At 45.5% G+C, this 72,089-nt stretch overlaps 1 protein-coding gene across 1 annotated transcript; it reads right to left on the bottom strand.

The window, feature by feature from the left end:
- Window positions 1–27,576: 27,576 nt before the first annotated feature.
- LOC141075539 (translation machinery-associated protein 7) lies at window positions 27,577–27,910 on the bottom strand. The gene has a single exon (XM_073562635.1). The coding sequence runs from the start codon at window positions 27,851–27,853 to the stop codon at window positions 27,659–27,661; it is 195 nt and encodes a 64-aa protein (XP_073418736.1). The 5' UTR covers window positions 27,854–27,910; the 3' UTR covers window positions 27,577–27,658.
- Between the last annotated feature and the right edge of the window lie 44,179 nt (window positions 27,911–72,089).

Here is a 72,089-nt window from a genome sequence, read left to right as displayed (position 1 = left end):
AGGACCAATCAGATCCGACATAGGACCTGCACATGTGACCCCTGCTCTCCACTGAGAGGACAAGTTGCGGGCATGCCCAGTAGCACTGCACGAGGACTTAGCCTCTGGAGCAGTTCCCTGCAAAGCAGGTTGCGCTACCATTGCTGCACCAGAGGTGGCAGCAACATCCAGGCTCACAGAACGAGTCTGAGGGGAATGCCTGGCTCGCCGTGATTGCTGAGCAGGAGTCTGAGCGGTTGGAGAAGAATGAGAGACCGCAGGATGTCTGGCTCTGGATTCCCGCTGTGCAGTGCCAGGAATCCGACGCCTAACATTACCCCCCCCTAGGGCCCGCCTCACTGCGCTCAAAGGCCCCGATCAGGAGCGGTGCATGAATGTTTTCCACCAGCTCCCAGGTCCGAGCCTCGGGCCCATGACCCTTCCAGTCCACCAAATAAAATTTTTTGCCACGGACAAACCTGCGCCCCACGATGGCGTTGACCTCAAACTCATCAGACGATAAGTCTGATGACCCGGCAGATGACTCAGAAAACCGGACCATGTGAACTGGTTTGAGGAGGGACACATGGAACACGTCCGAAATGGCCAAATGTGGAGGAAGAGCCAGGCGGTAGACCACCGAGCTAAGTCGCTCCAGGACCTTGAATGGTCCAATGTATCGCGGTGCGAACTTGGGAGACTCGACCCGCAGTTTAATGTTTCGGGTGGAGAGCCATACCATGTCGCCAGGGGAGAAGCTTGGCACGGGCCGCCGATGCGTGTCGGCGGACGCCCTCATCCTTTCTTTAGATGCCCGGATAGCATCCGGAGTGCGATCCCAAATGTCCCGGGCCTCCACTGCCCAGTCTGCCACCCTGGAGTCGGTGGAGGACACTGGCATCAGGACAGGGACGCGTGGATGTTGACCATAGTTTAGGAGAAAGGGCGTCTGACCAGTGGAATCAGCCACCGCATTGTTTAGGGCAAATTCAGCCCAAGGTAGCAAGGATGCCCAGTTATCCTGCCTGGCAGAGACAAAATGCCGTAAATAGGTGACCAAGGTCTGATTGGCTCTCCCGACCAAGCCATTCGTCTCGGGATGGTAAGCGGAGGATAGATTTAGCTCGATGCTGAGTAAACTGCAGAGCTCCCTCCAAAACCGAGATGCAAACTGGGGACCGCGGTCACTCACGATTTTGTCCGGCATGCCATGTAAATGGAATACGTGCTTAATGAACAAGGTGGCCAGACCTCGAGCGGAAGGCAGGCGCGCGAGTGGCACCAGATGCCCCATTTTGGAAAAATGGTCGGTGACCACCCAGATGACCGTACTGCCACCAGACTTGGGTAGGCCAACTATGAAATCCATGCCAACCATCTCCCAAGGTCTATCCGCCACTGGCAGGGGAAACAACAGCCCCGCCGGCCTCTGTCTAGAGGGTCTGTTCCGAGTACACGAAACACATGCTTGCACGTATTCCTTGACATCTCGAGCCATATGTGGCCACCAATATGACCTTGCCAGGAGTTCGGCAGTCCGTTTATTACCAAAATGGCCACCCACCCTGGAGGCATGTGCCCAGGCGAGGACCTCCGGCCGTAGCTGAGGAGGCACCAAGGTCTTGCCCGGTGGTACCGACTCGAGAGCAACTGGAGCCACGGTCGTAAAACTCTCCGGCGGGAGAATTAACCGAGGCTCAGCTTCTCCTTCTTCCGCTGAGACCACTGAACGTGAGAGAACATCCACACAGACGTTCTTCTCTCCAGAGAGGTAGTGGAGGGTGAAGCGGAATCGGGAAAAGAAGAGCGACCACCTGGCCTGACGGGAATTCAGGCGTTGGGCCGTCTGTAGATAGACCAGGTTTTTATGGTCCGTATATACCTGAAAGGGAAACCGGGCTCCCTCCAGGAGATGTCTCCACTCAGAAAAAGCCAACTTCATGGCTAGCAGCTCCCTGTCGCCGATGGAGTAATTTTTCTCCGCCGGTGAGAAGGTCTTGGAATAGAAGAAGCAGGGATGCTTCCGACCTTGAGCATTCTTTTGATAAAGGACTGCTCCTGCACCGACGGAAGAAGCGTCTACCTCAAGGATAAACGGCTTATCCACATCGGGACGATGTAATATGGGAGCGCCAGCAAAATGTGATTTTATAGCCGAGAAGGCCTTGGAGACATGTTCTGACCAAGCATTGGGGTTAGCTCCCTTCTTGGTGAGAGCAACCAAAGGAGCCACCAGTGTGGAAAAGTGTGGTATGAACTGGCGGTAGTAATTCACGAACCCCAAAAAGCGCTGCACCGCTTTGAGGGAATGGGGTTCCTGCCAGTCCATTACCGCTTGTAGTTTGGCGGGATCCATGGCCAGCCCGTGGGCCGAGATGATATAGCCCAGGAACGGCAGGGACTCCTGCTCAAACTGGCACTTCTCCAGCTTGGCAAATAGCGAGTTCGCCCGCAGACGGTCGAAGACTCTGCAGACGTCTCTCTGGTGGGTGGTCAAATCTGGCGAAAAGATGAGTATGTCATCCAGATAGACCACCACCGAGGTAGTGAGCATGTCGCGGAAGACGTCGTTGACAAAATCTTGGAAGACAGCTGGCGCATTACAAAGGCCAAAGGGCATAACCAGGTATTCGTAATGGCCATCCCTGGTATTAAAAGCTGTCTTCCATTCGTCTCCTTCGCGAATGCGGATCAGGTTGTATGCACCCCGCAGATCTAATTTAGTAAAGATCCGGGCCCCCCGCAACCTGTCAAATAACTCCGAGATCAACGGTAGGGGGTATTTGTTTTTAACCGTGATAGCATTGAGACCTCGGTAGTCAATGCAGGGGCGTAACTCTCCGTTCTTCTTCTGTACGAAGAAGAACCCTGCACCAGCCGGTGACACAGATTTTCTGATGAAACCCCTAGCCAGGTTCTCCTGGATATATTGGGACATAGCCTCCGTCTCAGGGAGTGATAACGGGTAAACACAGCCTCAGGGAGGCTCTGTGCCTGGCAGGAGATGAATCGGGCAATCATAGGAACGGTGCGGCGGGAGCGTCTCCGCAGACTTCTTAGAGAAGACGTCCGCATACTGGTGGTAGGGTTTGGGGAGCGCGGAGAGATCCGCAGGCACTTCAGTGGAAGCCACCTGAACGCTGCCCCTCAGGCACCTTCCCTCACAGTCCTTGCCCCAGCCCAGTATCCTCCCTGAAGCCCAGTCAATATGGGGGGAGTGGCAACGAAGCCAGGGAACTCCGAGGAGCACCTGATCGATGCCATTGGGCATAATAAGCAGGGACAGAGTCTCCTGATGTGAGGGTGAAATAGAGAGTCCGAGTGGGGCTGTCTGATGGGTCACCTGAGATGGTAACGGTGCCCCATTTACCACCCTAATGGTCAAAGGTTGGGAGAGTAACACCAGAGGGATAGCATGTCTCTGGGCAGAAGTCGAGGACATAAAGTTCCCCTCGGCCCCGGAATCCAGGGTGACCTCTGCCTCCCAGGTGGAGGACCCACTATCTAAAGTACCCCGGAACACCGGTTTGGGTGAAAAGGGCCCCACATTGGATTGACCACCACCTACGGCCACTGAACGTGGTCGTCTTTTCGGCCGCTGAGGGCATGTGCCAGCCGAGTGGCCAAACTGTCGGCACTGATAACAGTGCACAGAGCTTCGCATCGGACGCGACTTAGCGCCGGTGCGAGACACCTCCATAGGCTCAGAGGAAGGGAGCTCCTGTGCGGGATATATCAGTGGCTCGGTAAAGGTGGGAGCCAAATTAACCCTACGTCTGGATTGCGCTCGTTCCAACCCGCGCTCCATGAAGCGGAGATCAATGCGGGTGGAAACGGCGATCAACTCCTCCAGACTTGTGGGAATTTCCCTAGTAGCTAGGGCATCTTTTACGTGCTCAGCCAGGCCTCTCCAAAACACCGGGACCAACACTTTGTCCGGCCACTCTAACTCGGAAGCCAGTGTCCGAAACCGGACAGCATGATGGCTAACCGAAAGTGACCCTTGTGTTAAGGATAACAGTTGGAGAGCCGTATCGTGTGTGACCCGTGGTCCCAAGAAGACTTGCTTCAGAGCCGCGAGGAACTGAGCAGCTCCCTGGACCACGGGATCATCACGTTCCCACAATGGCGTGGCCCACTGTAATGCCCGGCCAGACAACAGGGAGACAATAAATCCCACCTTAGCCCGCTCTGTAGGAAACCGTGCAGCCAGCAACTCCAGCTGAATGGAGCACTGACTAACGAATCCCCTACAGGAGGCACTATCACCCGAAAACTTATCGGGGAGCGGGAGGCGAGACATTGTCGGCAAGGGCAAAAGTGTGGGCGCACGTGAGACAGCCTCAGCGACTGTCTGAGCAGCAGCTAGCGCAGCATTCGCAGCTGAGTTGGTGCTCTCAATAGCCACCAACCTGCTCTCCAGCTGCCGAATGTAGCGCTGCAGCTGCTGCACGTCTGCCATTGCCAGCCAGACCCTGGCGCTAGTGTAATGTTATGGACGGCGGAACGCACCAAATATAAATAATAGTAGGTGCGTTCGCCGCCCGGGGTCCACTGTGCGGTAGGTGACAAGACCGCAGCTGGACAAAGGCAGATGCACCTAGTAGGTGCGGTATTGCGCTCGGGTTAACGTCACCCGAACGCTAAAGAAAAGGCGCTGGCCCTGTTAGCGTCACAGAGGCCTGCGCATGGCGTCGCAGCCGCGAACACCAAAAGTTGCTGTTACTACAGCACAGCAGCAGAGGGAGCCGCAAGCGTCGACGCCGAGAACCGGGCGCCGACGGACGCTAGTGTAGGCGTGGAGCAAGTGGCGTGCAGCTTGCCACAACCTGGGACTGACTAATCCAACTCACTGTCACCATTCGTAATAACCAAGGGAGGGGATCATAATGAGTCAGTCACCAGTCCATACATCCATCACCATACACACACAGAATAATATGCTACACTAGCGCATGGCCGAGCCGCCATGCGGGCTTTTTATAGCCATGCACTTCCGGGACCTTCCAGTACTTTGGGAAGGACCAATCAGATCTGACATAGGACCTGCACATGTGACCCCTGCTCTCCACTGAGAGGACAAGTTGCGGGCATGCCCAGTAGCACGGCACGAGGACTTAGCCTCTGGAGCAGTTCCCTGCAAAGCAGGTTGCGCTACCATTGCTGCACCAGAGGTGGCAGCAACATCCAGGCTCATAGAACGAGTCTGAGGGGAATGCCTGGCTCGCCGTGATGTCTGAGCGGTCGGAGAAGAATGAGGGACCCGCAGGATGTCTGGCTCTGGATTCCCACTGTGCAGTGCCAGGAATCCGACGACTAACACTGTTAAGGAGCTACACCGTGTGTTTTTCTTATAATTTTTTACCGCATCTTGTCCAGAAAATCCTTTAGGGCCTTGTAGCACTGTCTGCTACTCAGCAGAGGAGCCCACCAGTGAACCTAGCTATGCCGCCTGTCTATGAAAGAACCATTTTGTGACTGCATTTAGCACAGTTAATACTTTGGGCCTAGTAACTGTGTCTGCTACTCATCAGTGGAGCCCACCCGTGAACCAAGCTGTGCCGCCTGTTTATGTAAGAACCATTTTTTAACTCCATTTAGCCCAGTGAATACTTTGGGACTACTACTGGTGTCTACTGCTCAGCACAGGAGCCCACCTGTGAACCTAGCTATGCTGCCTGTTTATGAAAGAACCAGTTTTTGACTGCATTTAGCACAGTTAATACTTTGGGCCTAGTAACTGTGTCAGCTACTCATCAGAGGAGACCACCCGTGAACCAAGCTGTGCCGCCTGTTTATGTAAGAACCATTTTTTAACTCCATTTAGCCCAGTGAATACTTTGGGACTAGTACTGGTGTCTACTGCTCAGCACAGGAGCCCACCTGTGAACCTAGCTATGCCGCCTGTTTATGTAAGCACTGCCTGCTACTCAGCAGAGTTGCCAACCCGTGAACCAAGCTATGCCGCCTGTTTATGTCAGAACTGCGTGCTACTCAGCATAGGAGCCCAGCTGTTAAGCAAGCTACATCACCTGTGGTTTGGACACTTAATTTTTCCATTCTTTCTGGATTGCCGGTTAGGCCTAATTCCGGAATTCCGGTTGACCTGCACTTACTGGGAAATCCTCGTTCACGGGGAAGAATTGGAATCCCAGATCCCCATCACTAACGGTGTTTAGCGGGTTATCTGCACCTGTAAGCGACACACGCTGGTCCTTTCAGTGTAGTGCGCATGCAGCCCCGGACATGTAAGGGCATGACTGACCTGTTATTGCTCGATCTCGCATGCCAGAGCCTCGCGTGTCCCTCTAGTAAACTTTATGCGTACCACGGGGGCATGCCGGAGTCTCGTTCGTTAACGGAATTAAGCTGACAAATCGCTAGCACGACTAAAAACAGAAATCCACCACCACCCACTGAATCGACCAAGCTTGCAATCTGTCCATCTTTTCTGTAGCTGGCATGTTTGAGGTTTCCCGGGTGGAGTCAAATTAAGCCGCAGGCTCCACTCCTGGTGGTGCCCTTCTGGACATTCCTTTAAGGTTCAGCTTTGCAACCATACTACCCCTGGAATCCAAACACTTTGCCTTCATGGACGCTGTTCGGAGGTTGGTGGGAATAACGCCACCCGATCGGCAGTTGGCATAATTTTTGGTGGGAAGTCCGAAGGTATATGATCGTCTTTGATTTCAGATTTTTAGTATTTTACATTTTTATTCCAGCCTTTCTTGACTTCATAAGGGCATGACATGCCTATATCTGTGTCTCCTCCTCCTCCTTTTACTCCTCCACCACTTTTCTTTATGTAGTTGCCCTTTTCCATATGTTATTTTTGTATTCTGAGCTTTTTGTCTGCTTTGGGACACCTTTTAAGGTGTTTTGTAATTGTTTTCTATGTGTTAGTATGTGTTTGTGTTTGGCTGCCATTGTTTTCAATGGTGTTCGGCGGTGTTCGTCGAACGTTCGACGAACATTCGACGAACTTGCCTCCTGTTCGACGAACCAAAACGAACTCGAACATTAGCGGGGTGGCTCAACACTACTCCTGATATATAGACGTACATTTTTAATGTTTAAACTATGCTATATATACCTGGTATCTGGTGATACTGAACGCTTTCTGCCAGGAAGTCCTCCTCCACCCATCACTCTAAGTGTATCATTGACACCAGGAACATTGTCCCACATGTGTGATTATTTCTTTCGGATCTTCTTGTTATATTGTGGTGTGATCCATCCTGAGCATGTGACAGTCTGTGGGTTACTCCTGCAATTTAGATGTACATATAAAAATGACCACAACACTAGTGTATACAGTTGTACGCTTGTGATACATTACCCATTTCCTACTTTTTATATTCTGGTCTAATCCAAACTGACCAAGTGAGAGTTATTTTCTGACTGTGGAAATAAATACTGAGATTGACAACAATGACCCCTACACTGTGTACAGCTGTACTCTTCAGATCCATTACCGTTTTACAGCTTTTTATATTGTGTTGTAATCCATACTGAGCCTGAGTTCGTCTGTGTCTGCCTCCTGAAATATCTACGGAGATTTAGAATGTTTAAACTATACTATATATACCTGATATCTGATGATACTGTACACTTTTTCTACTTTTTATATTCTTGTCTAATCCATACTGAGCCTGTGAGCATCTCTGTGTGGCTGATGGAATATATAGGGAGATTGACAATTAACCTTTGACTGTATAGAGCTGTACGCTTCTGATATAGTACCATATATCTGATGTTATTTTGGGTTCATTTTCTGCAAAATTTTGAAGTTTGGTGGAAGAGGCCGTGGATGTGGGCTTTGGGGGGGCCAGCTGGTGCTGATGGTGGTGGTGCATCTTCTGGTAGTGGCAAATGCACAATAGCAGCTAAGGCAGGAGGTGTTGAGTCTGCGTCATGGTCTGGCTCCGGAACGCCTGGAACGCTACCTTTTCCGGGAGTAGGTTAACCGCTTTTAAAGCCGGAGCATCAGGAACTGGTTTTGGCTTACATTGCCAAAACAGACTCCAGCAAATATGCCCTCCTCTTCTGAAGTTTCAAAAAATGCAAGCACTGAGTCATCAAGTGCTGGCTCCTGGTCAGGAAGAACCCCTTTCCTTGTGTCGTTCACCCCCACCAAAAGTGAATGATGCAGCAAGCCACACTTCACATTAGTCCATGTAGCTCTTTCTATCATACCATGCCTGGGTTATCAAGTCAAATCGTGAATTCCCCAGTCCAAGATGAATCTGACATGGAGTGTGGGTGGCCAGCCAGGGTAGTGGGGTTAATCGGTACCGGGCCGGTGTCTCTGAGGGATGTGTCACGTTGGTGGTGATGACCCATTCCGTGGCCCTGGGCGTCCATGCAAAGGGGTGAATTACGTTTATAGGAGAATGATACGTGACGCCACCTGTGGTTTCTGATGAGATTGACCCGCGCTGCAGTGTCGTTTCTCTAGGACAGAGGTTGTGGTGCAGCTAAGATGTAGAAGCCCTGCACAGGTAGGGCCGTAGTCGCAGGGCAGATGAAAGAGTTGGTAGATGGTGTGCAGTGCAGGATGTAGCAGAGCCGTGCGCCAGGCGCAGGAGAAAGATGACAGACACAGTCGTGCAGTTCCTTTACCTGTACTTGGTAAGTGCCGTCCAGGACCCAGAGTACAGATGGAGAAGTAGTTGGTCAGCCTGGAAGCAAATTTGGAATTCTCTCTCTGCAGATAGGTAGTGTGGCCTCTGTTCTAGCGCTTATCTGAGGTACTCGCAGTACTGAGTTCGCTGAAGTTCCCCCTGTTGACTCTCTTTTGGAACTTTCTCGTATGGCAGGCAGCCATAGCCTTTTCCTTCTGGCTCACACACATCGCTGCTGGGGCCTCCGAGCCTTAGTTGGGAACAGAGCATTTACAGCTGCTACTTCCTCCGGTTTCTGCTGCAGGAAACTCGGAGGCCGGAATACGGAACATGCGCTCCAGCTAGAAGTGAGCCTTAACTCTGCTCATCCTCCAGCTCCCCTTCTCATGTCCACACACTTCTCCTTCCCTTCACAGACTGCCCTAACTTACCTCCTCCTGACCACAGAGAGCAGCTCCTCAGCAGTTAGGTTCAGAGGTCTCCCTGCTGGCCTGGAGTGGGAACTGTGTTGTGTGTTGGTTTAACTGCTAGAGAGATCCTTCGTTGCTCCCAAGCATGACATCACACTCCCTAGGAGGAAGGTAATGCCACTGTGGCGATCGTACTCCTGGGGGCGCTACAAGTGCACTGATGCCCAGCCACTGCTAGATGATTCTGCTGGTACATTGACCCAGACCACTACATTCCCCTCGCACTCTACACAGCCAGAATCTGACCCTGATGAAACTCAGGTTCCCCTTCACGTATAATATACCACCTTACACGGTGACAAAGAGGAAGGTGCAGATGAAGTGCAGGTTCCTTGAGCAGGTGGGGGGGCATACTCATGGGCGACGGCACTGGCACAGGGCCCCTCATAGTACACAAAAGTGTCTCTGCTGGTGGGAGACACCGCCGTACTATGAGGGGCCCTGTGCCAGTGCCGTCGCCAACGAGTGTGCCCCCCTGCTTGCTCAGGATCACAGCACTTGCAAAGTTGAAATACTTACCTCTCCCTGCTCCACCGCCGTGATGTCTTCCGCGTTTCCTGACAGTGTCATTCTGGTCAGAGAGCGCGATGACATCACGTCTGACACCCTCTGTCTAAACAGTCCAAGTGCAGTGGGATGGAAGATGGGGACGACGAGGAGTCCAGACTAGTACAGGGATTCCCTAGCAAGGAGACTTATTTCATTGTTTGCAATGTTGGGACAGCAATTTTTGGGGAGCACTATACTCTGGAGAATGATACATGAGGCCCACCATACACTGGAGCATTCCAAAGGTGGACATCAGACACTGGAGCTGCATTTACAGGGCCCATTATGCACTTGAGCATTAGAAATGGGGCCCATTATATATGGAGCATTATTTGGGCCCATAAGACAGTGGAGCTTCATCCATGGGGACCAACATATACTGTAGCATTATGTGGAGCTCATCATATACTGTTTCAAGCGTTATATGGGACCAATGATTCTGTATGGAGAAATATATGGGTCTCATTACTCTGTATAGTGCACTATGCGGTGGCCATAATACTGTATGGAGTAATATATTGTCCGTTTTTGGAGCTATTGGAGAATTTAAAATGGATATCAGTCATGAGATGTAAGAAGTGAAGTATTTTTCATTGTACTACACCGCTATTTCTCTGCCGTATCAGAGGATCATGAATTGTGGCATGTGTTAAAGGAGCCAAGTGACACTCTTTGGCCCAGGGCCCACGAAAATCTGGAGCCAGCCCTACCCCCCCCACAACTTTAGCCAAATAACCCCCAGTTTTCAATGCCTAATTATTATTATAACGTAAATTAAGGTTGACAAGCTTAAGTAATAAGAATTGATGTTTTTGGCATTAAAATGGGCACTGTAGGTGTGTTTCCTGTCCTACACTCCCTGCCGACCTTGGTTCCCCATTGACTTGCATTGGGTTTCGTGTTTCAGTCGGCCTTCGACTTTTCACGATAATCGGCCGATTGCGTTCAACCCGACTTTTGAGAAAGTCGGGTTTCATGAAACCCGACTCACCCCAAAAAAGGCAAAGTCGCTCATCTCTAGTCCCAATGTTTATGGAAAAGTCTAGTTACATTAGTCCACTGGTTATGAAAGCCTAATAAACCTAAGTTTGGAATCAGGTTCCTTTTATTTTGAACATAATAGCACTTCTCATGGCGTGGAGTCCGCTCGTGTATAGGCTTGTGAGATTATTGACTTGGGATAGCCTCTGGCATGAAACCGATCGGTAGGCAGCTTAGCCTGTGTACGAAAATCTTGTTTTAAAGTACAGTTGCGGCGAAGTCTCGCAAATTGTCCAGTTGGAATCCCTTTTTTCAAATGATGAGGATGAAAACTTTCAAAATCCAGCAGGCCATTTGATGCTGTAGCTTTCCAATACAGATCTGTAATGATGTGGTCGCCTTGCAGAGAGAGTCTAAGGTCCAAAAAGTCAGCCGTTAGTGGGGAGAGTGTACTATTTGCAATTTTGCACAGCGAGGTCCTTCCTTTACCAATCCGTTAGATTCCACGGCGCATTCCCTCCAAAATGTCATTAATTGTAAGTCTCACCATCTCATTTATGCTCTTGTGTGCGCCTGCCCCAAAGTATATGTTGGACAGACCTGGCAGGAATTGCGCAACAACATATTTCTAACATCAATTTGGCCAAACAGGATTTGGCCAAGGGTAAGACTTTATCCGCAGTAGCAGCTCATTTTCTACAGGCACATTCAGGTAGTCGGCGCAGCTTACCTGTTAGGCCTCTTTCACACTTCAGTTATTTGCATCAGTTAAAATCCGCCAAAAAGGCAGACAAGCGGATCCGTTCTCAAGTGATGTGAACGGATGGCACAGGATCGAGAGAGAGAGAGAGAGAGATTTTTTTGTCCGGCACCCAGACAGATTTTGGGGTTAATTCAGTGTCTGGAGGATCCGCCGGCCAAAAAAACGTTGCAAGCTCCGTTTGCAAATCTTTGAGGATGTTGATGGACACTAACATTGTGGCGGATCCTCAAAAAAACGGATGCAACGGACGGCAATCAGTCAGGATCCGCCAATAATGAAAGTCAATGGGAAAAAAAACGGATCCGCAAAGAAAAATGGCAGATCTGTTTTTTTTCAAAATTGGCGGATCTTGACTGATTGTCAAAAACGGAAGTGTGAAAGAGGCCTTATAGGATTACAAAAATTAACTAACAATATACGCAAAACAGATAGACAGGGGGAATTACTCAGGTTGGAGGCAAAATGGATTTATAAATTAAATACTGTGGCACCTCATGGAATTAATGAAGATCTCTTGTATACAGGCTTTTTGATGCCGTAATATCCATCACAGATTTGAGATGGATGGTGGTTTTTTGTCTAAGATTTGTCATGTGGGATTCTCTCTGGAGATTTTTCTGGACAGGTTTTTTTTTTTTATATATATATATTTTTCAAGAAATTCAATATATTCTACTTTAGAAAATAAAAAATTCAAAAAAATGCATTTTGCTATATTTGAGCTATGCGGCGTCAATGTAACCAATATAGATCTTTATTGACTAATATATTATATTATTTACTAGTGGCCTTTTTTGGTAATTAGTTGTGACACTTTTTTTTTTTTTGACACAAGCGATGTGAATATCAATAGTTTTTGCTTGTAGCATATGTTGTGAATAATTAGGAATAGTTGATCTTGGTGGATTATCAGAACTCCTTACAAGTTATCCCTAATCACTTTTGACATATGTAAATTGATGTCCAGCATATTTAGGGACCTGTTCATATTTGGCAGCTTTGGCAACTGACAAAAACCGCAGTATTTCCTGCCTTGTTTCAGGACATGCGCAGTGAATTATTTTTAGGTATTTAATATATATTGGGAATCGTTTGTTGTTGGTTTCTTCAGCAACTACGTGAAACCTTTTTATTTTCCTTTGATAATATTGCTGAGCATTATATCCGGTGCCTGATACACAGCTGAACCGCATATTATAGCGGTATCAGGACTGTTTGCTGCCGGCCACTTTGGTAACTAGTAGTGACCTTTTTTCTGCGGCCTCTTTTGGGACATGCACAGTGAGTCTTTTTTGGACGCTTAATACGTACTGATATCTGTTTATTGCTGGTCGCTTTGGCAACCACCTGAAGCTTCTGCTTCCTCCAACTTTTTCGGACGCAAGTACTCAACATTATATTTGGTGCCTGACACGCAGGTTGAACCGCATGTTATGGCGGTATTAATGAAGCAAGACGCAAAACGCGCATAGGGGTCCCGCTGTCCACATATTATAGAGGTTGGTACTACATATTTGAATCTTAGGCATTTTTTTAATGAAATTGGCTATCTCCTTTTTTTCATTTATCTATATTACTCCTATACTGGCTGATAGTCTTGCACACTGGTGGATATTATAACCGTTTTTGCACCATGCACTTTATGGGAGATACTATTTGCCATTATATTTAAAAGGTAATTAAAAGATAGCATATGCACTACGGACTTTATGGGAGATGCAATTTACTAATACAGTTAAAAGATTACCTAGAGAGCCGATTCTGTTATTGTTATCTGCCTGTATGTATGGATTAATATTAGTGCCTTGACTCTCATTCATATGTGGTAAATGGATGTCGCTGATTCCCTTATCTATATATTCTTCTGATATTTTTATCTACATATTGTATGTTACTGCTGAGTATAAATAAAAAATCTTATATGAAGCTACAAGGTGTAGCAACGGGCAGTGCAATATAACATTAATCATTGGTGAGTATGGCCATTTCTGCATTTATATAATATGTGGTTTCCACAGTGGCATTGCCTCCTTCACAAGGGGTGATGACATGCCTGGAAGCAAGGAGTAGTCCCTTAGCCAGGTAATACCAACGTCACACACTTTTCCTACTCCAGACAAGAAGGGGGAGCTCTAAACCCAGTTTCAGGGGAGCTTTCCTATAAGTTCTGGGCTGAAGGTGCAATTAGTTGCAGTCTGTGAGAGTCTGTACAAGGGACAGGAGCTGTGAGGAGCTCATCCCAAGAGCAGAGTAAAGAGAGAGGAAAGTGGAAATTTAGGAAAGCCTGGGGATTGGAGCTGTGACCAAGCTCACCCCAGGGAAGAGCGCTTGACACCGGACACCGGAGTCCATGGCTGCACGGGTACAACAGTCCCAGCAGCCAAATCCAGAGGGTAGGAGATTGCAGGCCTCTTGGCCCCCCTCACACACCTGAAGGCACAGCAGCATAGCAGAGCCGGAGCCACCATGAAGGAGTGACATGTGTAAAAGGCTCAAGCTGCCTGCCATACAGGCAAGGACTAAAGAACAGTAAGGAACAGAGGACCAAGCATAGCTTTAGGCAGCAAGGACCTCACAGGACAGCGCAGAAAGGAGGTCTCCAACCGATCTAGCTTAGTGGATCCTAAGTTGCCTCCACGCTGCCTGGATCTCCATTACCATCTATACTCAGTGCCCTGGTCTGCACCTTAAATTGAGAGTAAAAGTGTGAAGACTGCACCCTGCTGTGCCCTTCTGTTTATTTGTTGCGTCACCTCTGCCCTGCACTACAACCATCATCACCATCATTTTGCACACTTACTGCCCTGGGGCTTAGCGCTACCTGTGGAGAGCTTTAACAACTCTGCTGCATCATCATCAGTCCCAGCGGTCTCTTCAAGCAGTGTTGGCCAGCATCTAATTGCCGAATACCACAGGTGGCATCACAAATTATCTTTTACAAACTTTATTTCCCCATTTATAATCATCTTCATTGGACGCTCAGGACCACAGACCGGGTCACTGCTGCCTTGACATCCCCATAAGAACCGGCCCGGTACCGAGTATCCCCACGGCCCTGGCGAGCGCTCCAGATGCTGTGCCTGTGATTTACCTGAAATATAACTGTAAGCCTGATTGTGGGCAATCGCATACAATCTGAATTTAGAGTTATGCCCATTTGCAACAAGTGTCATTTAGCAAAGAGTCATCCAATAAATGTGGCATAGCGACTCAGTCTGCTGCCATCCAGCAGTGTTCTTTGGCGGAGCTGCATGATGGTGATGAGAACATTTTTGAAAATGCATTTGTTCAGCAATTTAATGAAACCAGAGTTAAAGTCAGAAATCAGAATTTGATTGTTTCTGTTGTGTGTTACAAAGACAAAGTAATATGCAAAAATCCCTACCATGGAGAATTTGGATGCTGTTTTCTACAGCTGAATGGTAGAGGCTATGTTAACTTTGGACAACTAAAACAAATGAGGACCTTTTATTCTTGAAACATTTTGGTCACAAATTCTCATCTATTGTTTCTACTATGCACCACCAGCAAGACATAGTATTTTCAAAGTCCAATCCAAGACAATAAGGATAGGGTACAATGCCATGTCAGGAGCGCCAATCTATAGGTAGGTGATGATGAATCCAGCAGTTGAGCCCTCAGAAATCAGAAATTTAGAATATGGTATATTTCAGCAATATGCCATTGAATGGGTTGTTCAATCTAACATATATATGGCATATTGGTAGACTATGTCTGTTAGATGTATTTGATCTGCAATTTTTTGAACTCTCATAAGAATGAAGCGAGAGAGCTGTGCAGAGAGCTGTACTTTTCCATTCCATGAGGGTGCCCCCTGGGGACCCAATCTCAAAGAATGGTCTTACATACACGGGACATGTATGATATATTCTGTTAATACGTCATTAATATTTGAGATGGGACAACTCATTTAACGTCTATATTGACAAAGCCTACCCCTCTGTCAGGAACAATATCTTTACTAACGAGTTAGGGAATAATGTGCCTGTCAGGCGCAGGCTAGTAAAATACCTATAATATCTAATTTTTGCAATTTCAGTGATCTAAAAGTGATCAGTGACCTTCATAGGGATGTAATGAAAGAGACTACACATAATCAGGTGCAAATAAAGACCATTTTCTTAATATAAAAGTAATAACTCTGAAATACAAGCCAAATAGCCCCCAGTTTGATGCTCACAAATAATTCTATAAAGAAAATTTAGGGAAAAAAACTTAATTTTAAGGTACCTAAAGTAATATTACACACATATTCATTCAGAATTAGTTCCTAAAGTTTCCCCAGAAAAAACACATTTGCAGAGCAAAGAGCAAGAATTACACATCATTTTTGCATGTGTCAGGCAGATTGCATTTTGACATTTGTGACATTCATAATTAGAAAGCCTTCTGTTTCCGCTTTCCGTGGTGCATCTCCTTCATTTGGGGGGTGGTGCAGGTGGTGGATTTTCATTATCATCTTCTGGGCAGAATCTTTTCAGGTGAACTTGAAGGCGAGAGGGGATACTGATAGTTTTCATACTTCTGCGTAGCTCTCCAAGCACTAGTTCATGGGCCAATATTTTCAGGTAGACTCATCTACGGAGTGGTTCAAGCTGGTTTTCAAGGTAAATGACTTGTGACTTTATACCACCCTAATTCAACTTAGTGAAAAATATGACCATTGGCCAGCGCTTGGTGTTTCTGCTGATGCTGAAAGTTGAGCACATCTGATCAGCTGTATCATCACCCCCTTTGGTTGCATTATAAAATGTAATAATCTCCATTTTTTTGTGCCTCAGACCCAGGATCGATGGCACCATCATTAAGAAGTGTTGAGAGAAGTATATTTTTTTTGCGTGGTACATAGGAAACCAAAACCTTTCCATTATGGAATGCAAACATACTGCTGTACTCTTTTCTCCCTTTCACACTTACAAACTGTGTAGGCAATTCTTTTTTTTTTTTTCTTACAGTTCCGACCTATGAAAGCTTCTGCATTTTCAGATAATCAATCAGATCACAATTTGAAAACCAATTGTCAGCTGTTATATTGCAACCCAATCCAAATAAGGGCTCAGCCATTCTTTTTACAACATCACTGGGTTTGTTGCTGACACAGTAAGGACCTTTTGGTTGTTTTCCTGAATAAATTTTAAGGTTGTATGTGTAGGTCTTACTGGCATCAACAAGGGCATAAATTTTTATTCCGTATTTGCTAGGCTTTGATAGAATGTATTAACGACATGCACATCTACCACGAAAACCAGGGAGCATTTCATCAATAGTGAGATTCGCCCCAGGGCAATAGCTTTTCTTACAGTTTTCCACAAATTTTTGGAATAAATAGCGAATTGGAGCAAGTCGGTCATATGTTTTACGTTCGGTTCAGGTAGTTCTGTTGTCAAATCGAAGGCAACGAATTAGAACCTTGAATCTTTTTAGAGACATAACAAGGCTACATTTTTCAATTCCATCACCACCTTTACTCCAAAGTTCCTCCAAACTTTGTCAATTTGCCCAATAAGCTCCTGCAAGGTATAACAATCCAAAAAAAGCATGCAGTTCTATTTCATCTGTGGCCTTGATGATTCTGTTGCAGATGAACTTGTGCTTTATAATGTCTATATAATGGTTTGTATATGTGACAATAGAGTCCAGAATGTCATCTGTGAAAAACTATTCCAGCATTCAGCTGCAGTTTTTGCATTACTTGCTGTTCCTATAACTGCAGGAAGGTGAGTGATAATGTTTTGAGGTTCCCTACGTTTTTTCATGGGTGGCTTCTTGTTCCATTTGGTTTTTTTATCTTTTCCCATATAATATGATTCTACATCTTCTTCATCCTCATCACTGTCACCATCTTGCTCTGTTTCAGAATCAATTTCACATACTTCCACCTCATCATGAGAATCAATCTCACTTTTTTCTCCTAAATCCTCATTCAGTGTGGGATCTGCATCATCATCATCTAACAGCATGTTTCTCAGTTCCTCAACATGAAGGGGTTCTGATAAATTATACATTTTCCTCTCCATTTCAGCAGATAATCTGAAGCAAGTGAAAGAATATGTGTTAGGGAACTGTTACACTTAGCGATGCACCAGCGATCCCGACAACCATATGGATCGCTGGTGCATCGCTAAGTGGTTGCTAGTGAGCTGCCACACAGGCAGATCTCACCAGCGACATAGCAGGGGTCGGGGGTCGCTACTTACCTGTCAGACGCGGCGATCCTGATGTCCTTCCGCCCGCGTCCACGCATCACTTGTCTTCACAGCAGGAAGCTGACGACGAAAAACGGCCCAGGACGTTCTTGCGCGATCAGCGATAACCAGCGGAGGAGCGGTCGGAGGTAAGTATCAGACATAGCGATATCGCTAGCAATATCGCTATAACGTCACAAAAAACAGTGACGTTACAGCGATATTGCTAGTGATATCGCTATGTGTAACGGGGGCTTTAGGGAACAATGTGCCTGAGAAGCACACTTTCATTTGTAATCTGCCTTATTTCTATGAAATATCCACACACTTTGCACTATCCATTCATGAAACAAGCTAAATAAACAATTGTGATGACTAAAAACATAAAATATCAACCTTATAAAGTGCGACGTGTTCGGGACCAATGAGCCTGAGGAGCCAGCACAGTTATATCTGCCCTCCTGAAGCTCTGCAATCCAACTGTGGGATCAGGTTACACACAGCAGCTAGAGCCAGGAAACTACCTGGAGGGAGGGGATTTCATAACAATCTGGTGAGAAGGAAGAAATGAAAGTAAAAGAGAAGCGTTTGTCAGGCACATTAGTCCCGTCCGAGCCTACTTAAATATTCTATAAAATTATAATAAATCTTTATTAAACTATGTGTTTTAATTCCTTATAATTTTGAAGATCTGTCCTTAATTGGTACAAATTAATAAAGTCTGGGTAATTCTATTAGCATCTCAATGCATTTATGATGATTAATTATGCATAATCACAACAAACAAAGAGCCTGAAAATATTAAACCTTATTTTCGTAGCACTAAATAAATATAACAAATTAAAGGGCTGGTTCACATGACCATAAAAATCGGACAAGTACTATCAGTCATTTTGACAGATAGTGCTCGTCCCCATGTTATTCTATGCGATAGCAAACACTTGATCTTTTTTCCATCCAAGTAAAAAAATCACAGCATGCACAAGTTACATCCAATTCTAAGATCACAGTCAACTATTCATAGAATCATAGAATCATAGAATCATAGAATTGCAGAGTTGGAAGGGACCTCCTGGGCCATCTGTTCCAACCCCCTGCTCAAAGCAGGATTCGCTAAATCATCCCAGTCAGATGTCTGTCCAGCCTCTGTTTGAAGACATCCATTGAAGGAGAACTCACCACTTCTCGTGGCAGCTTGTTCCACTCATTGATCACTCTAACTGTCAAAAAGTTTTTTCTAATATCTAATCTGTGTCTCCTCCCATTCAGTTTCATCCCATTGCTTCTAGTCTTTCCTTGTGCAAATGAGAATAAAGTTGATCCTTCTACAATGTGACAGCCCTTTAGATATTTGTAGACAGCTATTAAGTCTCCTCTCAGTCTTCTCTTTTGCAAACTAAACAATCCCAAATCCTGCAACCTTTCCTCATAAGACAGGGTTTGCAGACCGGTCACCATTCTGGTTGCTCTTTTCTGAACTTGCTCCAGTTTGTTGATGTCTTTTTTAAAATGTGGTGCCCAAAACTGGACACAATATTCCAGATGAGGTCTGACCAAAGAGGAGTAGAGGGAAATAATGACTTCACGTGATCTAGACTGTATGCTTCTGTTAATACATCCTAGAATTGCATTTGCTTTTTTGCTGCTGCATCACACTGTTGACTCATATTCAGTCTGTGATCTATTAGTATACCCAAGTCTTTTTCACATGTGCTGTTGCTTAGGCCTATTCCTCCCATTCTGTATATGCTTTTTTCATTTTTATTGCCCAGATGTAGTACTTTGCATTTCTCCCTGTTAAAAACCATTCTGTTAGTTGCTGCCCACTTCTCCAGTTTATTTATATCTTTTTGAATCCTCTCTCTCTCTTCTCTAGTATTAGCTATCCCTCCTAGCTTTGTGTCATCAGCAAATTTAATCAGTTTACCCTCAATTCCTTCATCTAAATCGTTGATAAAGATGTTGAACAATACAGGGCCCAGGACAGAGCCCTGTGGTACCCCACTTGAGACATTCTTCCAACTGGATGTGCAGCCATTTACGACCACCCTTTGGGTCCGATCACTAAGCCAGTTATGAATCCACCTAACAGTTGCCTTGTCCATTCCATACTTAGTCATTTTTTCAATAAGGATTGTATGAGATACTTTGTCAAATGCTTTGCTGAAGTCAAGATATACTATATCTACAGCATTTCCTTGATCCCCCAATCAGTGATTCCGTCATAGAAGGAAATTAAGCTAGTCTGACATGACTTACTAGTTACAAACCCATGCTGACTCTGTTTAATCACTTCATTCTTATCCAGGTACTGACATACATGTTGTTTAATAATTTGTTCAAAGATCTTTCCTGGTATAGAAGTCAGACTCACCGGCCTATAGTTGCCTGGGTCCACCTTCTTCCCCTTTTTGAAGATAGGAACAACATTTGCTCTTCTCCAGTCTTCTGGGACTTCTCCTGTTTTCCAAGAATTTTCAAAGATTATGGAGAGGGGTTCAAAAATTTCTTTTGCTATCTCCTTCAGTACTCTGGGGTGTAATTCATCTGGACCTGGAGACTTGAATTCATTTAGGTTAGCTAAGTGTTTCCCCACTATCTTTCTGTTTATAGATATCCTGGATTCTTCTATTCCCTTAATAGGACAGTGAAGAACAGTTGATGTCACATTTCCTTTCTGAGAGAAAACAGATGCAAAATAGGAATTTAAAAGTTCGGCCTTCTCAACATCCTGTCTTACCATTTCATCATTTTCATCCTGTAAAAATCCTAAAGCATCTTTGACTTATCTTTTACTTTTGACATATCCCCAAAATCCTTTATTATTGCTTTTGACATCTCTTGCAAGCCTCAATTCATTGTCAGCTTTAGCTAATCTGATTTGTGCCCTGCAGGTTCTGCAGACAGCATTATATTCTTCTTTAGATATGCCTCCCTCTTTCCATTTTATAAACATTTTTTTCTTCCTTTTTAGCATGTGCTTAAGTTCTGTGTTCATCCATCCTGGCTTCCTTAAATGCTTCCTATTCTTCCCTCTTTTCGGAATTGTTAACAATTGTGCTTTGAGAATTTCATTTTTCAAGATTTCCCATCCTTCCTGGACATTTTTGTCTTTAAGGATATCCAGCCATTGGATCCCTCCAATTCTCTTTTTGAATCCCTTAAAATCTGCCTTTCTGAAATCTAACCTTGACGTCTGAGTCTTCACAGGTCTTCCGCCTCTAGTTATCCAAAATTCTAAAATAGCATGGTCGCTACCTCCTAGGGTCCCAGCCACTTTTACCTCCTCAACCATTTCCTCCCTGTTTATAAGGATTAGATCCAAGGTAGCAGTTCCCCTTGTTTTCTCCCCTACCTTTTGGAAGATAGAGTTGTCAGCCAGAGAGGATAAGAATTTCCTTGACCTGTTAGTTTTGCCTGAGAGAGATTCCCAACAAATGTCTGGATAGTTGAAATCTCCCATGACAACTATGTCATATTTTTGGGAGAACTTGGCCATTTGATGCATAAAGAGTTCATCCATATCTTCAGGTTGCACAGGCGGCCTGTAGTAAATGCCTACAATGGTGTCCTTTCCATTGTTCTGTCCTTGTATTCTTACCCAAACAGTTTCCACAGAACTCCCAGTCTCTGAAGCTTCAATCTCTGTGCAGATATAAGCGTTTCTAACATACAATGCGACACCTCCTCCTCGTTTATGAAGTCTGTTTCTTGCAAATAAGTTGTATCCTTCTAGTCTTGTATTCCAATCATGTGTATTGTCCCACCAAGTTTCAGTGATTCCAATGACATCATATTTCTTCTCCTGCGTTAGTAGTTCCAATTCTCCTTGTTTGTTGCCCATGCTTTGTGCATTAGTATAGAAACATTTTAGTTTGTGATTGGTTTCTCTTTCTCCAATATTTTTATTAATTAGATTCTTTTGTCTTTGTTCTTCCTTTCCACTTCTAATAGCAGAGTTCTCAATAGCATTTGTCAGGTGTATGGCTTTTTCTGGTATTTTGCTTCCCTTCCCATGTTGTTCTAGTTTAAAGCTCTCCTTACAAGTGTAGCAAGACGACTTCCAAATACTTGTTTTCCAGTCTTCGTAAGGTGCACCCCATCTCTAGCAAGTAGTCCATCGTAAAGGTAACTCACTCCGTGATCCAGAAATCCAAATCGTTGCTGACGGCACCATTGACGTAGCCAGTTGTTCACCTGCAGAATCTTATTCCACCTCCTTGTTCCATGGCCATCCACTGGGAGGATGGAAGAGAAGACCACCTGCGCTCCCAGTTCTTTCACTTTCTTGCCTAAGTCTTCAAAGTCTCTGCAGATGGTTTCCAGGTTGTTTCTTGCGGTGTCATTTGTCCCCACATGTAGTAGCAGGAATGGGTAGTCATCTGTAGGTCTGAAGAGTCCTGATATCCTGTCAGACACATCTTTAATTTTTGCACCTGGAAGACAGCACATTTCTCTTGAAGTTATATCCGGTCTGCAGATAGCGGCCTCTGTTCCTCTCAACAGGGAATCCCCCATGACCACCACTCTCCGTTTCTTCTTCACAACATTTTTCTTTCTCCATCCAGGAGGACTCTGAAGGCGTACAAGGTTGCTGTTTGTGGGCAAAGTCTTATCCTGATGTATTTCTTCATTGGTTTCCTGCGTGAGAGCCTGGTACTGGTTCTGAGCAGTATGGGTGCTGACTGCCTCCCGATCCTCCTGCTTCTCTGGGTTACATGTTTCCATTCCTCTGTTTCTTCAGGTGCACTTCGAATTTCTTCTCTTTCTGTAACATGAAGAGATAATTCTGCTCTGTCTAAGAACTCTTCGCCTTCCTTAATGATCTTCAACGTAGCTAACCTCTCTTCGAGACTTTGCAACTTTTCCTCCAACAGGGACACAAGCTTGCATTTGTGGCATGTGAAGTTTGGCTTTTCCACTGGTAAGTCTGTGAACATGTAGCAAGAAATGCTGCTCACCAAATGGCTCCTGGCCTCTTCCATATTGAGATTTCTTAAAAACGATGAAAGATGAGTCAAAATTCTTTCCGATTTCCTCTTTTCAGCTGCAACAGCCAAAACCCAGTGATCGTTGAGCTCACGGAGACTCTTCACTTATCCCAGAAGGCACTGGGAATATGCAAATAATCTCCTCAAGACTCTTCCCCTGGTTTTCCGATTTCCTCTTTTCAGCTGCAACAGCCAAAACCCAGTGATCATTGAGCTCGCGGAGACTCTTCACTTATCCCAGAAGGCACTGGGAATATGCAAATAATCTCCTCAAGACTCTTCCCCTGGTTTTCCGATTTCCTCTTTTCAGCTGCAACAGCCAAAACCCAGTGATCGTTGAGCTCGCGGAGACTCTTCACTTATCCCAGAAGGCACTGGGAATATGCAAATAATCTCCTCAAGACTCTTCCATGTTTATGGGTCCATGAAAAAAAATCGGACTGCACTTGAATCATATCCAAATGCTGTCTGATGTTCAAGGACATACTGAATGGAGAAGATACAGAAATTTATTTGTTTTTCTCCTCATCAGAGAAAATTGAGTCACACTCTGATCAAACTCTGATCAGAATCTGGTGAGAATTCCATAAGACTGTCTACAAGCGTGTTTCAATAATACAGCATTCGCGCATTCCTTTCCAGGGGGGAAGCATCTGGAAAAATTTTCTCTTGTACCGTGGATCTAACAGAGTTTCAACATAGTAGTCAGCACCATTTCTAATCTTAACAATACAGGCATCATGTTGCAGAAGGCGCTAATTTGTGGTGCTTCCATGAGGCACTGTACAACTCCATGGTGTGATGGTGGCGGGGTAACACTCAAGCTTGCTTCCTCCATATCCTCCTGCCATCCACGGACAACAGAGGGGGATCATTATCCTCTTCATCTCTTATCATCACATCTCTTCCTCCTCTTCCTCTTCCATTTGTTCCCTTCCGCATCCTCCTCTGATTCATCTTCTTCCTCTGGTACCAACACCTCCTCCCGCAGACTATTCAAAGTGTGCTTCAGCATGTAGATAATGATTCTCATTATGGCATCGTTAGCGCTAACTATAATAGAAGCCATTTCAAAACTGTGCAGAAGGGTGCAGAGGTACTTCATCTGTGCACACTTTGCTAGCGTGATTTGCACCACGTCTGTGCTGCATTTGCTCAGAATATGCAAAATGACATACTGCACCAGGGCTTATTGCTGCTGCCACAGTCGCTGCAACATGTGCACAGTGGAATTCCACTGTGTTGGCACATCGCATATCAACTGGTTAACCTGTAGCCCGAAAGACCTATATAGCGATGCAAGTCGATAACCTGCGGGGTGCTAACAGTGAAAGTGAGCACAAAGCAACCATGCTTTCTGCAGCAGCGCATCTAGGTGGGTATAGTAGTGAAGAAATTGCTGTACCATTAGGTTGAGGACATGAGCTGTGCAAGGCACTTGTGTGAGGTTGCTACGGCGTAGGGCCACTACCAAGTATGCACCATTATCACACACAGCCTTGCCAGGCTCCATGTTCAGTGGAGACCACCATTGCTCAAACTGGGTAGCTGTCCAGAACTCTTGAGCCTTGTGACTGCAAACTCCTAGGCATATTAATTTAAACACTGCTTGATTGTGGTGAGCCCTGGCTGCACAGTACAGAGGTGGGGGGATTCACTCTTTGCTATTTGAAAGCGTGCCTCATTGAAGGAGAGGTTGAGGGCACAGATGGAGGCCCTAGAGGTGTAGGAGGCAGAAACAGTGGAGGAAGTGTTAAATATTGAGGTTTGTTCCACAAGCCTTGGGGATTCCAAGCCTGGGTGTCTACTGACACCTTAGTGTCTAGTGGTATAGTCCACCATCCTTTGTAGTGGTTTAGTTCTCCAACCCTAGGTATTTAGTAGTTTAGTTCGCCATCAACTGTTGTGTAGTGGTTCAGTTCTCCATCCCCAAGCGCCCTGCAAGCTTTGGGGATTCCAAGACTTGTGGAGCAGAGCCTTCTCTGCCTGTCCCCACAACCACCAGAGTCACCCAGTGCATGCTCACTGAGATGTAATGACCATGGCCATGCTTGCTCGTCTAGGTGTCAGTGGTGAAATGCACTCTGGCAGACATAGATTTTTTCAAGGAACAAATGATGTTGTCTGTGACAGGCTGGTGTAGCACAGGCACATATTTCTTAGAAGAGTAATGGCAACTTGGCAACTGGTACTGGGGGACTGCCATTGCCATCAGGTTTCACAAAGCATCTGTCTACACCAGGCGGAAAGACAGAATTTCTGTGGTCAACAGATTGGAGATGATAAAATTCAAACTCTTAGCTTTGGCATGTGTAGGCCGAAAAAAATCTTTTATGTGACCACAGCTGTGGGATTGTGGGCTGGCTGCTGTGCTGAAAGAGGGTGGAGTAGGGAGAACACAACAAACTGCTGGACTGTGAATGAGGTGCAGGCGGAGATGTTATGGTGGATTGAGAAAGATATGATGTACTCGGTGTCTGAGATCGGACAAAAACAGCAGGCATGTCCACTTCCATAACAGCTGACGGGCTCTCACTCACCCCGACTGTAGTGGGTAAACAAGTGGAGGTGGATGTTCTGTGGCCGGAGACCTATGTGAGAACACTTGCAATGGTGACAAAGGAGGAAAAAACAACAGATGCGGTTGATAGTGAGGCCAGTGTTGGCGAGGCCTGCTAGGCTGCATTTTACTGCAGTAAGATTCCAAGGCTAACACATGTTGATCGTGCATGTGTCGGTTCATGCATGTAGCAGTCACATTATTGTCATTTTTACTCTACTGAGCCTTTTTTTGCAAAATTGGCAGATAACGTGAGTTGAGTCTTCCTTTTCAGTCTCAAAAAAGGCCCAGACTAGACAACCCTTGCCACCCATGCGAACTGCAGACCAATGACCAGTGCTGGCCACAGCCAGAGTTGTGGCTGAGGATGCAGTATTTGTCATTGCTGCCTCAGTCTATCTGTGCAGGATACTACAATGTAGCCTCCTCATTTTCCTCCTCGACCTTCTTTGCTGAGCTACTCAGCTGCATGCCTCTGGGTTCACACCAAGTGGGATCTACAACTTTATCGTTATCATCTCACCCTCCTCCTCTTCCTGCCCTAACAGCACAGTACAGTGTGCATGCACCTCAGGTGTGTTAATGTCTGGTGAAGAGGGTCTTGATTCTGCTTGGATCCTAATTCGTCCAGCCCCATATCCAACTGGAATAAATTTGAGTCATCGGTGCAGATGCTTTCCTCCTCTTGAGTTTGTGAATTTATGGAGCAGATTACTGATGCCCATGGAATAGAATATGTGAAGAGCTCTGCAGACTCACCCATCCATGGTTACCCACAGTACAGTTGAGTCGTTGGAGAGTTGAGACACGGGGGGAAACGGGTAATTGGGGTGCCACCTCTGAGGACTCTGCTGTGTGATATTAAGGTGGAGGAAGAGGAGGAGAGGCCACTTGATGCAGCGTTTGCCATCTACTGGAGAACATGCTTTCTGGCCCTCATCTACAAGGCGTAGATGAGGGTGTCCCACAAGATCGCTGCATTGGGGTAACCCTGGACTCTGATCTCTCCTTCAAAACTCATATCCATGCCATTTCCACTTCCTGCTGACTGCAACTCAAAAATATTTCCCAGACATAAACATTCATTATTCAAAACTCTGCAAAAACTCTAGTCTGTGTACTCATCATCTCCTGCCTCAACTACTGTAACCTTCTGCTTTGTGGCCTTCCACAGGCCACACTACTAAATTCCCACATTTTGCGACAGCTTGCGCTTGAAATGTTGCCTTTTAGGCTTATGGATATGGAAGATTTTCACAACCTGATGGCAGCAGCCATCTCTCGGTACTCTGTCCCCAGCTGCCACTATTTCTCCTGGTGTCCCGTCCCAGAATTACACAAGCACGTGTCCCACAACATTAGCCGTGCACTCGAGAATGCAGTTACTGAGAAAGTCCACCTAAGCACGGACACGTGGACAAGTGCATGTGGGCAGGGAAGGTACATCTCGCTGATGGCACACTGGGTTAACATAATGGAAGCCGGGACCCAGTTGGACCTTGGGATGGAACACGTCCTCCTGACGCTGAGGATTATGGGCCTTAGGTCAATCAGGGTTGGCCACACAGTCAGCTCCTGCACCTCATCCTCCACCTCCTCCTCCTCTTCAGCCTCCATCTCCGAAATGACCACATCAGTCATAAGCTGGAAGCACTGCAGCACTGCCTCAGCCAAGTGGCAACAGGCTATGCTGAAGCTAATATGCTTAGGTGACAAACCGCACAATGCTGAAGAGTTGTGGACAGCTCTGAAAGAGCAGGCAGATCTGTGGCTGACACCACTGAACCTACAGCCAGGCATGGTCGTGTGTGACAATGGCCGGAACCTGGAGGCGGCTCTGAGGCGAGCTCACACATGTACCATGCCTGGCCCATGTGCTTAACCTCATAGTTCAGCTGTTTCTCAAAACTGACCTGGAGTTGCTGGATCTGCTTGTCAAAGTACACTGCCTGTGTGTCCATTTTAGAAAGTCAGCTACAGCTTCAGCTGCCCTTGCTGTGCTTCAGCAGCATTTGCAGCTTCCTGCTCACCGACTGGTGTGTGATGTCCCAACGAATTGGAACTCTACACTGCAGATGTTGGGAAGGATTTGTGAACAGAAGAGGGCAGTTGTGGAGTACCAGTATCATCAAGGCTGTAGGTAATCAGTTCAGACTCCACACATAAGACCTCAGGAATGAATATGCATGTCAGATATATGTACCATCCTCCAAAACTTTGAGGACTCCACCAAGATGGTGAGCGGTGATGACGCCATAGTTAGTAGGAAAAAGAACACGGCACTCCAGAGAAAAAGGAAGGTTGTTCGGTGCTCAAGTAAGGTTTGCAACCCATAAATATGTACAAAAATAATTGGCACTCAAAAATGAAGAAGCAGTATATTTTTTATTTAGCATCCAGACAAAAATAGACTCATATCGTATTGTACACAAACGCATACAAGAGCCCCCCCGCTGTGGGGGCAGAGCCCTCTCTGTGGGGGAAGGGGGTCCGCAGGATTCACATCAGAAACCAGACTTGTAAACAAGGACAAGATCACTTTTTTCCAGATTTCTTTATTCCGCCTCCAGATAAAGGGCCCTTCTGGGATGCTTTGCCTTTCATTTCTTCCAGTTTCTTCTGCTCTTCTTTCTGTTTTTGCTTAAATGCCACATCCTCCTCATCTAGATCTTTGCCGGTTTTCTTGGGCTGCTTTAACGTCTTCTTCTTACCACCTTCTCTGCCAGACATCTCTGAGCTCTCTGATAGACGAAGCCCCCGGCACCACACCGGAAATAAGTGACCACAATGAATGCCTGAAGCAGACTCCACACATAAGAACTCAGGAATGGATATGGATGTCAGATATATGTACGATCCTCCAAAACTTTGAGGACTCCACCAAGATGGTGAGCGGTGATGACGCCATAGTTAGTGTCATCATCCCGCTTTTCTGTGTTCTGAAATGCTCTCTGCTCACAATCTAAGAGGATGCATTGCAGGCAGAGCACGATGAGATGGAGCAAGGGACCATACAGAGTGATTACACACAGCCCAGCTTCATCTCATCCCAACATGGATTGGGTGACAATAAGGAAGAGGAGGAGGAGGAAGAACAGGACCTAGTTTCATGAGCTACAGATGGTATTACCTGCACAACTGTTACCGTCTTTTCAGCATGGATGGCCTGAGGACAGGAAGGAGGAGCAGGAGAGCATGGTCAGTCATCCTCTTGGTGAGGCCACGGAAGTCTTGCCTGCTAGCAGTCTGGCATGCATGGCTGAGTTTATGTTATGCTGCCTTTCCCGTGACCCACGCATTCTCAAAATTTTGCATGACAGTCATTACTGGTTGGTGACACTTTTAGACCCAGGCTACAAGGAGAACTTTCTGTCTCTTATTCTCGAGGTGGACAGGTCTACTAAAATAGGTCATTACCAGAAGGCCCTTGTTGCGGAATTATTAAATAAATTCCCATTTGAAAACGCTAGCGGCAGTGGTCACAGTTCGTTGGACAACCAAGGAGTACAGGTGAGAGAGACATAACTCCAACATAGGCAGGGGTACACTGGCAAAGTTCACAGAGCAAAAACAGTAGAATGGAGGCCTGAAATGCCACAATTTTTAGTCCACAGATAGATTAGGCGTGTGACGGAGATACCACACTGTAAAATATGTGGCCTGTATTTTTTTACAGCAAAATAGTGTTAATAATTGGAGTAACACACAACAAAAGCAGTTGAATGGAGGCCTGATTTGTCACAATTTGTAGCCCACAGAAAGATGAGGCATGTGATGGAGATACCACACTGTAAAATATGTGGCTTGTATTTTTATTTTTTTTTACAGGAAAATGTCAAGAACTAAGGTAGCACACAGTAAAAACAGTTGAATGAAGGCCTCAAATGCTACAATTTGTAGCCCACGGTTGAGGAAGCGTGTGACGGAGATACCAAACTGTAAAATATGTGGACTGTATTTTTATTTTTTTACAGCAAAATAGTGTCACTAGCTAGGGAAGCACACAGCAAAAACAGTTGAATGAGGCCTGAAATGTTACAATTTTTATCCCACAGATAGACGATGCATGTGACGGAGATACCACACTGTAAAATATGTGGCCAGTATTTTTTTTTTTACTGCAAAATAGTGTTAATAATTTGAGTAACACACAGCAAAAACAGTTGAATGGAGGGCTAAAATGCCACAATTTGTAGCCCCCAGAAAAATGAGGCATGTGACGGAGATACTACACTGTAAAATATGTGGCCTGTAGTTTTATTTTTTTTACAGGAAAATAGTGTCAAGAGCTATGGCAACACAAAGCAAAAAAAGATGAATGGAGGACTCAAATGCCACAATTTGTAGCCCACAGATAGACGATGCATGTGACGGAGATACCACACTGTGAAATATGTGGCCTGTATTCTTTTTTTACGGCAAAATAGTGTTAATAATTGGAGTAACATACAGCAAAAACAGTTGAATGGAGAGATAAAATGCCACAATTTGTAACCCACAGAAAGATGAGGCATGTGACGGAGATACTACACTGTAAAATATGTGGCCTGTATTTTTTTTTTACAGCAAAATAGTGATAAGAATTGGAGTAACACACAGCAAAAACAGTTGAATGGAGGCCTCAAATGCTACAATTTGTACCCAAAGATAGATAGGCCTGTTTCACACATCAGTTTTTTGCTTCAGTTAAAATCCGCTAAAATTGCGGACAACGGATCCGTTCTTGGACTGATGACAACATTTGTCACCGGACCGTTATTTTAACGGATCCGTCGAAGGAAGAATTTTAAAGGAACCGCTGCCTGGGAAGGAGAGAGAGAGAGGGAGGGAGAGAGAGAGAGAGAGTTACATTTCCGAGAAAGGCAAATCCTCCGGGCATGCACAATGTCAAATGCGGATCCGGCCGCCGAAAAAATGTTACATGGTCCATTCAGGCATGTCGGCGGACGCCAAAATTTTGGCGGATCCACAAAAAACGGATGGAACGGATGGCCAACCGTCTAGATCCGCCGATAATGCAACTCAATGGGAAAAAAAACGGATCCGCCAAGCAAAATGGCGGATCCGTTTTTTTTGCACAACGGCGGATTTTGATGGATTTCAAAAAACTGATGTGTGAAACAGGCCTTAGGTGTGTGACGGAGATACCACACTGTAAAATATGAGGCCTGTATATTTTTTTCTTACAGCAAAATAGTATTAATAATTGGAGTAACACACAGCAAAAACAGTTGAATGGAGGCCTAAATTGCCACAATTTGTAGCCCACCGATAGATGAGGCGTGTGACGGAGATCCTATACTGTAAAATATGTGGCCTGTATTTTTTTACAGCAAAGTAGTGCTAATAAATGGAGAAACACATAGCAAAAACAGTTAAATGGAGGCCTCAAATGCCACAATTTGTAGCCCACATATGAGGCGTGTGACGGAGATACCACACTTTAAAATATCTGGCCTGTATATTTTTTATTGGGCCAGTAAAATTGTATCAATAATTAGGCTAAGACACAACAACAGAAAATCCCTGCTCCTGCCTAGCTCCCACCGAATAATTCCGCAAATGTTCAGCACTCACCGAGCACAGTGAGTACAGCGATGCTCGGGCGAGTAACGAGCTTTATCAAGTATGCTCGCTCATCACTATATGGAACGTGTCAATGGATCCCATTAATTCTGACATTGTTTTTTAATGACATATTGTACTTCATGATAATGGTAAAATTTCTTTGATATGACTTAACATTTGTGAAAAAATTCGCAAAATTTTTTAAACTTTTTCATGTCACACAAAAAAAGATAACAAAAAACATTTCCCACATGTCTACTTTATGTGAACACAATTTTTGAAACATAATTTTTTTTTGTCAGGAAGTTATAAGGATTAAAAGTTGACCAGTGATTTCTCATTTTTACAGCAAAATTGATAAAACCATTTTTTAAGGCCCTCATTATATTTGAAGCGAATTTGAGAGGTCTGTATGTCAGAAAAAACCCAAAAGTGACACCATTCTAAGAACTGCACCCCTCAAGGTGCTCATAATCACATTCAAGAAGTTATCAAAACTTCAGGTGCTTAACAGGAATTAATGGAACGGGGAAGGAAAAATAAACATTTAACTTTTTTCACAAAAATTTTCCTTTAGACCCATTTTTTATTTTCTCAAGGGTAAACAGGAGAAAATGGACATACAATTTGTTATGTAGTTTCTCCTGAGCATGCAGATACCCCATATGTGGGGGAAAACTGTGCATGGCAGGACTCGGAATGTAAGGAGCGCCATTTGGCTTTTTGAATGGAAAATTTGCTAGAATAATTAGCAAACGCTATGTTGCATTTGGAGAGCCCCTGAGGTGTCTAAACAGTGGAAAGCCCCCACATGTGACACCAGTTTGGAAACTTGACCCCTTAGGGAACTGATCTAGATGTGTGGTGATCAGCTTGAAACCACAGGTGCTTCACAGAAGTTAATTATACTGTTCAACTGTGAAAATTAAAAAAAATCACATTTTTCTCCCAAAAATGTTTTTTAACACAAAAATTTGATATTTTCACAAAGGTAACAGAATAAAATGGACCCCAAAATTTGTTGTGAAATTTCTCTCGAGTTCACTGATACCCCATATGTGGCCAAAAACTACTTTTTAGGCATAATGCAAAGCTCAGTAGGGAGTAAGGGCCATATTACAGTGCAGATTTTGCAGCACTGGTTTGAGATTGCCATGTCATATTGACAGAGCTCTTGAGGTGCCAGAACAGCAGAACTCCCCATAAGTGACCCCGTTTTACAAAATACACCTCTCAAAGAATTCATCTAGGGGTGCAGTGATCATATTGACAACACAGGTGTGTCGAGGTATTTTCTGCCATTGAGCAGTGAAGAAAAAATAATTAAAATTTTTTCCACCAAGATTATGTGTTAGCTCCAAATCTTACATTTTCATACTGCAAAATGGGTAAAAAGTGCACCAAAATTTATTCCACAATTTCTGCTAAATGTAGAAATACCCTATATGAGTATATGGCTGTGCAGTACTGTTTGCCCACAATAAAAGACGCTTTTTATTGCAAAATTTAGTTTTTGCATCTCTACATTTAGACAGCTATAATTTTTCCATATCTCGGTTGACAGAGACATGTGATGGCTTATATTTTGCAGGACATGTTGATGTTTTCATTAGTATCATTTTTTGTTTGCTTTTTATTCTGACTTTTGAAAGGTAGAATGAACAAAAACCAGCAATTCAGGAATTATTTTTTGTTTTTGTTTTTTATACCATTTCGAGTGTGGTAAAATTGATGAAGCAGCTTTATTCTTCAGGTCAGTACAATTACAGCGATACCTCATTTATATCATTTTTTTTATGTTTTGGCGCTTTTACACAATAAAAACTATTTTTTACAAAAAATTATTTTTGCATCACTTTATTCTGAGAGCTATAGCTTTTCTATTTTTCCAGGGACAGAGCTTTGTCACAGCTTGTTTTTTGCGTGACAAAATTATGTTTTCAGCGATAGCATTGTTATTTACATTTGTTTATTTTATCCGGTTTTATAGCATTTTTTGTTCGGCAGTATGATGATAAAGCATTGTTTTTTTTACTTGCTTTTTATTTATTTTGTTACAGTGTTCACTGAAGGGCTAACTAGTGGGACAGATTTATAGGTCGGGTGGTTATGGATGCAGCAATGCTAAATATGTGTACTTTTTTGTTTATTTGTTTTTTACATAGGTAAATGTATTTATTGGAATAATATTTTTTCTTTTTTTGTTCTTTATTTGAGGATTTTAAAAAATCTATTTTTACACTTTGTAATAAATTTTGCTTTTATACATTATCCCAGGATGGGACATCACTGTTTAGTAACAGATAGCTGATTTAATACTCTGCAATGATTCTGGATTGCCTAGCTGCAGATCAGCATCTGACAGTCAGGAAGGAGGTGTGTCAGCTTCTGCTCTTAGCAGTCGCTCACAGGCCACGTTCCCTGAAGGACCCCGTGGCCATCTTGCGCCCGTGTGTCACCATGGAAACCAACAGCACAACGCGATCGCATCTTGTTGGCTAATGGGAGCAGTCAGGGAGCCCACTCCCTGTGCGATATCCCTCAATGTCACTATGAACTCGGCATCAGAGGGTTCAAACACCCATGATCGGTGCTAGTACCGATCGTGGGCATTGCTACAGGGTTTCATTTCTTACATAGAGCTGATGCCCTATCCCGATCGCTGCGGCACTGAGCGTGAGTCTGCGTGATCACGGCGCCATACATATACAGTACTTTTCTTTTTGGAAACGCAGCTCCCGCAGAGCAGTATATGTGCGGCGCATGTCGGAAAGTTTTTAAACAGCATATTGGTTGTTACCGATTATTAAATACCATCTGGTAATACCATAGATGGATATGTTGCATCACTTAGATATTAGTAAGGCTGTGTTTGTGTATGAGTGTTCAATACAGTGCTAAAAGAGCTAATTATGTTGCACTTGTTTTTTCCAGGCAATTATAAACTTTGCACTATTCGCAGCTAATGGAATTTTTGGAAAAACGTGATGAAGCTGGCGAATTTGAATTTCAAAAGATTCACTCATGTCCGCTTATATGTAAGCATAATCATATCCAAATTATTCTGAATTACAGGTAACATTTCACCCAGCTGATTTCCTTTTTTGTTTTCTGCCAATATAATGAGCTCTTTATATCCAGGATATTTCATTTTCATAAATTCTTCCACTTAATGCTTTCGCAATTGCGTTTCCTGCAGAGCTCCAATCACACCAATTGGCTGTTTTTGCTCTCAGGACTTTTTTCTCCGCCAACAGACTTAGATACGTTATTTTTGTATATTCTTTAAAGTAAATTGTATCTTCTATATTTCTGGCCTCTGGCCGTCCCATGCTATTTCATTTTTTTATTTCCCCGTCAGCATTCAAAGGTTTATTTTGCTTTCTCGTACATAACACCTGCTGCTACGATGAAAGTATTGCTGTAGATTAAGCTTGTGTATTTCTTGCTTCATGATTTGTTGCGCATGTTCAGGCAAAATTATAGGTCGAAACTCAGCCCCCACAAACTAGGATTTTAACACTTTGTTATGGGGGAGGGTGGCATTTATTGAAAGCCAATTTAAATATTTATACACTAATAGGAATATGATAATAGAGCTGATTATCTTCTTAGTTCTGTGTAACACCATACTCTACATCTTGAGTGACATAAATAAACATTTTGTAAATGGGTATGTGCAATTCCACAGCAGGAGGACTGTTCTTTGTTGCCGCACTCATTTACAAAAGAGTTCAAAAGAAACATTTTATATAATGTATTTACAGGTTGTTAAAAGATTTAGGAAAAGGAAAGAAAAATATCAAAGGAAAAATTTAACATCACAGATTTGGTATTTAAGAAAAAAATCACATCTTAAACCTTTGATTTAAAATGTAATTTTCATCCTCAAATTTAAGACAAAGTTTGTGCAAATCCATTGGGCATTGAATCCCTATTCCCCGCAGCTGTGATACATGCAGCATACCATATGCAATCTGTCTGAAGAAGGCCCTTTCAACTGAAACATCACTGCTTTTCGATTGCTTTGGTAATAAATCTGATATTTTTCTGCACCTTGATGACTGCTGGATTCTTTCTTCACTGAAAAATGTGACTTAAAGGGAAGGTTCTGCTTTTTTTAATTATTTAAAAAATGTGTACTGTTGTGAGCTCATCTGTTCATTCATCTTTTGTGTCCGAGGATCTCCCTCTTCTGGTGAAGGAAGGTAATGAGGCTGATTTAGATGAAAGAAACCAAACACCTGATAAGGTAGATGGTGACTGGGTAACGGGAACTTCAGACTGGATATAAGGCAGCCGACGCCCTTCTGAGTCGCTGGTGATTTCTCTGCTGGATTCTTGGAGACCAGTCTGATTCCTGCTTCCCAAAGATAAGTTTTTGCTCTGCTATTGAACTTATTAGTTTTGCTTTGTTTACCTTGTTTTTTGAGTTCAGCCATCCCCAGCCGGGGGTGTGCTGGATTCTTTTTCCTTGATCAGTGTTCTCTTTTGCTCTGCTTCCAGAATATTATGAGTGCTGATATAGGGTTTGAAGTCTAGTGACTTCAGGGTCCTTTTTGCTTATCAGTTGTGTTGGTAGTATGTTTTGGCAGGGTTTTCTTGGATTGCAGACAGCAGCTTTTCTGTCCTGTCCTTTTTAGTTAGCTTGGGCCCCATCATTTGCTCAACCTATCTTTCTATCTGTGTTAGTGTTTTCATCTTGCTTCACCGTTATTATATGTTGGGGGCTGCCTATTGCTTTGGGGTCTGCTCTGGGGCAGTCAGTTTTTCTCTTTTCTCTCTTTAGGCTTGTGTAGATCTCCGGCTGTGATGAGGTGTCTAGGATCACCGTAGGAACACTCCACGGCTACTGCTAGTTGTGTGATAGGATCAGGGGTCTGCAATCCGCTAGTTTCCAACCTCTCTGATTTTCTGGGCTGAGCTTGTGTTTTGTTTTTTCCTCCTCGGTGACTCAATCATAACAGAATCACCAGCCATGCCGCAGATTCTATGGTACTCAAAAGCAGGAAGGAATTGTTTAAAAAAAAAAAAAAAAAAGGTGTCAGAATTTTTTTTTTTCTTTTGTGTATATTTTTTCCTCTTTTTCTCTGAGGCCGTAGGAGGAATATTTTTTTTCTTTTTCTGATGGAGTTTAAGCAATTGTCTGATCGTGTGGAGCAGCATGCTGCTGAAGTGCGAGGAATTTCCGCCTATCTTGCTCATTCACACGCTGCTGAACCAAAAATCCCCACTCCTGATGTGTTTTTTGGGGATCGGTCTAAATTTTTGAATTTTAAGAATAATTGTAAATTATTTCTTGCCTTGAAGCCTAACTCATCGGGGAGCTCTGCGCAGCAGGTTAAAATTGTCATCTCCTTGCTGTGCGGCGATCCCCAGGATTGGGCGTTTTCTTTAGTACCAGATGATTCTATTCTAGCTAATGTGGATGCATTTTTTCAGGCCTTGGGGTTGTTGTATGATGAACCTAAGGCCGGGGTCACACTGGCGATTAAAACGGACGAATGCAATGCGATAAAAAATCTCATTGCATTTGTCCCAATGTTATTCTATGGGGCAGCTCACATCATGCGATTTTTGATCGGATCCGATCCTCGGACCGAGACAATCGCAGCATGCTGCGATTGTCACCAATTTTTGGATCGGATTCGACAATGCAAGTCTATGGGGGCGTGAAAAAATTGGATTGCAAACGGACCCGATGTGTGAGTTGCGATAAAATCGCACCAAAAGCCGACATTTTTTTTCCCAAAATACAGTAAAATCAGTGTCCGGTTAAATAAAGAAACGAATTAATAGATCTTGACACATTAAATAAAAATATATATATATTTATATATATATATATATTTCATACATGTCATAGAGACACATTTATATATATATATATTGCTAATTCATACAGTTCTTAATTGCAGAATAGCCGCTGAAACATTAGCCGGCTTTTGTATAACATTCTCCTGCCCGACATGAAATGACACATGGTTTACATATAGTTAACCATTTCATTTCATGGTTTTTTTTTATGTCTATCACTATTAATTATATGAGGGCTTGTGTGTAAAATTTTGGCGTTGTAGGGGTTCATTTAAGGGGTTAATTCGTTGTATTAAATTGTGGGGACTCCCTGCAGCCTCAGTGACGTCAGCGGGAGTCCCCGCAATTTAATACAATGAATTGTCGGAAACTGTAAAAGATACTATGGTGGGATTTCCTGTTCCCTCTGGTCTTGACGATTCTATGTCATTAGCCATTCAGGTTGATCGGCGTTTACGTGAACGTAAAATTATACGGGAAATGCTGCCACCTGTTGAACAAATGTCTGAACCTATGCAGTGTGATAGAGTTTTGTCTAGGGCGCAACATCAGGAGTTTAGAAGATGTAATAAGCTGTGTTTTTTCTGTGGAGATGCCTCTCACATTATTTCTGTCTGCCCTAAACGAGAGAAACGTTTTGCACACAAAATTTGCTGTAGGTGGTGTACAACCTAAGTTTCTTCTGGCAATTACTCTGATCTGCTCCCTGTCCACATTTTCTGCTAAAACCTTTGTGGATTCAGGAGCGGCCTTGAACCTAATGGATATAGATTTTGCTAAACGTTGTGGTTTCCCTATGACACCCCTTCGGACGCCTATTCCTTTGAGGGGTATTGATGCTACTCCTTTGGCGAAGAATAAACCTCAGTTTTGGACCCAGGTGGTAATGCGGGTCGCCCCAGACCATCAAGAAAATTGCAGATTTTTGGTGTTGCATAATTTGCATGATACCATCGTGCTGGGGTACCCCTGTTTGCAAATCCATAACCCAGTTTTGGATTGGAAATCTGTGTCTGTGGTGAGTTGGGGTTGTCGGTGTGCTCTTAGTGACACTCCAGTTTTCTCCACCTCTCCCCAGTCGCATGAGGTTCCTGACTATTTGGCAGATTTTTATGATGTGTTTAGTGAGAGTAAGTCTGCGTCTTTGCCTCCTCATAGGAGTTATGACTGTGCAATTGAGCTGAGTCCGGGGTGTAAATTTCCCAAGGGTCAATTTTTTAATTTATCTGTACCCGAACATGAGGCTATGCGTTCTTATATTAAGGAGTCGTTGGAGAAGGGTCATATTAGACCATCCTCTTCACCCTTGGGTGCTGGGGTTTTTTTTTGTGGCCAAGAAGGATGGTTCATTAAGGCCCCCCTATTGACTATCGCTCCCTTAACAAAATTACTGTTAAATATCAGTATCCGTTACCACTGATTTCTGACTTATTTTCTAGAGTTGAAGGTGCTTGCTGGTTTACCAAGCTTGACCTCAGGGGGGCGTATAATCTTATTCGCATTAAGCATGGGGATGAATGGAAGACAGTGTTTAATACTCCGGAGGGACATTTTGAGTACCTGGTGATGCCTTTTGGGCTCACTAACGCCCCTTCTGTCTTCCAGTGCTTCATGAATATTTTCCGGGACTTTGTGGATAAGTTTCTGATCATCTATTTCGATGATATTTTGATCTTTTCCAGGGATTGGGACTCTCATGTGGAACATGTTCGGACTGTGTTCCGGATTTTGAGGGAAAACTCCCTGTATGTTAAGGGATCGAAATGTCTTTTTGGTGTACAGAGGATTTCATTTTTGGGATTTATTTTGTCTCCGTCAACTATTGAAATGGACCCGGCCAAGGTACAGGCCATTTATGATTGGGTGCAGCCCACTTCTTTGAAGGCTCTCCAGAAGTTTTTGGGTTTTGCTAATTTTTATCGTAAGTTTATAGCCAATTTTTCTGTTATTGCCAAACCATTGACTGATTTGACTAAGAAGGGCGCTGATTTGCTGAATTGGTCTCCAGAAGCTGTTTCTTCTTTTCAGGAGCTGAAGCGGAGGTTCACTTCTTCTCCGGTTTTGCGACAACCCGATGTCTCGCTTCCATTTCAGGTGGAGGTGGATGCTTCAGAGACTGGTGCAGGAGCTGTTTTGTCCCAAAAAGATCATGTAACATCTAAAATGAACCCCTGTGCCTTCTTTTCCCGAAAGTTCTCTCCTTCGGAACGCAACTATGATGTGGGGAATCGAGAACAGTTGGCCATGAAGTGGGCATTTGAGGAGTGGAGACATTGGGTGGAGGGAGCTAGACATCAAGTTGTGGTCCTCACTGACCACAAGAATTTGATCTACCTTGAGTCGGCTAAACGCTTGAATCCGAGACAGGCCAGGTGGGCCTTGTTTTTCACACGTTTTGATTTTGTGGTCTCCTTTCTTCCGGGCACTAACTCTCTAGGAGTTTTTTGGCTGATTCTCCTATTGTGACCAAGCCTGCTACCATCTTAGGTGAGGAGGTGGTTCTTTCTGCCATCTCGCCTGATTTGAGACGTGCTTTGGAGAAGTTTCAGGAGGATAAGCCTGAGCATTGTCCCAGTGGTAGGTTATATGTTCCTGACCGGTGGAGGAGGAAAGTGATGTCTGAGGTTCATTGCTCCGCGTTGGCTGGTCATCCAGGTATTTTTGGTACTAGAGATTTGGTGAGTCAGTCTTTTTGGTGGCCTGCCTTGTCTCGTGATGTCAGAAATTTTGTGCAGTCCTGTGGGACTTGCTCCCGATCTAAGCCTTGTTCTCGTTCTAGTGGGTTGTTGATGCCTTTGCCGGTGCCCAGGAGGCCATGGACCCATATTTCAATGGATTTTATTTCTGATCTGCCTGTCTCTCAGAGGATGACTGTTATCTGGGTGATTTGTGATAGATTCTCTAAGATGGTCCATCTTGTACCACTCCCTAAGTTGCCATCTTCCTCAGAGTTGGTGCCCTTGTTTTTGCAACAGGTGGTTCGCTTGCATGGGATTCCTGAGAACATTGTATCTGACAGAGGAGTTCAGTTTGTCTCGAGATTCTGGAGGACCTTTTGTTCCAAGTTGGGAATTCAGTTGTCCTTCTCCTCTGCATTTCACCCTCAGACCAATGGGCAGATGGAGAGAACAAACCAGACTTTGGAGGCTTATTTGAGATGTTTTATATCTGCTATTGAGGATGATTGGGTCTCATTTTTACCCTTGGCCGAATTTGCTTTAAATAATAGAGCTAGTTCTGCCACTTTGATGTCACCCTTTTTCTGTAACTTTGGGTTTCATCCTCGATTTTCTTCAGGGCAGGTGGAGTCTTCTGCCTGTCCAGGGGTTGACACTGTGGTGGAAAGAATGCAGCAGATTTGGGACCAAGTGGTGGATAAGTTGTCTCTTTCCCAGGATAAGGCCCAGCGGTTTTCTAATCGGCATAGGACCATTGGTCCCCGGTTTAAGATGGGTGATATGGTCTGGTTGTCATCAAAGAATATCTCTATGAAAGTGGCTTCTCCAAAGTTTAAACCTAGATTTATTGGACCTTACAAGATTTTGGAGATTATTAATCCGGTCTCTTTTCGGTTGGCTCTTCCTGTCACATTTAAGATTCATAATGTGTTTCATAAGTCCTTGTTGAAGAGGTTTGTTGAACCAGTGGTTCCTATGGCGGCACCTCCTGACCCTGTGTTGGTTGAAGGTAACATGGAATATGAGGTAGAGAAGATACTGGATTCCCGTCTGGCTAGACGGAGACTCCAGTATTTGGTTAAGTGGAAGGGTTATGGTCAGGAGGATAATTCCTGGGTCTCTGCCTCTGATATTCATGCTGAAAGATTGGTGCGTGCTTTTCATCGAGCTCATCCTGATCGGCCTGGTGGCTTGGATGAGGGTTCGGTGACCCCTCCTCAAGGGGGAGGTACTGTTGTGAGCTCATCTGTTCATTCATCTTTTGTGTCCGAGGATCTCCCTCTTCTGGTGAAGGAAGGTAATGAGGCTGATTTAAATGAAAGAAACCAAACACCTGATAAGGTAGATGGTGACTGGGTAACGGGAACTTCAGACTGGATATAAGGCAGGTGACGCCCTTCTGAGTCGCTGGTGATTTCTCTGCTGGATTCTTGGAGACCAGTCTGATTCCTGCTTCCCAAAGATAAGTTTTTGCTCTGCTATTGAACTTATTAGTTTTGTTTTGTTTACCTTGTTTTTTGAGTTCAGCCATCCCCGGCCGGGGGTGTGCTGGATTCTTTTTCCTTGATCAGTGTTCTCTTTTGCTCTGCTTCCAGAATATTATGAGTGCTGATATAGGGTTTGAAGTCTAGTGACTTCAGGGTCCTTTTTGCTTATCAGTTGTGTTGGTAGTATGTTTTGGCAGGGTTTTCTCAGATTGCAGACAGCAGCTTTTCTGTCCTGTCCTTTTTAGTTAGCTTGGGCCCCATCATTTGCTCAACCTATCTTTTTATCTGTGTTAGTGTTTTCATCTTGCTTCACCGTCATTATATGTTGGGGGCTGCCTATTGCTTTGGGGTCTGCTCTGGGGCAGTCAGTTTTTCTCTTTTCTCTCTTTAGGCTTGTGTAGATCTCCGGCTGTGACGCGGTGTCTAGGATCACCGTAGGAACACTCCACGGCTACTGCTAGTTGTGTGATAGGATCAGGGGTCTGCAATCCGCTAGTTTCCAACCTCTCTGATTTTCTTCGCTGAGCTTGTGTTTTGTTTTTTCCTCCTCGGTGACTCAATCATAACAGTGTACATAACATGTCGGTTTAACCTAAGCTTTATTCAATTGCATTTGTTTTTGTTTTTTAATAAATTGTTAATGCAGCTACTGGGGGCTGCCATTTTACTTTGCAGGTCTGTAAGGGTGGAGAAAGAGGAGGAGAGGCCACTTGATGCAGCGCTTGCCATTCACTGGAGCAAATGATCTTTCTGAGCATCTTCTACAATGCATACTGATGTGCAGCTGTCAAAGAAAGGGAGTGGAGTACCCCGTCCAGTAACAGATGTTTTCAGTGGTTTTTGAATAGGACAGGATGGTGTTTGTTCAGTTGAGCTGTCATTAACATTAAGACTTAACCCACACACATGTTGAACACCAAGCCTATTCCCCCTTCCAACACAACCTTGCTTTTTTCCACTCATGTTGTATGTACCCTTCCCCTCTTTTAACCAGCTGTTTCACAACCTTAGGCTAAGACCTGTCAGTCATCTGTCACTAAATTAATGATCAGTATTCATTGGCTGATATAGTGTGGCTAGACCACAGAATTAGCACAAAAGATTTTGATTTTGAAATAAAGTCTGGTGCCTGTGTAAGGAGGAAGACCAGGCTGCAGGTGCCTGCATCATGCTGGGTCCGGAACTGCTGAGGCTGCATCCCTTGCTGCCCTTGGGGAAAGAATAGGGGACTGGACAGGCCCCATTACCCAGGAAGAGAGAGTGTGGCTAAGCCAGGCAGTGAGGAGAAAGCGTGCAAAGAAAGTCTAGTTACTTACCGGTTAACGGTATTTTTCTGAGTCCATGACAGCACCACCTGAGAGGGGATCCGCCCTTCTGGAACAGGAAACCTACAGATACAAAAGGGCGGCACCTCTCCCACGCATCAGTTGGATTACAGAGCACAAGAGGACCTCCAGGGTTAATGGCATGAATTATGTACAATACTATTACTACTTAACTATTCATCACCAGTGGACGTATAAGAGGAAGAAGTGCACACCCAAACTTAACGAAAACAAGGGTGGGAATCTAAGGGTGCTGTCATGGACTCCGAAAAATACCATTTACCGGTAAGTAACTAGACTTTAATCGATCGTCCATGACAGCAAAACCTGAGAGAATTACAGACAGTAATAACTACTTAGGGAGGGACTACAGCCTGCAGCACCCTTACACCAATGGAGTGGTCTGCGGAAGCACCCAGATCTAGCCTATAATGACTATTAAAGGTGCTCGGAGAGGACCAAGTAGCCGCCTTACATATTTGGTCAATGGAGACTTCCGATCTTTCGGCCCACGAGGTCGCCATGGCTCTGGTGGAATGCGCCCTCAGCTTCCCAGGTGCCGATCTGCCTTTTGAGGTGTACGCTAGTGAAATAGCCTCTCTTTTTTGATGCTCTAAGACCCTTCCTAGTGCCTTGATGGGAGACAAACAAGGCATAATCCTTCTTCCAGGGATCAGTAACTGCCAGGTATTCTAGGAGACATCTCCTAACATCTAGGGTGTGTAGTTTCTTTTCCTTCTCGTTAACTGGATTAGGGAGGAAGGAAGGACTATTTCCTGCGTCCTATGAAAACTAGAAACCACCTTGGGTAAGTATGCTGGATCGGGCCTAAGTATTACCCTATCATCTCTGAATTGTATATAAGGAGGGAGCCTGGATAACGCCTGGATGTCACTTACTCTACGAGCTGATGTTAGTGCTACCAGGAAGGCTACTTTGAGAGACAGGTTTTTTTATGGAGGCTGATGAGATAGGTTCAAATGGAGCCTCTGTCATAGCTGTGAGAACTAGGTTCAAGTCCCACGGCATGAACCTATCCTTTACTACTGGCCTGGATCTACTTGCCGCTTTAATGAACCTACTGACCCAGTAATTACCTGCGATGTTGCAGCTAAAAAGGGCCCCCAAGGCTAATACTTGTACTTTAAGGGTACTGGTGGAAAGCCCCATGTCCAGACCTTTTGTAGGAATTCTAATATTTGAATTATTGGTGCTGATTGTCCAGCAACTACCCCTGAGTTTTGGTTGTAATGATTTTTCTACTTTTAAGTAGGGAGTTAATTAAGTCTGGGGAGAAACCTTTATCTTTTAGCAGTGACCGTTCAAAATCCACGCCATCAGATGTAGGCCAGCCACCTGAGGATGGTAAACTGTGCCCTAGGATAGGAGATCTGGGATGTCCGGAAAAAAACAACGGATCAGACACAGACATGGTCCTGAGGCATGAGAACCACGCCCTCCTGGGCCAAAAAAGAGCGATCACTATAATGCTCGCCCTGTCTTTTCTGATTTTCCTCATCACCAGGGGTAGTAGAGCCAGGGGAGGGAAGGCATATGCTAGCCTGAAGTCCCACTTTATCAGAAAAGGGTCTACCGCCAGAGGTTCCTCTCTGGGATTCAGTGAGCAGAATTGCCTCACTTTCCTGTTCTCCCTGGTGGCGAAGAGATCCACCTCTGGTTGCCCCCATTTTTGTAAAATCAGGTCAAAGATGGAGGTTTTTAGGGACCATTCCCCTTGTTTTAGCAGATTGCGGCTTAAGAAATCTGCCATGGTGTTTTCTCTTCCTTTTATATGTAAAGCTGTTAAAGATAGAAAATGCTGCTCTGCTTGTTGGAATAAACGCTCTGCTACATTCATCAGGGGTCTGGAACGAGTCCCGCCTTGGTGATTGATATAAGCCACGGTGATCTGATTGTCAGAGAACACTCGTACGTGATGACCCTGCAGATACATAAGGAGCATTTTAGCTGCCTGCCCCACCGCTGTCAATTCTTTCAGGTTAGATGACATTTCTACCTGATGATGCTCCCATAGGCCCTGGAACAAAATCTCACCCATATGAGCCCCCCAACCGGAATGGCTTGCATCTGTGGTGACTATGCGGGTTATGTTATACTCCCAGGGCACCCCTCTGGATAAGTTATTCCTTTCTAACCACCACTCTAGGGACTCCCTCCTGTTCATGGATAAGGTTAGCTGGCCCTCCAGGTAACCCCCAAGGACTCTTTGATGTAATAAAACCTCACCCTGTAGTTTCCTTGTATGAAACTGGGCCCACTGGACTGCGGGGATACAGGACGAGAGAGAGCCCAGAAGGGACTTGGCTTTCCTGAGGGCACCCCTGCAACGTCTCAGCTCGCCTTATATCCTCCCCCGGACATCCAGGTCAGCAGGGTTCTGGCCAAGGGCACCTCCCACCTGGGACCCTCCCCGTGACCTCCCCGCCCCGTGCTCCAGCCTCCCCTCCCCCCCGGCCTCTGCACACAACCCAGGACAGCCGCGCACCCGTGGCACATATGAAAAAGCCGGCCGGCACCCGACTTCCGGTTTCGGCGTTCCCGGCCCTGCCCCCTTCGCCGCGTCACTTCCGCCGCTCAAATGAGCCCGTGGGAATGCGCGATAGGGAGCTGGGATGGTGCCCCCGGCCCGGCATGCCTCCGGCCCCCCGGGCGCCGCCATGCACCACCGACTGGGCCCTAAATGCAGGATGGGGGCCGCAACAAAGACCGGACACCAGGGGGATGCACCAGGAAGGCCCGGGGAATACTTACCTCCGGTGCTGGCACTCTGGAGACGGCTGTCCTCCAGACCCTTGCTCCACCTGCTCCGCACACAGCCATGGAGACCTGCCCGGCCCCACGGTGATGCTTCCAGGGACCCCGCACTGACCGAGGTAGGAGACCCCCCGCTACCTGGGTCGGTTAGCCGGCCTGGGAATTTCCTGACGATCCATGATGGACGATCTGTAGGGAACCCTGTCCTCCAGGAACAGGAAACCAACTGATGTGTGGGAGAGGTGCCGCCCTTTTGTATCTGTAGGTTTCCTGTTCCTGAAGGGCGGATTCCCTCTCAGGTGGAGCTGTCATCGACGATCGAATAAAGAGTCAGTTCCCCGCTGGCAGTGAGAGCGGAGGCAGGTGTGCGGCACGCTCCGCAGTGAGAGAGGCAGCGCGGAGCCGTGCTCCAGCAGAACTTCAGTGGGCGCTCGGGTGAGACAGTGTGTGTGCAGAGCGCTGTGTGCCCGGGTGTGTTGAGTGCGGTACTCGCATGGAGGATCGGGGGTCGGGTGCAGGATCCTGAGGTGTGTTCCCCAAGACTGATAGATGCGCAGCAGCACCCGTGTTGGTCAGAGTACTCTGAGAGTTGGTTGGGAAAATCTCCCGGCCGCAGAGCACAGATATGGGACAGCTGTGAGAGACACTTACTGCATGAGAGATTTACTGGTATCGGTGGACATGCAGAGCAGCACAAACTGAGCAGAGCCATGCAGAGCAGCCATTCAGGTGACGGCAGCTGCTCAGAGAGAGACACATGCGTTCCGTAATGTTAGTGCAGTGCACGTGCCGCATAGAGAAAGTTGAGTACTCTACAGACATTTGCGGCCTAACTTACCAGTTGACAATTGCCAGTCCACGTTGGATTCTGTCAGTGCTGCGTCCCTGTTTGCTTTGGCCACACCAACTTATGGACTAGGGGCTCAGTGGAAGGTGCCAGAGACCGACCGCTGCAGCCAGAAGATGGACCGTTTTTTGCAGGACCCCACTGGAACAGCACTACGCCAGCTGTTATTGGTGCCACTGCCTTCCAAGCTTCAGTTGTGGACTGGGAAGCCTCTGACACGATAAACTTCCATTATCTTGCTTATTGCTCATTAACTTTGCCAATTGCTTGCCATTGAACTGTTTAACCCTCATTTAACCATTTATCTCCATGCAAGGAGTTAACCCCCTGTTAAATTAAAACTGCTAAATTTGTTAACCCTTGCTCTGCCTTCTGTTTGTCACTGCATCCCGCAACCTGCTTACACCTGCACCAGGCTATTATCCCAAACGATTTGGATTATGAAATGAGGCCTGGTGCCTGCAGTAGACTATTATCCCAAATGATTTGGATTATGAAATGAGGTCTGGTGCCTGCACCAGAGCATTATCCCAAACGACTTGGATTATGAAATGAGGTCTGATGCCTGCATCAGACTATTATTCCAAACAATTTATACCAAATTGTTTGGATTAACAAATAGGGACTTCTGGCTGAACCCCAATATTAGGCCTATCTATTTTTAAGTGGAATGTGGCCTTCAGATTTCTAACTGCAGCACAGTTTTATCACACAAATTTTGAGTACCGTATTTTTCGAACTATAAGACGCAATTTTTTCCTCAAAAAATGTGGAGGAAAATGGGGGGTGCTTCTTATAATCCAGATGTACTCTGGCTGTGGTAGGGAGGTGGGGGAGTGGCAGCGGCGAAGCAGCGTGTCAAAGGAGGCAGAAGCCGGCGGTTACAGCTAACTCCTGTGCCCGCTGCTAAAGAGAAATAAATGTTCACTCCATTCCACACCCATGTCTTTAATACCAAGCACAGTGTTAGCCGTAGCCGCCAGCTTCTTGCAGCTGATGGGTGTTTGCATGTGCTTGCTACTTAAGGCAATGAATATTCACTGCTCTCCACTCCCATAGGCATGAAATGTAGTGACTATTCATTCCCTTTAGTAGCGGCACATGTGAAAGCCCAGCAGCTGCAGTAAGTCGGCGTCTGCAGCTAACACTGTGCTTCCTACTGAAGAGCAATGAATATTCACTGCTCTCCACATACATAGTCCAGGCAAGGAGAGCAGTGAGTATTAAGGCAACTGTCCTCAGCTCGTAAACAGCGCATGATGTTACTGCCATGTGCTGCTTACTAGCATAAAGCAGCTGCTGGCAACACAACAGGACACTGTGAAGGAGCACAGGAAGGTAAGTATAATGGTTTATTTTTTTATGTTTTCTGATGGTGTACATGCATACCAGGATGGGGGCCAATCATACTGGGATAAGGATGGGGCCATACATACCAGGACAGAGATGGGGTCCCTGCATGTCAGGATAAGGATGGGATCATGCATACCAGGATGGAGATGGGGTCCCTGCATATCATGATAGGAATGAGGGGGCCATGCACACCAAGATTTGGGGCCAATCGTACCAGGATAAGGATGGGGCCATGCATACCAGGATAGGGATGAGGGAGCCATGCCTACCAGGCTAGGGAAATGGGGGACATGCCTAACAGACTAGGGTTGAGGGGGTCATACACACCAGGATAGGTATGAGGAGGTCATGCATACCAGGATGGGGAGGAGAGGGCCATGCATACCAGGATAGGGATGAGAGAGCCATGCATACCAGGATGGGGATGTGGGGGCTGTGTATACCAGGATGGGGATGAGAGGGCCATGCATACCATGATAAGGATGAGGGGGCCATGCGTACCAGGATAGGGATGAGGGGGCCATACACACTAGGATGAGGGAGCCATGCATTCCAGGATAGAGATCAGGATGCTATGCATACCAGGGTAGGGATAAGGGGGCCATGTATACCAGGATAGTAATGAGGAGGCCATGCATGCCAGGATGGGAATGAGGGGACCATATATACCAGGATAGTGCATATTAAGTACAGAATTGGCCACATTTTTTGTTTCAATTTTTTTTTTCTAATTTCCTCGTCTAAAACCTAGGTGCATCTTATGGTCCGGTGCGTCTAATGATCCAAAAAATACGGAAGTTATTTGGGCCTCCTGGCTGTGACACCAATATTATACCTAATGATTTCTAAGTGAAAATGTGGCCTTTTGATTTATCACTGAAACATAGTTTTATCACAAACTATTTGGATTACAAAAAAATTGGGCCTCCTGGCTAAAGCCGTATGTTAGGCCTAGCGATTTTAAAGGAGAAATATGGCCTCCTGATTCCTCGCTGCAGCACAGTTTTTGCCCAACAATTTTAATTAGTAAATGAGGCCTCCCGAGACTGCAACCCAGTTGTAGCACAATCTATTTAGATGCTGGAAGATCGATTTCACACAGGACAGGATCTTATCTAGCTAACTGACAAGCTCACTTTCAGCAGCAGCAGTAGCAGGAGCGCCTTCTCTGCATTGTGATGCTGAGAAAATGGTGCCAGCAAAACAAGATGTCAGCTTTTTATATGGACAGGGACATGTGACTTCGACAGCTAATCACAGAAGACCTAGTGTCATGACTTTGTGGATGGTTTCTGTGCCCTGATTGTCTGCCAGAGTGTACACACATTAAGGTATTAAAGAAATAACAAGAAAAATTAAAAAAAAAAAAAGAATTACATTCCACAACTCCTCTGACATAGACACACCGCTTCCCCTCATCAAACACGTCCCACCATCCCCCCTGCTCATCATACTATACAGCACCACTATCCTGGCCAAAGTCATAACAAAAGCAGTAGTGGAAACGCAATAATTTGCCGAACAGTGATCGAATTTTGCTGACTGTGAGTAAAAGTGCTAGGGAAATTGAATACGAAAAAGAATACAGTATGCTACATTTGTGCCAAATTTGAGATTGGTGAACGTTTTCCAGTTGTTGTGGTTTACATTCCTCTCTTCTGCCAAAATCTTTTTGGTTTCTTCAACATTTCAAATCTCATCAGGTTATTGGATGTAAGAAGATGTTAGAGCTTGTAAAGTGGACGTGTCTATTGGAGGGCTTTTGGCTGTTTTTCCGCTTCTCAAACTGAGTGTGATAATTCTTAAATCTGTGGCTAACTTTATTAATAAAACCGTGACCAATCCCTATTCAACATTACATTCTGTACTTTGTGTAGTTATTGGGGTATGTTCTACCAGGTATCTACTAACCACATGAGTTATGATGGTCCTCTTTGCCTATGTTTGGTCTCATTTGCCTAGGGTGCCAAAGAATGTTATCCCTCATAGAGTTCATTAACATGCAATTTATCTGTACACAATACTAAAAATTTGAAAAAATTGGAGAAATTCTCTCACATTCACTTAATGGAGTAGGCTACTTCAGGATTGATATAAAAATGGGTAAAATATAGGTTCACTCCTTTCTCATACACACCTATAAGCATACAGTATATGTGCCACTTTTAAGCCATGGCTACTTATTTGAAAATCCTTCTGTGCCTTCTGTATGGCACTCTCCTCCATTAAATGGTGATATATTGAGGGTATTGTGACTAGACACATCACTTTGCCTTCTCCATTGAAGCATACTGCACTTTCCCACTGTACTTCTGCAATCGGGAATATAGTGCAGATGCAATGGAGAAGGAATAATGATGTATTGGGTCACATGCCCATTCATCTGCTGCAATATTATGGATGAGAGTACCATATAGTAGATTTTCTAATTGCACATACGGTATTTCAGGACAGCAACAGCAATGAAGCCACAGATACATTATTATACTGTAGGCAATTTGGACCCATACGCAGACCTATCTTTTTGGACTGTTTACTGTTAAAAATTATATCTTTTACTTTTTCAGTGCTTCTAAAATCCTTGATTCAACCTTGAAATAATAACCTTAGAAAACATGAAGACTCATCTGCATTAATCCCTGCAAAAGCCGCTATTTATTTAATGAAAGCTGCATCATTCATAAAGTTATTTCTTATGATTACAGGTCTAAATCCTTATTAACATATTTACTAGGCTAATATTCTATAGATTTTTCCCTCAATCCTTCATATTATGGAAACATTTTCTTTTTTCAATAAAAATTTGTCAAGTAATTCCACAATGAATATTTCTTTTTGCTATATCCCTTTTAACTTGCTCCTGCTTTGTTTAACACAGCTCTGTACTTAGCCTCTGCCTGTCCTCCTAGTTTAATAGCTTTCTGCTTATCTCACCTTCTATTCTTCTTCAAATCCCAGTTGTATCACAGTTGCTTCTAATCCACCTTCTCAGTTTAGCGCTTACAAAAAAAGTAATGTTTCTCTAGACATATCTGTTTTATTATATTAGTTTTATTTCTAGCTGGGTTTTAACCACTTAACAAGTAGAACGCTGGTATCAAATTCACTTCAGAATGTCCTATTACTAGAGCTTAATAGTGTCCTTCCAGCCTTACGCATTTATGCTATATCTACAGAATGGGTGACCTTCTCTGGGACCCAAGTTTATCTTTAGAGTGTTGTGGGGTTTGTAGGTACGCAGGATGCAGTGACGAGTCGCGAGACAGTTAGTTGCTTTCTATATTAACGTTTATAAGACTAGAGGGAACTCTCCTCAGTCACGGCCTGATCAACAAAAGGGGTAACACGAATTGCCCTTGCAGGGGCTCTATACAAGCAAACACAAACGGGTAGACCACGACTACTTCCGGCAACAGTCAGTCACTATAGGGCCAGGGTATGGCCAACTACAGGTCCTTAATTATAAAGTCAATTTAGCCGTCCAGACGTCCCTCGCCATTCGGGTTGGTGGTCTTTCGGCGTAGTAGTTGCTGGGCCCAGTTGCTGAGGCGATGACGAAGACTTCACGCGCTGATGACACTGGAGCCCCACAGGCTCCGGTGTAGTCCTTGGACGGTTGGGCCGCAGCCCCTGGCCTGGGGCAAGCGGCAGTGATGTGTGATAGTGAATGACAGGCCACCTGCGCAGCTAACGGCTGCGACGGGAAGTCTGCGGTCAGCAGAAGCCCGGCCCCTGCTGCGGACCGGAGCGGGACAGTGGTGGCCGCCGGCGGTACTGTACTTGCCACGGCCACTGGTGAGAACAGGGCAGCTGCAGCTGGTGGGGACAGGCCGCAGCCGCGAGCTGGAGCGAGACGGCAGCGGCAGCGGGTGACCGTGGGTAGGTCGCAGCCGCGGGCTGAGGGGAGGCGGCAGCAGCAGCGGGTTGAACTGGGGCTGCAGTCGCCGCGGGCAGGAGCGGGGCAGCAAGTCCCGGATATTTGCCTTGGTACCGTCCCTCTGGAGTCCTCGGTGAGCGTCCTCCCTGGCACTGGTGAGTTGCTCTCGCTTTCAGCCGCTCCCACGGTCTCCTGCTGTCTCTGTGTCGGTCTGCTGACTCATCGTCCCGGGAATTCCCCGCCTCCTTTATATTGGTCCCTCCCCCAGCCCATCTGTCTGTCACAACGGTCCGTCCCCAAGCTCTGTCCCCGGGGACAGTTTCCCCCGGAACCTAGATGACGGCTCCCTTGGTTCCGGCCCGGACACTCGACGGGGGCCGTTCCTCCCACAGTGTGAAAGAGAGGTCTATACTCACAGTGGCATCAACACAAGTAAGCCCCATTCTAGAAAAAAACTATGCATTCATTAGGCCAGTGTGTGATTGCCTCAGGTTTCACAGTCTATGGGGGTGCAACATTTCACCCACCCCTCTCCTTCTCCACACCACCCCACTGTAAAGGAACTGCCACCTGCTCATGCTCTTCTGCAGCTGCTTATGCAAAATGCAACAGGTAAGATGTTTGTCATTAGCTACTGCTCTCTGCATAGGCAGCAACCAAAATGACAGAGCTCAGTATAATGAAGTGAGCTTTGTCATCTCAGTTGCTACCTATGAAGAGTGCAGCAACAGTGTCATGGGTTTACCATGACAGACAGGAGCCAGAAGACTGCAGCATCTGATTTCTCCTACTCCTGCACTGATTAGAAGTACTTCAAATTCTTAATAAATGGTGTAAATTTCTGTTGGCGGTGCAGGGATTAATCTGCTCTGCTGAGAGCTCCTGGAGCCTTTAGGCTCTCAGCTGTGCACTGTTAGCCACTCCCATCTACTATATAAACTAGCCCTGGCTACCACTCATTGCCAGAGTTAGCGTATGTTGCATGGCTGGAGGTTGTTGAGGGTTTATCTGTGACTGTTGCTAGGTTTTGAGTGTATGATAATTCCCTTTCTTCTCCTACTTTGGTTTAACCCCATCCTCCACTCCCCGATGCATTTCTCTGTTATATGTGTGAGTATATTTTGTATGTCTGATATTTTTTGTTACCCCTGTTCGTATTACCTTGTTAATCTGAGTGGTGTACTATGGTATACGACCTTTCCTCTTCCCTGGGTGGGGGAAGGGTACAAACTGAGGGCGGATTCAAGAGCTAAGGCAAGGTACATGGTCCCAACATTTTCACCATCAGATGTAATCCGGGGAACTGAGAGAGTTTGGGCGTCCCTAGCGTTAGGGATAGGGACGGAACCCCTGATCCCGGGAAACCCGGCAAAAGAGTCCTGACAAGCAGATGACAAACTCATCTTCACTGCTACGTTCTACATAAGCAGCAACAGATATGAAAAGCTCACTTCTTTATACAATGCTCTGTCATTTCAGTTACTGCCTATGAAGAGTACAGCAGCAGAAGACAAACTTTTCTTGACTGCTGTGCTCTGCATAAACAGTGACAGATGACAGATTAGCAGCACTTAATGATAGAAGTCATTGTTGAATAAAGTGTACTGCACATCAATCAGTATGGTTTTCATTGATTTTTAAATGCTGATTTTTTTAAAATAAAATTGTTACATAAAGAAAAACCGTCAGGTATAGCAAAATTAGGATTAGTTTAAAATACAACTTTTAATTAATAAAGTTTAAAAACGATCTAGAAAAACATATAGTAAAACCACTCAAGGCTCAAAGTGCCAAGTAAATGAATGTAAGCACTGAATATGCTGGTACAAGCAAGGCCACATCCACACCCTATAATGTATCACAAAGGATATTTAGTGAACCACAGCTGGTACAAATCCTTCTGTGGTTAATGGAAACACAGTTGATAGAATTTTTTCTGTCACAAAGGACCCATGGAGGGAAATATGTCTACAGATCTTAATCTAGGTGTATTGGTCCTTTAATATAAACTCTTGAGGACAAGTATATCTTGTATGTGATTTAACATGAAAAACACAATGAACACAGCCAAATAGTAAAGTGTTCAAGCTCAAGGTAAGAATGCATAAAGACTAAAGAGGCATAGTTATTCTCTACCTTTATGAGTCTATAAGGCAGTAACACAATGAACCAGCATTAGAGGCATGCAATACTAATAAACAGTGGGGTACTAATCAGTAGTACAATGTCACAAATACTAGTGATTTTGTGAGTATTCCCCCATAGGTAAAGTAGGCATAAAACTATAGACAGAATTGGGCAAAGCATTAACACAATACTCTTGCAGCATAGAATTTAAAGGTGAGTGTGCATACATAACATCGCCATAACACCTTTCAAAACCAAATGATGCCATAAACTTGATTACATGGCAATTGCAAAGGTATGTATTAAGGAGCAATCTCACCCCATCGATCAAAGACTTGCCATACCAGCAAAAAAGGAACCTTGCCAGCAATGAAGGTGGATGTCATCTCTCCCAACGCAATTCTTCATATAGATTCATCAGGTGAGTCGATTTAGAGGTATGTCACATCCTCTGATCAAAGATGAATGCTGCCAGAGAAAACTTACAGAGTTGCTTCCATTTAAGCATACCCTGCTACCACCAGTGCTGTTTCGAATTGGGTATACCAAGCGACCTTGTACAGGATGTTAGGTTGCTCTATCATTTAGGAGATACTTACCCCAACATGAGAGGATAGAGTCCCTTCCCAGGGCTAAAAAGTAAAACTCTCAAGATGCCTCCACAAACAAACGATCTTTGTTCTATTGACGTTTTTTTGAGCCTGGTATCAAAAGACCGCACTAATCTGTCAGAACTAGTGATGAGCGAGTGTTTTTGTCACTGCTTATTACTCGCTACAACATTAGTGTGCTCGGGATGCTCGTTACTCAGCGAGCATTTTTTTAATATTCGAGTGGGAGCTCGGGTTCCTGCCCCGCATGTTTGTTGCTTTTTAGACAGCCAATGAACATATGTGGATTGCCTACCAGTCACTGTAATGCCGTAGCCATCTTGGTTGTGGCATTACTGTGATTGGCTTGTTACATAGCGTCATCAGGTCTATATAAGACGCGTGATGCTTTGCTCATCACACTGTACCCCGGAAATATGCAGAGCAGGATTAGGTTCTGGTGAAAGAGAGACAGAATTGTAGCTGTGTATTAACCACATTTACATTTCTTTCAAGTACAGCTTCTTAGCACTAATTATAATCAATATATTTTTTTTTTTTAAACCATTTATTTTTATTTAGGTTTCAAAAGATTTTAAACAATAAACAGTGGATATCAATATACATGTAACAATTCACATATCTTGTAATAATACAATCAAAGCCATCCCCCCCCCTCCCCCAATACTCCTTATGCCGGGCATACTTGAGAGTCTTAGCAATCATATCACCGCCATCCAGGCGGACCATATTTTTTCGAAAGTTCCTTCACCATGCCTTCGCCTGTAAATGCTTTCCTCTAAATGCATTACCGTACGTGTCTGAGCAATAAATTCCCTCCTAGTGGGGGGTTCCAAATCCTTCCATTTTCGTGCTATTAGTTTGCGTGCTACATACAGCAACCTCGCTATTGCCACCTTGCAATGTTCTGAGACAGGTATCCCATCCACCTCCCCCAAAACACACAGCACCGGATTCCTGTCGAGCGTACATGCATAAGCTCTCTCAATTTTGTTGATAACGACCAGCCAGTATGCCACCAGCCGCGGACACGACCATAACATATGTAACAGTCCGGCCTGGTCTGTGCCACATCTAGGGCAGCTAGAGTCTCCCCTCAAGCCCGCCTTGAATAGGACCAGCGGTGTTTTGTATGTTCTATGTATTACATATAATTGGGAGAGCCGTGCCTGCTCGCTTAGAGAGATCTTCGGGACATATTCAAGAATAGCCTCCCATTGTTCTGTTGTGAGGGTACCCACCTCCCTTTCCCATTTACTCTTTGCAGTGAGGTGATTGTCCCCCAGATAAGAGTGTAGTAGATCATGATATATGCTCGATATAACTCCCCTCGTCCCTCCCTTCATACACACAAAGTCTAGTACAATGTCGCCATGAACCGTCATGGCTCCCAATCTACACTTTGCCCTCTGTTATGATTGAGTCACCGTAGGAGGCAGACACAAAAATAGAAGCTACGTCCAGAAAACCAGAGATGTTGGCAACTATCAGATTGCAGACCCCTGAACCTATCAACACAACTAGCAGTAGTCGTGGGGGGTTCCTACGATGCCCTAGACCCCTTGATCACAGTCGGAGAGCTAAATAGCCTAAAGACAGAAAAGGAAATCTAAACTGCCCCAGAGCAGACCCCAAAGTAAAAGGCAGCCCCCAACATATAATGACGGTGAAGCAAGATGAAAAAACACTCACACAGATAGAAAGATAGGCTGAGCAAACGATGGGGCCCAAGCTAACTAAACAGAACAGGAAAGGAAGGTTGCTGTCTGCAATCTGCCAAAACCCTATCAAAGACATAAGCCAACAAGCTGATATGAAAAAGATCCTGAAGCAGCTAGGCTTCAAAAACTAAATCAGCACTCAGGTATTTTCAGAAGACAGAGCTAAAGGAATTCAGCACACCCCAGCAGGGAATGACAGAAATCCAGAAAAACAAAGCAAAACAAAGTCAAAGCAAAAATGCAAAAAGCCGAGCAGAAAACTTAGCTTTAGAAGAGCAGGAATTCAGACTGGTCTCCAAGGATCCCACAGAGAAATCACCCGCAGGGCAGAAGGGCGTCGGCAGCCTTATATCCAGTCAGTAACTCCACTCAGCCAGTCATCATCATCAGACTCAGGTGTTTGATAATCAGGCTCACTACCTTTCTTTACCAGAAGAGGGAGTTCCTTGGGCCTCAGTAGTGAAGGGGAAAATGAACTCACAACAGTACCTCCCCTTTGAGGAGGGGTCACCGAACCCTCAACCACGCCACCAGGGCGATCAGGGTGAGCCCGATGAAAGGCACGCACCAATCTTTTGGCATGAATAGCAGAGGCAGAGACCCAGGAATTATCCTCCTGACCATAACCCTTCCACTTAACCAAATACTGGAGTCTCCGTCTAGCCAGACGGGAATCCAGTACTTTCTCTACCTCATATTCCATGTTACCTTCAACCAATACAGGGTCTGGAGGTGCCACCCCCGGAACAACAGGTTCAACAAACCTCTTCAACAAAGATTTATGGAACACATTATGGATTTTAAATGTGACAGGAAGAGCCAAACGAAAAGAGACCGGATTAATAATCTCCAAAATCTTGTAAGGTCCAATAAATCTAGGCTTAAACTTAGGAGAAGCCACCTTCATTGCAATATTTTTTGATGATAACTCACCATATCACCAACCTTAAACTGGGGACCAATGGTCCTATGTCGGTTGGAAAACCGCTGGGCCTTTTCCTGGGAGAGAGATAACTTATCCACCACTTGGTCCCAGATCTGGTGCATTCTCTCCACCACAGTGTCAACACCTGGGCAGGCAGAGGGCTCCACCTGCCCTGAAGAAAATCGAGGATGAAACCCAAAGTTACAAAAAAAAGGTGACATCAAAGTGGCAGAACTAGCTCTATTAATTAAAGCAAATTCGGCCAAGGGCAAAAATGAAACCCAATCATCCTGATCAGCAGAAATAAAACATCGCAAATATGACTCCAAGGTCTGGTTTGTTCTCTCTGTCTGCCCATTGGTCTGAGGGTGAAAAGCAGAGGAGAAGGACAACTGAATTCCCAGCTTGGAACAGAAAGTTCTCCAAAATCTAGACACAAACTGGACTCCTCTGCCAGATACAATGTTCTCAGGAATCCCGTGCAAGCGAACCACCTGTTGTAAAAACAGGGGCACCAACTCAGAGGAAGACGGCAACTTAGGGAGTGGTAAAAGATGAACCATCTTAGAGAACCTATCACAAATCACCCAAATAACAGTCATCCTTTGAGAGACAGGCATATCAGAGATGAAATCCATTGAAATATGGGTCCATGGCCTCTTGGGGACAGGCAAAGGCATCAACAACCCACTAGAGCGAGAGCACGATTTAGACCGGGAGCACGTCCCACAGGACTGCACAAAATTCCTGACATCACGAGACAAGGAGGGCCACCAAAAAGACCGACTCACCAGATCTCTAGTACCAAAAATACCTGGATGACCAGCCAAAGCAGAGAAATGAACTTCAGATATCACTCTCTTCTTCCACTGGTAAGGAACATACAACTTTCCACTGGGACAACGCTCAGGTTTGTCCTCCTGGAACTCTTCCAGAGCACGTCTCAAATCGGGCGAGATGGCAGAAAGAACTACCCCTTCGCCTAAGATGGTAGCAGGCTTGGTCACCACAGGAGAATCAGCAAAGAAGCTCCTAGAGAGGGCGTCTGCCTTGACATTCTTAGTTCCAGGAAGAAAAGAAACCACAAAATCAAAACGTGTAAAAAACAAGGCCAACCTAGCCTGTCTAGGGTTCAAGCGCTTAGCCGACTCTAGGTAAATCAAATTCTTGTGGTCAGTGAGGACCACGACTTGATGCTTAGCTCCCTCCAACCAATGTCTCCACTCCTCAAATGCCCATTTCATGGCCAACAGTTCCCGATTCCCCACATCATAGTTACGTTCAGATGGAGAGAACTTTCGGTAAAAGAAAGCACAGGGATTCATTTTAGATGTTACAGGATCCTTTTGGGACAAAACAGCTCCTGCCCCAATCTCAGAAGCATCCACCTCTACCTGGAACGGAAATGAGACATCAGGTTGCCGCAAAACCGGGGTGGAGGTGAATCTTCGCTTCAGCTCCTGAAAGGAAGAAACAGCCTCCGGAGACCAATTTAACACATCAGCACCCTTCTTAGTCAAATCAGTCAATGGCCTGGCAATACTACAAAATTTTGCTATAAATTTCCGATAAAAATTAGCAAAACCCAAAAACTTCTGGAGGGCCTTCAAAGAAGTGGGCTGAACCCAATCGTAAATGGCCTGTACCTTGGCTGGGTCCATTTCAATAGTTGACAGGGACAAAATAAATCCCAAAAAAGAAATCCTCTGTACTCCAAAAAGGCATTTAGATCCTTTGACATACAGGGAATTCTCCCTCAAGATCCGGAACACAGCCCGAATATGTTCCACATGAGAATCCCAATCCTTGGAGAAGGTCAAAATATCATCCAGATAGATAATCAAAAATTTATCGACAAAATCTCGGAAAATATCGTTCATGAAGCACTGGAAGACAGAAGGGGCATTAGTGAGCCCAAAAGGCATCACCAGGTACTCAAAATGTCCTTCCGGAGTATTAAACGCCGTCTTCCATTCATCCCCATGCTTAATGCGAATAAGATTATACGCCCCCCTGAGGTCAAGCTTGGTAGACCAGCAAGCACCTTTAACTCTGGAGAATAGATCAGAAATCAGGGGTAACGGATACTGATATTTAACAGTAATTTTGTTGAGGGCACGATAATCAATACAAGGTCTTAATGATCCATCCTTTTTGGCTACAAAAAGAAAAACGGCACCTAAGGGTGACGAGGATGGTCTAATATGACCCTTCTCCAACGCCTCCTTAATATAGGATCGCATAGCCTCGTGCTCGGGTACAGATAAATTGAAGAGCCGACCCTTGGGAAATTTACACCCCGGGCTCAGTTCAATTGCACAGTCATAACTCCTGTGAGGAGGCAGAGACGTAGACTCATTCTCACTAAATACATCATAAAAGTCCGCCAAATAATCAGGAACATCATGCGACTGAGGAGAGGTGGAAAACACCGGAGCCTCACTAAAGGCACACCGACAACCCAAACTCACCACAGACACAGATTTCCAATCCAAAACTGGATTATGAATTTGTAACCAGGGAAACCCCAGAACAATAGTATCATGCAGATTATGCTACACCAAAAATCTGCAATTTTCTTGATGGTCTGGGGCGACCCGCATTACCACCTGGGTCCAAAACTGAGGTTTATTTTTAGGCAAAGGAGTAGCATCAATCCCCCTCAAAGGGATAGGCGTCTGCAGAGGTGTCATCGGAAATCCACAACGTTTACCAAAATCCAAGTCCATTAGGTTTAGGGCTGCTCCCGAATCCACAAAAGCCTTGGCGGAAAATGAGGACAGGGAGCAGATCAGAATAATAGCCAGAAGAAACTTAGGTTGAACACCACCAACAGAAAACGTGTGTGCAAAGCGTTTCTCTCGTTTAGGACAGACAGAAATAATATGTGAGGCATCTCCACAGAAAAAACACAACTTATTATGCCTTCTGAACTCCTGACGCTGCTCTCTGGAAAAAACTCTATCACATTGCATAGGTTCAGACATTTGTTCAACAGGTGGCAACAACTCTCGTGCAGCTTTGCGTTCGCGCAAACGCCGATCAACCTGAATGGCTAATGACATAGAATCGTCAAGACCAGAGGGAACAGGAAATCCCACCATAGTATCTTTTACGGCTTCTGACAACCCCTTCCGAAAGAGAGCAGCCAAGGCATTATCATTCCAGGTAGTAAGTACTGCCCACTTTCGGAATTTTTGACAGTACAATTCTGCAGAATCACGACCCTGGTTCAATGCCAGCAGGGTCTTTTCAGCCTGATCAATGGCATTAGGTTCGTCATACAACAACCCCAAGGCCTGAAAAAATGCGTTCACATTAGTCAGAATAGGATCATCTGGTTTCAAAGAAAATGCCCAATCCTGGGGATCGCCACGCAGCAAAGAGATGACAATTTTAACCTGCTGCGCGGAGCTCCCTGACGAGTTAGGCTTCAAGGCAAAAAATAATTTACAATTATTTTTGAAATTCAAAAATTTAGACCGATCCCCAAAAAATACATCAGGTGTAGGAATCTTTGGTTCAGCAGCATGTGAATGAGCAAGGTAGGCGGAAATTCCCCGCACTTCCACAGCGAGCTGCTCCACATGATCAGACAATTGCTTTATCTCCATTGAGAGAAAAAAAAATTCCCCCTACGGCCTCAGAGATATAGAGGAAAAAATATACACTTTTTTTTTTTTTTTTTTTTTCTTTTACAATTCTTTCCTGCTATTGAGTACCCTAGGATCTGCGGTATGGCGGGTGATTCTGTTATGATTGAGTCACCGTAGGAGGCAGACACAAAAATAGAAGCTACGTCCAGAAAACCAGAGAACTTGGCAACTATCAGATTGCAGACCCCTGAACCTATCAACACAATTAGCAGTAGCCGTGGGGGGTTCCTACGATGGCCTAGACCCCTCGATCACAGCCGGAGAGCTAAATAGCCTAAAGACAGAAAAGGAAATCTAAACTGCCCCAGAGCAGACCCCAAAGTAAAAGGCAGCCCCCTACATATAATGGCGGTGAAGCAAGATGAAAAAACACTCACACAGATAGAAAGATAGGCTGAGCAAACGATGGGGCCCAAGCTAACTAAACAGAACAGGAAAGGAAGGTTGCTGTCTGCAATCTGCCAAAACCCTATCAAAAACATAAGTCAACAAGCTGATATGAAAAAGACCCTGAAGCAGCTAGGCTTCAAAAACTAAATCAGCACTCAGGTATTTTCAGAAGACAGAGCTAAAGGAATTCAGCACACCCCAGCAGGGAATGGCAGAAATCCAGAAAAACAAAGCAAAACAAAGTCAAAGCACAAATGCAAAAAGCCGAGCAGAAAACTTAGCTTTAGAAGAGCAGGAATTCAGACTGGTCTCCAAGGATCCCACAGAGAAATCACCCGCAGCGCAGAAGGCCGTCGGCAGCCTTATATCCAGTCAGTAACTCCACTCAGCCAGTCATCATCATCAGACTCAGGTGTTTGATAATCAGGCTCACTACCTTTCTTTACCAGAAGAGGGAGTTCCTCGGGCCTCAGTAGTGAAGGGGAAAATGAACTCACAACAGCCCTCCAAGCATGTCGATGCATATAGTATTGAAACCCCCATACCGAAGGCAAATCAAATTCCTCTCTCAATGTCTCAAAGGTCTTCAGGTCCGTTCCACTCTGCAGCTGGCACACATATCTCACTCCTTTCGCCTTCCAATTGCCCATTTGACGCAGCTTATTAAGTTCCGGCAGATGCTCATTGTCCCACACCGGTGAGTACCTATTCAGCTCATCCACCCCTCTGATCCTTTTAATGGTGTCCCATACCTTCTGAATCATGCCTATGGTAGGATATGGTGCTCCCAGTTTCTTAAAGGTACCATCCTCTAGACCAGGGGTCCTCAAACTTTTTAAACAGGGGGCCAGATCACGGTCTCTCGGACCATTGGTGGGCCGGAATATAGTTTAAAAAAAAATTAGCACCAAATTCGTAGGCACTCTGCACATATCTTATTTAGAAATCATAAAACAAAATAGGAACAAATACAATATTAAAAATGAAGAAGTAAAGTTAAATCATCAAACTTACCGATTCTTTTGGGTTCTTCGAATATCCTACACTTCGAGTCAATTTTTTCTCTTTCTTGATATCATTGTTTCCTAGGGATTCAAAATTGCTATTAGTAAAATACCAACATATATACAGCGCTACAAAAACAATATACCAGCAATAAAATTGCCCATACAGAGACATACAGACTGCACTGCCCATCAATGCAGCCTGATTAGTGCCCATCAAAGCAGCCTGATCAGTGCCCATCAATGCAGCCTCACCAGTGCCCATATTGGTGGAACTCCACTTTTACCTCAGGCTCAGACTAGTGTGGTGCAAGAATCCCTAAGAGGCAGCATTGGTCCCTAAAAGGCAGGTAAATGTCCCCAGTAAGCAGCACAGGTCCCAAATAGGTAGCACAGGTCCCCAATAGGCAGCACAGGTCCCCAATAGGCAGCACAGGTCACCAATAGGCAGGTAAATGTCCCCAATAGGCAGCACAGGTCCCCAATAGGCAGGAACAGGTCCCCAATAGGCAGCACAGGTCCCCAATAGGCAGGAACAGGTCCCCAACAGGCAGGTAAATGTCCCCAATAGGCAGGTAAATGTCCCCAATAGGCAGCACAGGTCCCCAATAGGCAGCACAGGTCCCCAATAGGTAGCACAGGTCCCCAATAGGCAGGTAAATGTCCCCAATAGGCAGCACAGGTCCCCAATAGGCAGGTAAATGTCCCCAATAGGCAGCACAGGTCCCCAATAGGCAGGAACAGGTCCCCAATAGGAAGCACAGGTCCCCAATAGGCAGCACAGGTCCCCAATAGGCAGCACAGGTCCCCAATATGCAGCACAGGTCCCCAATAGGCAGGTAAATGTCCCCAATAGGCAGGTAAATGTCCCCAATAGGCAGGTAAATGTCCCCAATAGGCAGCACAGGTCCCCAATAGGCAGGTACAGGTCCCCAATAGGTAGCACAGGTCCCCAATAGGTAGCACAGGTCCCCAATAGGCAGGTACAGGTCCCCAATAGGCAGGTACAGGTCCCCAATAGGCAGGTACAGGTCCCCAATAGGCAGGTACAGGTCCCCAATAGGCAGCACAGGTCCCCAATAGGCAGGTAAATGTCCCCAATAGGCAGGTAAATGTCCCCAATAGGCAGGTAAATGTCCCCAATAGGCAGCACAGGTCCCCAATAGTCAGATACAGGTCCCCAATAGGTAGCACAGGTCCCCAATAGGCAGATACAGGTCCCCAATAGGCAGGTACAGGTCCCCAATAGGCAGGTACAGGTCCCCAATAGGCAGGTACAGGTCCCCAATAGGCAGGTACAGGTCCCCAATAGGCAGCACAGGTCCCCAATAGGCAGGTACAGGTCCCCAATAGTCAGATACAGGTCCCCAATAGGTAGCACAGATCCCCAATAGGTAGCACAGGTCCCCAATAGGCAGATACAGGTCCCCAATAGGCAGATACAGGTCCCCAATAGGCAGCACAGGTCCCCAATAGGCAGATACAGGTCCCCAATAGGTAGCACAGGTCCCCAATAGGCAGGTACAGGTCCCCAATAGGCAGCACAGGTCCCCAATAGGCAGCACAGGTCCCCAATAGGCAGGTACAGGTCCCCAATAGGCAGGTACAGGTCCCCAATAGTCAGATACAGGTCCCCAATAGGTAGCACAGGTCCCCAATAGGTAGCACAGGTCCCCAATAGGCAGATACAGGTCCCCAATAGGCAGATACAGGTCCCCAATAGGCAGCACAGGTCCCCAATAGGCAGATACAGGTCCCCAATAGGCAGATACAGGTCCCCAATAGGCAGCACAGGTCCCCAATAGGCAGATACAGGTCCCCAATAGGCAGATACAGGTCCCCAATAGGCAGCACAGGTCCCCAATAGGCAGATACAGGTCACCAATAGGTAGCACAGGTCCCCAATACGCAGCACAGGTCCCTACTAGGCATGTAAACGTCCCCATTTTGCAGCACAGGTCCCCAATAGGACCCGGAGTTAAAAAGAAAAAAAAAAAAAACAGTACTCACCTATGTCCCCTGCTGTTCTGAAGAGGCGCCCGCTCGTCTCAGTCTTCTTCCGGCACAGGCGGCGTGACGTCATTAGGCCGAGCAGGCGGCGTGATGACAAACACGTCGTCTGTGTGGTCTCTGCTGCATACTGAGGGCTTCACAACGCCTTTCCTCGGCACCTCGTCCCGCCCGCGAGTTTTCACTCTGCAGTCTAGTTCTTTAGTGGGCGTGTCAGGGGGGTGGCAGTGTTTGTGAGCTGCAGCGCTGATTGGTTCATCACGGCTGCAGCGCTGATTGGTTCACCACGGCAGTGAGGGCGGTGCAATCAGTGCGGTTAATGTCAGCCTGGCCAGGGGCCGGATAAAAGTCCTTCGCGGGCCGCATGTGGCCCGCGGGCCGTAGTTTGAGGATCCCTGCTCTAGACCCTGGATAAGTGGGCGTCTCCCCGTCACATGTACCAGCACCTGGTGAGCTGCTCCTCCACAATCGAGCTCTCTCCACCCCCTGACTTGCTGGCCCTGTACTGCCAAGAAATAGACCCATGGACTTGGTGCGGCCAATCCTCCCTCTTCCTTCCCTTTTTGCAGAGTTCCAAATTTAATCCGTGCCTGCCTCTTGCCCCATATCAAGGATCTGAAGATAGAATCAATGCCCCGAAACCGTTTTTTTGGTAGCCATATCGGCGAATTGTGCAAAACGTACATTAGTTGTGGCATAAGGACCATCTTAATCAGGTTAGTTCTACCCGTTACCGATAAAGCCAATTTGCACCATACACCTATTTTCCCTTTAAATTTCTCTAGCAGAGGAACCATATTCAGATCCGTGAATCGGGACAGTGGGAGAGTTACCCATATCCCTAGGTATCTAAACTGTGAAACTAGCTGGAGTTGTTTCCCCCTCTCATCTATCTCCTCCGCTTCTATTGCTCTATCCACAGCCATGACGTAGACTTGTGCCAATTTATCTCCAGTCCCAAAATGCTTCCAAATTGTTTAATTACATCCATCGTGCACCCCAGTGTCTCTCCTGCACTTTCCAAAAACAACAGGATGTCGTCGGCATACAATGATATTTTTTCTTCCAGCTTCCCAAATTTAAATCCGACCACTCCCCTCTCAGCTCTGATCTTGGCCGCCAGGGGCTCCACTGCCACCGCGAACAATAGCGGGGACAGCGGACACCCCTGCCTTGTGCCCCAATGCAAGTCAAACATCCCGGACTGTTCTCCATTCACCTTAACTACCGCCTTTGGGGATGAGTACAATAACTTCACCCAGGCCATGAACGCGGGGCCGAATCCCATCAGTTCCATGATTTTCCATAAGTATTGCCATTCCACGCTATCAAATGCTTTTCTAGCGTCCAATGACATCACTATTCTCCTGCCACCATTATCAGCAGGCAGCTGCATATTAAGAAATAATCTTCTTAAGTTAACAGCCGTGGAGCGGTTAGGCATAAAGCCCAACTGGTCCTCGTGTATAATGGTATGCGCAACCCCGGTGAGCCGGGTGGCCATGATCTTAGCGAGTATTTTGACATCCGTTGTCAACAACGAAATGGGCTTGTACGACTCCGCATCCATGGGATCTTTTCCCTCCTTCGGCAGAACTACTATCACCGCTTCCTCCATTGATCTCGGCAGTGCCCCCGTCACTAAAGCCTCATCAAACACAGATTTCAATTTCTGAGCCAGCAGTTCCACTAACTCCCTGTACACCTCCCCAGGTAGACCATCAGCTCCCGTTGATTTGTTATTGGGCATAGACAGTATTGCACATTCCACCTCCCTCACACTCACAGGTTCTTCCAACCTCAACCTATCTTCCTCAGACAATTTAGGTAGTGAAATGCCTTCCAAAAAATTCTCCACATCCCCCTCTGTGTCCCGTGCTCTCGAAGTGTACAGTGCCATGTAATATGCCTTGAAGACCTCCAGTATGTCCTTTGTGTCTGTCAGAGTCGCCCCTGTTTGATCTCTCAGTTTATACACCCTGGAAGACTCCCTCTGTGCCACAGAAATCTCCGCCAACAAGTGACCCACTCTCTCTCCTTCTTCAAAGAATTGGGCTTGCTGAAATGCCCTTTTCCTCTCAGCTTGCATCATGTGCAGTTTATCAACTGCCTCCTGAGCCAATTTTAGTCTATTGTGAGCTTCACTCGTTGGCGCCAAAATCATGTCTGCCTCCGCTCTTGTCAGGTCATCCTTTATTTGTTGGTCTGCCAATTTAGTTTTGGTCTTACACCTCGCAATCTCACTTATAAAAAGTCCCCTCATAAACGCCTTCATGGCATCCCATACCGTTGTGGCCTCAGTACTCCCTTCATTCATTTGGAAGAAGTGCTCTAGCTCTTTGGTTATGCCACCCATATCCACCACTTTAAGCCACATCGGGTGAAGACGCCAACCTCCCCTCTGACCCTGAGCAGATCTCACCAGAAGCGTGACCACCATAGGACCATGATCCGAGAGAGTCCTCTGTAGGTATTCCACCTCCCCCACCATCCCGTCCATAGCGGTATGCCCCAAAGCCAGGTCTATCCTCGACAGTGTTCCATGTGTTGCCGAATGACATGAAAAAGTCCTCTTATCCTCATTTCGTACTCTCCACAGATCTACCAGCCCAAGTTCCCCTACATACGTGCCAAAGGCAGTCATCCTGTCCTGTCCAGCTTCCGTACCTGCCGGTCGTACTTTATCCCAATAATCATTCATAGTGTTGTTAACATCTCCCATAATCAACAATGGAGTCACCCCCCATCTGCCCGTCAATTCCAGTACTGCTTGTAGTTTCTTTTTAGAGTAAGGTGGAGGGATATATAAAGCCACTAAAATCATTTTGTGTCCGAACAATCTGCAAGCAATCCATACATACTGCCCTTCACTGTCTACATGCACTTCCAGCTCTTCATAATGTGTGTTTTTGTGTATTAGGACTGACACCCCCCTGGAGTACGAGGAATAGGTAGAATGATATGTCTTTAGCATCCAGGCTCTTGACAACCAGTGCATAGTGTCTCTAGTGAGATGTGTCTCCTGCAAGCACGCGATCATAGGTTCACAGGATTTGATATGATTCAGAACAGCCGCCCTCTTAACCTTATCAGATATACCACATACATTCCAACTTAACATCCGAACAGTACGGCTACTCATTGTGCATTAGAAAGAACAATCCATCATCATCAAGTAACATCATTACATTGTGGTCCCAATCATACCCGGTCAAACAGCATGAAAACCCCCATCTCCCTACAAATCTGCCCCACCCACCTCCCCCAACCCTTCCCCTTTTGCAGTTGTCACTCTCTCCCCAACGTGAGAGTGGGAACTCACAGAACCTGAGCAACGTCTCAGTATTCCGCACTTCAACATGCGTTGTGTCCTCCTCCATCATTGGCAGCCTCTCCGCCATATTGTCAACAGTATGCATAGACCCGAACCATTAGTCAAACAATTAACCATAATACATAGATCCCAGTGGGGAGTTCTCCCCCTCCTCTGCGCTCCTATTTCGCAGAGTAAAGCAGCGCCACGACCTTGTCCAGTGATCAGTCTAGCAGGGTCATGTGGTCATATTGCCATTATCTTCTCTCAATTTGCTCCGGTTGCGCTCCAACCACGAAGCAGCCTCAACCGGTGACGGGAAAAAAATGACCTTTCCAAAAGCTTCCACTCTTAATTTAGCAGGATAAATTGTAGAGTATTTCAAATGCAAAGAGCGGAGCTGTTTCTTCACTTCGCCATACCGCAGTCGTAACTTTTGCACCTCGGCAGAGTAATCCGGGTATATTTCGATTCGTTTGCCCTCCAGGTTAAGATCTGTCAACTTTCCAGCCTTTCGTAAGATAGTGTCCCTGTCTCTGCAATTCAGGATTCTGGCTAGCATCGTGCGAGGTCCATCTCCCGGCACTGGGGTCTCATGGGTACGCGATGGCCACGCTCCACCGCAAACACTCTCGACAAGTTATCAGCACCAAACTTGTCCAGCAGCCAGGTTTCAATAAAGGCTATGGAGTCAGCACCCTCAGCTCTCTCAGGGATGCCCACAATGCGCAAATTGTTCCTACGTGACCGGTTTTCCAGGTCATCATTTTTATTGGCTACTACCATGATCCTCTGAGTGTGCTGTTGTTGTGTCTTTTGCACTGAGGTTAAGTGATCTTCTGTTACACCAACTCTGTCCTCCACCTCAGTTAATCTGGCTGTAACTTTCTGCATAGATGTTTTTAAGCCTCCCAAATCCTCTTTTAGGCAATTCACCTGCTTTGTCAGAGCAGTTAAGGTAGTCTTGCAGTATAAGACAGCTTGGAATACATCCCGCAGGGTGGGCTCTGCTACATCTGCACTTTCAGCTGCCTGCACAGTGTCACCATCCCCCTCTTCCTGCTGCTCTAGCTCTGCATTCAGCACAGGCATCTCCTCATCGTCTTCCTCCTCATCTCTGTGCTTCTCACTCCCTCCATTTCCTTCTTCATCTGTCTCCATGCCCCTCACATACCTGTTCAGCCAGGCTGAGACTTCCAGCTTCTGTGCATAGGCTGTGTTTCTTCTTCCCGCCTCCTCCTCGCTCTCAGCGCCATCTTGGACTGGGGCACTGCTGCAGGCTCCGGCATCTTTCTGCCTTTTGCGGCCCATGTCTGTCTCTCTGAGTCTGGCAGAAGCTCTCCCCTGACTCCTGGGACCTTCAGACATCTGATCCTGGTAAAGGAATTAGCTGGTTCGGGCTCTGTGCAGGATAATTGAGGCTAATGGTGGCAGAGAAGCACAGCCACCCGACTTCTCACATCAAGAGCTAGGCCCCGCACAATTATAATCAATATTAATACTGCTGTCAGCAGCACTTAGGGAGAGATTGTGCTGAAGGGATCATGTAGTACAGGATAGGGTGAATTGCAAGTCCTTTATGCTGCAGCTTGCAACTAATACCAAAACCCCTCCTCACGGCTAATAATATTCTTTTTGCTCTTAATCCTTCAAATTGTTCTGATTATGGAAATATTATACACCATTTTTACTGCGGAAGTTGTGCATTAAAACATACAAAGTTGGTTGAATCTGAAGTGTGGAAATTTTCCTGCAATAGTAATACTGTAATTTTTTCAGCAGTGAAATTTTATACAGTTTTTATCGTGCTAGAATTGGGCTTCAAAACAGCAAAACAAATTATTTGGTTAAAATTAGTATTGCTATAATGATCCTGCAGTCTTATACGTTTATCTGAAGTGGGCAAATTTTGCTAGCATTGTAATACTACAATTTTTTTCAGCAGTGAAATTTTATATGACATTTATCATGCTACAGTGGGCCTCAAAACAAGCAAAAAACTGTTTGGTTAGAAATAGCTTCGCTATATTGATACTGCATTCTAATACATGCTTCCGAAGTGGGCAAATTTTCCTGGCATTGTAATACTGCAACTTTTTTCATCAGTGAAATTTTATACAGCATTTATCGTGGTACAGCTGTGCCTCCAAAACAAAAAAACACATTGTTTGGTTACAAATAGCATGGCTATATTGATACTGCAATTTAAGATCCATCTGAAGTGGGCAAATTTTACCGCCATTGTAGTACTGCATTGTAATACTGCAACGTTTTCCTAACAGGGATATATCATACGTAGTTTAAAATTGGCAAGGTATGTGGCAAGGGATGAGGAAGTGGATGTGATACTGATGGTGAGCGCAGAGGTCGAAGCCCTGGGCAAGATGAAACTGTACCTGCCACGGCAACACACCAAACACACTCATAATGTCGATCTAGGTTACTGTCCCACTTTATAGCGGGGTGAAGAACACCACTCTTGAAGCCAGACCAGTGTGAAAAGGTTATTGGATGGATAGCAGATAATTCTTCCAGTCACTTTACCAGCACCACTTTGTCTTCCACACTGTCCAGTCTCAGTAGCTGTGATTCTGGACCACATAATCCTCATCCTGATCTTCCATCCTCCCACTATGCCGAGTGCCCGGAGACAAGTGATTCCACACTTGGACACTCCGAAAAGCTTTTCACATTTCAATTTATAGATTCTGGCCTCTTGCCCTGCCCGTTTCAAGCAGGACATGAGGAGATCGCATGTAGCAATGCCAAAATATTTGAGCAGCCATGCTCACAAAAAGGCAGTTACTATCACAAGAGGTGGATGATAATTAGACACAATTGCCAACAAGTAAGGAGGAGAACCAGGGTGCAGAAGTGGAAGACGAGGTGGAGGATGATAAAGTCACTGACCCGACCTGGGAAGATGACATGCGGAACGAGGATAGCAGCACAAAGGGGAGGGATCCGCAGCACCACAATAGGCAGGAAGATGCAGTGGGGTGGCAAGAGATACAAGGTGGGAAACTGTCTCCCAGAGCACCAACACAGGTGAAGTTGCCAAGCCAAGGATTAGGTGTTCCCAACTGTGGCACTTTTTTGAGGACAGTTCAGTTAACCCAAAAAATGCCATTTGTAACATCTGCCATGCCAGTATCAGCAGAGGCTGCACAACTACCAGCCTGACCAACCACCAGCATGCTCAGGCACATGCAAACAGCACACCCAACTACTTGGGCCAAATGCTAGGGTCCAGAAGCAGTGTCTGCAGTTGACACCATCTCTTCCCCTGTTCTACATGCACACCAATCCCCTGTCCATGATGTAGGCAAAGATGCCCTGCACCTGTCATTGCACACTTGCAAGAGCTGTCAGCAACCACGTCAACGTTCTTGCCCTTTAGGCTTGTAGAGATGGAAGCATTCCTCAACCTCATAGCAATGGCCATCCCTCGGTACTCGGTCCCCAGCAGCCACTATTTCTCCTGGAGTGCCGTCCCCGCCTTACAAAGGCACAGGTCCCATAACATCAGACATGCCCTGACCAAAACTGTTACTTGGAAGTTCTACTTAACCACAAACACCTGGACAAGTGCTTGTGGCCAGAGACACTACATTACCCTGATGGCACACTGGGTGAAAATTGTGGAAGTCGGGACCCAGTCAGACCCTGGGGCAGAACTCGGGCTACCGACACCAAGAATTGCAGGGCCTGGTTCAATCAGGGTTTCCCCACCTCCTCCTCTTTCTCCTCACCCTCCATTTCGTAAATGTCAACATCAGAGGCAACATGGAAGCACTGCAGCACTGCCTCGTCCAAGCAGCAACAGGCTCTGCTGAAGCTAACCTACTTAGATGACAAACCGCACACCACTGCAGAGTTGTTGAAAGATCAACTGACCAGACTGATCTGTGGCTCTCGCCCCTGAAACTACAACAAGGCATGGTTGTTTATGACATTGCCATAACATGGAGGCAGATCTGAAACTTGGCAACCTCGCACAAGCATTACGCCTGGCTAACTTGCTCAACTGAGTGATCCAGACGTTTCTCAAAACCTTCCCAGATCTGCCTGAGCTACTTCTGAAAGTACACCACGTGTGTGACCATTTCATCAAGTCAGCCACAGCCCTGGAAGGGCCGCAGCAGCATTTGCAACTTACAGCTCACTGACTGGTGTGTGATGTCACCAAGCGTTGGAACTCAACATTACATATGTTGGCAAGGCTTTGTGAGGTGCAGAGGGCAGTAGTTGAATACCAGCTACAGTACACCATGCTCATCGGTATTCAGGTCAGCCTCCACATATAGGAGTTGATGAGTGGGTATGGATGTCTGACATCTGTGTGGTTCTCTAAATTTTAGGACTCCACCAAGATAGCGAGTGGTAATGACGCCATAATCAGCATCACCATCCTGCTTCTCTGAGACACTCGCTGCTCACAATTAATGGGGAGGCTTTGCAGGCGAAGCAAGTTGAGATGGAGCAAGAATTTATATTGGGTGATGCTACACAGCCCAGCCTCATCTAATCTTCTCAACTTTGATTGGGTGATAATGAGGAGGAACAGGAGCTGGTTGCCTGCGATACAGACGGTACTACCAACACGACCTTCATCCCGTCTGTTCAGTGTGGATGGCCTGAAGATGAGAAGGAGAGGGAGGGCGAGGAGGAGAACAAGGAGGAGGACAACAACATGGACAGTCGTATTCTCGCTTGTGAAAAAGGAGGTCTTGGCTGTTGGCAGACTGCCTTTCCCATGACCCTCGTGTTGTACACATTTTGGCCAACACTATTTACTGGTTTGTCAATCTTTTAGACCCACACTAAAAGGAGAACTTTCTGTGGCGGAGAGGTCTAATAAAATGTTGCAGTACCTGAAGGCCATAATTTAAGAATGATTTTAAAAAATCCCATCTAACAACAATGGCGGCAGAAATCACAGTTGTTTGGACAACCAAGTGGAGAAGAGGGAGACACACACCAGATGCATCAGAGGTGGGGGAACTCTATCAAAGATCTGGGACAGTTTTTTCAGACCCCTCCATCATCCAGGCCCTGATGCATGGGGTACTCTGACAAGTAGGAAAAGTTTTGGAAGATGCAGATGGAGTACCTTGCCGACCATACCAGTGTCCTCTAGGATTCCTCTGTGCCTTACAACTACTGGTTGTCCAAGCTAGACATGTGGCATGAACTGTTTCTTTATGCCTTGGAGGTCCTGACCTGCCCTGCCACTAATGTTTTGTCAGAGCAGGTTTTTAGTGCCACCGGGGGTATTATAACCGATAGGTGCATCCGCCTGTCAACTGACAATGCTGACAGGCTGACTCTTATCAAAATAAAAAAGGCTTGGATAGCGTCACATGTCTGCACATAACCAGATGACAGCTGTGGAACATAAACTGGAATGCAGTGTTTTTTTGTTTTTTTCTGGTATATTCCCATGCACCCCTTCCCACCCTAACCTGGGTATATATGCTTC

The sequence above is a fragment of the Dendrobates tinctorius genome, unplaced genomic scaffold (genome assembly GCF_039654945.1).
Source record: "Dendrobates tinctorius isolate UK_male_01 unplaced genomic scaffold, ASM3965494v1 ptg000360l, whole genome shotgun sequence".
Lineage (NCBI taxonomy): Eukaryota > Metazoa > Chordata > Amphibia > Anura > Dendrobatidae > Dendrobates > Dendrobates tinctorius.
The sequence above is the reverse complement of the archived record's forward strand: the minus strand, read 5'-3'. Positions and strand labels throughout refer to the sequence as shown.

Coding starts and splice junctions, on each gene's coding strand:
- LOC141075539 (XM_073562635.1), bottom strand. CDS start 27,853: ATGTCTGGCAGAGAAGGTGGTAAGAAGAAGACGTTAAAGCAGCCCAAG.